At 45.5% G+C, this 72,089-nt stretch overlaps 1 protein-coding gene across 1 annotated transcript; it reads left to right on the forward strand.

Annotated features, from left to right (window-relative positions):
• The first annotated feature begins 1,829 nt into the window (after positions 1 to 1,829).
• LOC111154142 (apolipoprotein B) lies at positions 1,830 to 39,384 on the forward strand. The gene is made up of 29 exons (XM_022513557.1): positions 1,830 to 1,911; positions 2,168 to 2,206; positions 3,210 to 3,325; positions 4,376 to 4,521; positions 6,596 to 6,749; positions 7,599 to 7,754; positions 9,263 to 9,387; positions 10,077 to 10,162; positions 11,338 to 11,557; positions 12,308 to 12,535; positions 12,752 to 12,869; positions 12,976 to 13,122; positions 13,787 to 13,998; positions 14,271 to 14,508; positions 15,084 to 15,260; positions 16,616 to 16,807; positions 17,899 to 18,066; positions 18,738 to 18,949; positions 21,656 to 21,838; positions 22,683 to 22,804; positions 24,574 to 24,784; positions 25,588 to 25,763; positions 25,885 to 26,072; positions 26,524 to 26,669; positions 27,654 to 28,027; positions 28,544 to 35,725; positions 36,111 to 36,225; positions 36,334 to 36,517; positions 37,460 to 39,384. Exons 1-29 carry the CDS (start codon positions 1,830 to 1,832, stop codon positions 39,083 to 39,085), a joined length of 13,323 nt encoding a protein of 4,440 aa, XP_022369265.1. The 3' UTR covers positions 39,086 to 39,384.
• The last annotated feature ends 32,705 nt before the right edge of the window (positions 39,385 to 72,089 follow it).

Below are 72,089 nucleotides of genomic sequence, written 5' to 3' on the forward strand. Positions count from 1 at the left end.
GTACAGAGACCTCATTCATCATCTCCATCTGGTTCTTCCTACCTAAATTTTTCACCCATTCTCTTTAAAGTGAACATGCGTTTCAAAAATATGAACGTCAGCTCCTCGAATGGAAAGTCAGTCATAAAATCGTTCTAATAAAATGCTCAGAGAAATGATTTGGGGGGCGGATACTTCTTCCAGACCTTCCACAATTCAGTGGCTCAGGTACCATCAGCCTAATAACAACTTTAATACAGCGTGAATGCAAAACTGCTGGTCACAGCAGGGAGTTCCGAGGCCCAAGGAGTTCCTGGCTAAAGACCACCATACACCAATGAGGAGAAATGTGGAAACAAGTGCCAGGAACAAGGCCTATGTTGTAGTGTGCGTCTCCCCTGAGAGCGTTGTAGAGTGCATCTCCCCTGAGAGCACGAAGGGAACCCTTCTTTTTTTTTTTTTTTTTTTTTTTAGGAACCCTTCTGGAACCACCCTTCTCACCACCAGAAGACTGCAACCCCTCACAGGTAGTTTATTCCATCTGGATACAGAAGCACCCACTTGTGACTAGTAAGCACTGGCTCATGCAACAGGCGATTGTGTATCTGGTAGTCCCCTGTCTCCGGGTCATCATTGCTTGGGCCTCCTTGTCCCAACCCCTGCCCTGCACTCCTCCAACCCTTACGCCCCACCCACTTTAGCGCTCCTGACAGCCTACCTTCAGGGCCCTCCGGCAGTTTCCCGTCTCTGCATCTGTTCACCAAGTGGACTGGAGGTGCCTTGTGGACAGGCCAGTCTCCCGTGTCGGTCCATCCCATCTATCATACCTGAGCACGGCTCCTGGGTGGATAAAGCCCTTGCCGCGGAAATATCCATGCTGTGTGGATTCCCTACAGCTGTGAGAGAAGGCACCTTGTTAAATGTCTCCTGGAGGAAGAAGGGAAGGATTTGTGGAGGAGGCTCTGGGGTGTTTCCAAGGAACATGCTTTCCGCCCCTCGGTTTCTCCTCACTGGCCTCCCCATCCCTGGAGGAAACCCGGGAGCTGGTACATGCAGGGAAACCCCCTCCCCAGTTTCCCAAGAAGATGGAGGGGGCACCTCAGTGGGATTTCTTGAAGATTTTGACCCTCGGACTCTTGCTGGGACTGGGACTAGGTCCCTCAGGACACCGGGTCAGTCACTCACCAGGCCTCCTTCCCCTTTCCCTCTGCTCCCTCCTGGTGGGCTGAACCCCAGGCAGGTGACCCATAGCCACAGGTACTGATCAAGATTAGGGGCACCGGGCCACCACAAAGTTCAAAGTTTTGGTGAAAACAAAGTCACCGTTTTGGTGAAAACGGAACAGAAAGGAAAATGTCTCAACCAAGAGGCCCTTAAGGACTAGTTCTGGAAATGGCTACAAAGGCAGAGCAGGGAGCTGGGGTGGTTTTTGTCCGGATGCCTGGTCATCTCCTGAAGGCACTGTTGGGTCGGCGGTGGGCGGTGGGGCAGGGTCCAAGTTCCCCCACCCCCACCTCCCAGGGCCCCCATTCTAAACAGGCCGGAGGAGAGGAGGGGTGGTGCTGCTGGCTGGGCCTGGGCTCAGCCCCTTGCCGGCCCCTCCTGGAGCTCAGAGGCTACGGAGACTGGTGTGCAAAAGCAAACAGGCCCGGCGGGCTGCCCTTTGGACCTTTTGCAATTCGCCGGGCGCTGCGGCCTGGGCGGGCGACCTGGTATAAAAGGGGCGCGGGCGCCGGCCGCGCATTCCCTCCTCAGTGCCGGGCGGCTGCCTGCGGGTGCCCGTCCCTGAGGAGCCAGCCGGCCAGCCAGGCGACACGAGGCGCAGCGAGGGAGCCGCTCGCCCCGTCGCCATGGGCCCTCCGAGGCCCGCGCTGCTGCCGGTGCTGCTGCTGCTGCTGCTGCTGCTGCTGGCGGTCGCCCGCGCCGGGGCGCGTGAGTGGGGCGGCCCGGCCTACCGGCCGCGGGGGCCTGGGTCCCGGGAAGAGGGGTTGGGGGGCCGGGGACCCGGACCGGCGGTGGCTCGTCCACGCACAACGCAGTGGGGGGCGGAGACAGCGCAGGCCGGGGAGAGGGTTCTCCAGAACCTGCTTGTCCTCTAAAGACGCCAGCGGACCCCCTGCGCGGGAGGCCCGGGGCCCCATCGGAAGAGGGGAGAAAACCCACCGCTGTCTTTCTCCTTTTCTTACAGAAGACGAGGTGCTGGAAAATGCCAGTCCCAGCTGCCCAAGTAAGGCTTTTCCCCACTGGGCGGGGAAGGGCGCCCCCAGCCCCCAGCCCCTCCTTCTGCACCTCAGCTCGCTAAGATGCTGGGATGATATGATGGGTGTGCACAGCTCTGAGCCCCAAGAAGCCAGTTCCTTGGGACTCTACCCACCTCCAAGGGATCTCAACTCCTTCTGCCTGCATTTCTACTCTGTCCCAAGCGCTTGGCCTGGGGCAGGGACTGTCACTCTCTTGGTCCGTGGGCACTCTGAAAGAGTCCCATCACCGTCTGTTTATCAGTGGCTAATCATTGATTCTAAGCACATGAGGGTGAGGAAATGCTGACTTTAACCTTTGTGGAGAAATCCAGACCCCCACTCCTTCATATTTACCTGACCTCCAGGGGTCAAAGGAACTGGCCTCCAGGTGGTACCCAGTGCACTCGTCCTAGCCGGAGGCTAGCCTCTGATGGGACAGCACTGCCATCTTGTGGCCTCCTGGCATCACTGCCCTTGTGTTCGTGCCCCAAATGGTCTTTTCCTCAAATTGTACAGCCAATTCCTCTCACAGTGGAAAACTCCAGAATTTCTTAAGACAGTCAGATATCCCTAAGACTTAATGAACTTTGCCTCAGGAATTTGGTAGAACCAAAAAAAAAAAAAAAAAAGACCCACAGAACTGAGGTATTTTCAAGCTGAAAAGGCGTTAGAGCTATTTGCTTTATGTTGCTGACTCTTAATTCCCCAGTCTCTCTTATAGACCTTCTCAGCCCCATTGTTTAACACTCCCCTCCCTGCACCTCAGATAATACATTCAAAAAATACTGGCAAATTTAAGCATTATCCTCAACAAAACATAGTGGGGAAGTTAAATCTGTAAAGGGAAATTCAATATAATGCAAAGTCAATTAAAAATAATTTAAGTTTAATTACCATTTTTTACGATCTTTGCCACGACCTCTCTCTTCCCAGTAGACTTCTTTGGGGGAATTATCTACTATGTCGCTGACCTATTTCTCTCCATGTTAGAAGGTGCAACTCGCTTTAAGCACCTCAGGAAGTACGTATACAGCTATGAGGCTGAGAGTTCCACTGGTGTCCCCACGGCTGCTGATTCAAGGAGTGCCACCAGGATCAATTGCAAGGTATGAGGATACAGGAAGAGCCACTGGAGGAACCCAGGGCTCCTGTCCAGGCAGACCCCGCTCATGCCAAGACTGCCGTTAATCACAAAGTGGGGGCCTGTCCCTAGGTTTGAAAGTCAGCCACTCTGCTGAGTTTTCTGCAGCAAAAAAATTTTGCCAACCAGATTTATTATTCCATTATCTTCTAAGATGTAACTGGAATACGTGATCTAGAATATTAGCATTGCAGGATGGTAGATTTAACATGATGAGTGAAGCCCAGTGGGTAAGCCAAAGGAGGGGGGCATCTCAGGAAAGCATTCTGGAGTACAGTTTTTAGACTTGGAGCCAAACAGAATCTTTGCTTAAGACAAACAGAAAAAAAAGAAAAATTTGAATATGTAGTTTGTTTTCAAAACTTTATCTATTGCTGAAATGATTGTATTCCTGTCCATGTTCACATGGAATGGATCTAAGGGTCACTATTAGGGGCCATGTGGGAAAGAGAAGTCAAGTTTGAAAACAGTCCTCTTCTTTCTAGGGCCCCATAGTCTGTGTTGTCTTATAATGTGGCCATTGGCCACATATGGCTGTTTAAATTGAGTAAAACTTAAACTTCTTAGTCATACCAGCCACATTTCAAGTGCCCAAGGCCAGCAGCTCTCCTATCAGACACGGTAAATGTAGAACATTTCAATCATTGCAGAAAGTTCTTGAACAGTGCCAAATAACCCTTAGGGATCTCTGTAAACTCCATCAATACATGAAGTTCTGAATAGGCCCCAAGAGATAGGAACAGTTAGGTTGCTTGGTTTTTCTGGTGACATTAAGGAAACATTTGCCATTGAAACCAATGATGGCTTTCTTTCTGCCTCCTTTGTTCTTCCTCTAGAAGAATACTTAGACTGTATTAGAAGAATCCTCTAGAATACTTAGACTGTATTCCCTCTAACCAGTGGTCCCCAACAGTACTTCCCTCTGTGTCCTGATTAGAGAGTAAGCCCTGGGCTGTGAATGGTCTCATGTTCTTGATGGAGAGTCTTCATGTGCTGCTTACTATCCTCTTCTCAGGTTGAGCTGGAGGTCCCCCAACTCTGCAGCTTTATCCTCAGGACAAGCCAGTGCACCCTGAAGGAAGGGTATGGCTTCAACCCTAAGGGCAGGCCCTCACTGCATAAGACCAAGAACTCGGAGGAGTTTGCTGCTGCCATGTCCAAGTAAGGCGTGGGCCTGTCTGAACTTCTGAGCTCTGGGATTTGCTGGATGTGTTGTGGATGTGTGTGTGTGTGTGCATTCGTGTGTGTGTGCACACGTGTGTGTGTGTGTGTGTGTGTGTGTGTGTGTGTGTGTGTATCCAGGGAAGGATGAATGCTTGTGCTTTATGTGAGGCCTGTGTGTGAGGATAAACATTTCATTCTGTATTCACTATGGATCAGGGAATTGCTAAGTTGTCCCAAGAATCAGAAAGAGGTAAACATTATTTACCCTCCCCTAGCGAAGTGCCCCTAATTATCATTTAAATGTGTTTCTAAAAACTCCCATGCTTTAAATCTCCTTGAGACAATAAAGGTGAGATGGTTTGTTTAAACAGGTGAATTACTGTTTAAAGAATTAAACAAGACCCATAGCCCCGTGGTCTTCAGGGAAGGTCCAGCAGGACTTGGTGTGGTGCAGGGTCTATTCCACAGGGGGCAGCATGGCTCAGCCTCAGCGAGTGCAGGGAATGCCAAGTACTCCCCCCCCCCACCGCCCCACCGCCCTGCCCTGCCCAGGGCTGTAGTTCTGCCCAAGCATAGTGACCAGGTCACCCTGGTGTTTGCAGCTGGCCTGTCTTCTGACTGATCCATGTCTGTGTTGTTCCTGTTGTAAATATTGTGAACATCACCCCTGCCTCGAGCCCAGATCACAGTTGGTAGTATCCTAAGTGTGTGCAAATACAGACGGCCATAGGTTCGTTGGTCTGGGAGCATCAGAAACCCCCTCCATCTTTTCGATTTGTTCAACATTAGACATGAAAGCCAGTCCTTTCTCTGCCGAGTAAGCCTTCATGCTTCTATCTGTCGCCAGTATTTTATCCAAGACCTGAATATGTCTGCAGCACAGAGATGCAGTGACAGGAGGGACTGGTAGTTTCTTTTCGGGTTTTACCTTCTCCAAACAAAAGGGACTCCTGCTCTTGACTATCACCGGCTTCCAAGCCTACACTGCAGTATCTGGAACTTTCTGCAAAGATGTTGAGCTATGGAAGATGTGCCTGGTCTCCTTTTCCTCCTTATGACCTAACCAGAGCAGTTGCAGCCCTGAATTTCCAAAAGGACGTCCCCGAAGGGAAGTCCCTAAGACCATAGTTAATATGGGCTTCAGACATGGTCTCAAGGCTTATTAAAGAGTGATTACCCAACAAATGCACGAAAAGAAGTTCAAATTCACTGTTAGTCAGGAAGTGTAATTAATGTAGCAACAATATATTTATCACATTACACCCATAAGATTGCCAAAATATAAAACAGCCAAGCGCCTATTGCTGGTGACCTCTGAGGAAAAGTGAACATTGCTGGTGGAAATGATAGCCAATAGTCAATATCTATTATAATTAAAAACTTACTACCTCTGACATAGCAATTTCAAAAGGCTGGGACTCTCGCCCATGAAAAGAAGAGCAGTAATGTGTGAAGATAATATGTATAAGTGTGTTTATTTCAGTGTTGTTCATGTGGGAGGGAAAGATCCGGAAAGAAAGTGAATCCCATCAAATAGAGGAAATGTCTGAATCAATTACATATAACCATAAAATGAGAAAGTTCTATAGCTTAAAAAAAAAATCTGTCAGACCTGTACCAATGGAGTCAAAGGATTTCTGTGGCATATAATTAAGAAAAGAGAGATAGAAAAAAAAAAATGTGAAAACATGACGTCGTCTATGTAAAACAAGCAAAGAAAAAATCTTTATGTGTGAATGTTTCTACCCCACACCTTTAGATAGGATTGCCTGAGTGTGGAGAGAGAAGTGGAAAACCCAGTGGGTTATTCTGTGAGGAACATGACAGCAGAGACTGGTGTGGGTAGAAAACAGAGGGGAATGCACGAAGCAAGCAAAACAGGTAAAGAAGTCAAAGAATGCCAAAAACATACACATATTTGTACACTTTTTTGAAAAATGTACATTTATAAAGGAAAGATGGAAAAAAAAAAAACAGTAAGTAAAAGGAGGTTGCAAAGCTACCTAGCTTACATCCAACAGGCTTACAGCGGAAAAAGGACACGTCTGTGACCTCACTCTCTCTGAAACAGGTACGAGCTCAGGCTGGCCATTCCTGAAGGGAAGCAAGTTTTACTTTACCCAGAGAAGGAAGAGCCTACACATATCCTGAACATCAAGAGGGGCATCATCTCTGCCCTCCTGGTTCCCCTGGAGACAGAAGCAGATAAACAAGAGTTGTTTCTGGTGAGAATGCAGAAAATTGATAACCGTGCCCTTTGAACTCATCTTCACATATTTGAGCTGGGTCCCACTCTGTATATAAAGTGGATTATTGACTTAGCCACATGACTAGCTACACCCAGGAGGCCCTGTACTGGTGTGAAGTGCTGGTACGCAGGGCTCTCCCTGTCCCCTGGGCTCACTGATGGATCCCTCCTGAGCAGATAGAGAGGAGAGCCTAATTTTAAAGCAGTATTTGAGGAGTCCTGACCACCCTACTCTTCTGTTTGACTTTTTGTGTCCCCACAAGATATAACACAGTAAAGCTCTGTGTATTTTAAACCCAAAAAATAATGGAATCTGTTGCCAGCCTCTCTCAAGAATTTCAAGTTTTGATCCGAGAGAGAATTCAATTTAGTTGAGTCCCATGAACATTTTTGAGCCCTTACTGTGTTCTAAGTTCTATATTCTGCTCTACTTGGAGAAGACAGAGATGTGTCCTGCAGAGACCTTCCCTCAGGGTATGCTCGGGATCTGGGGAGAGAACCAAGACACACTGAGCACAAGGCGACTAGAATCCATGCTGTAAAGGAGCAATAGAGAAAATCCTCTGAGAGCACAGAATATAGTCAGAGTCGGCTGGGTCCTAGGAGGCCAGGCAGATGTGCCTCAGAACCAGAACCACCCTTCATGGCCTTCATATTCTAGCTCTGGAGTAGCAGCAATGCCCACTGTCAGCCTAGGAGGAAGAAAATCCCTTCCCAATCCATGTTGCTCCTGCCTTTTCTCCCAGGCTCCTTTCCTAGCCCCTCTAAAGCATCCAGAGCTGTTTTCCCACGTTGAATACACCTGTTGTATCTTCTACTCCCATAGGATACCGTGTATGGAAACTGTTCCAGTGACTTAACTGTTAAGACAAAGAAGGCAAAGGTGGCAACAGAAATATCCATTGAAAGGAACCTGGAGAAATGTGATCACTTCAAGGCCATCAGCACAGGAGTTAGCCCACTTGCTTTGATCAAAGGCATGGTAAGTTTCATATCCACATTGCTCCTTGCAATGAGCACTGTCCTCTTGAGTCTTAAAATTCTGGAATGTTAGAGCTGGTAAGAATTTTAGGGAAGAATCAACCCAGACTCATTTTCATCTAGACTATAGCAGGATACTGAGGACAGGAAAGGACTGCCCAAGGCCACGTGACCTGTTATTAATTGAACCAAGACCAGAGTCAGGTTCCTGACTTCCCAGTCCAGAGCTCTGTCCTTCTTGCTGTCTTTCTGTCACTGACACCGAACCATCCACCATCCCTGGAGAGTAATGACTGTCCATCCCTGAAAAGGTTCTAGAGCTTAATGGAGGATAGCAAAGCCGTCTATTGCTGTTTCCTATAAAAGGACTAGATGTCCCCAGCTCCAGGCATCCAACCTCTGAGGAAGTCCCAGGACCTGTTTTCTGCCCTCCTCTCCCTCACTCCTATGAAGTGACATTACCAAGAGCATTCCAGTGTCCTATCCTTTCATCCCATGTATGACCCTGATCAATGCCTGGCCTCTCTGCTCCCTGCCTAGGCCAGCCCCTTAGTATTAGCCTTCTCTCCTGTCACCTCAACAGGGATCACTAAGCACCATATTACCAGAGCTTACCCAGTGCCTTGTAATCTTCTGGGACATGAATCACAGCTTATCTCGATAAACAGGAAGGGCGTGAGCAATCACTGCCATGCTTGACAATGTTCCCGGTCATTGTCCTTGAGGCTGAATATATGATGTCTGACAACCATAAGGGTCGTATTCAGAAGAAGCCAAGGCACTGGCCTGTGTGTCTTTTCTGAGAACTTGCTGTATGCTTAGCCCCACTCTGGGCAGAACTGGAGGTCAGAGACAGTGGCAGATGAACCATGGGCCTTCCCTTTGTACTTACAGTCTAATCCAGGAACAAGGTTCCTATGCATGCCAATAAAGGACAATAAATGACATACTAGATAAAGTTATAAACTGACCAGTGCAGACAAGCAATCCCAGGCCTGACCAGGAAGGAGAAAGCACTATTCACGTAGTTCATTGGGCAAATTTGGTGGTAGATCTGCTTAGAAGGAATGGTGAGTGGGTATCCATCAGTCTAGCCTCAAAGATTTATGGGGGATGTGGAGAATGAACCTGTAAGATACAAAGGATGTGAGAGACATAAGACATAAGTACAGGCTTCTAGGCAAAGAAAACTTAAGAAGCAGTGTGAAGTGTTAATGTGTGGTGGGTGGGTAGGTGTACAATACCTGGTTAGACATACTTTGTGCAGGATGAGATGTCCATTGGGGTGGAATAAGAAAAGTCTACAGCTTGACTCAGCTTTGGGTATACTGAGTTATTGTATCCCTTTGTCTACATGCCAAGTACCAAGTTTCCTTCTTCAACTGAGTTTATCTAGTAGGGCAGAACTCCCATCTCCCATCTTCCTTGAAGTTAAATGCCCATGGCAGAAGAATCAGGTTCAACCCCCAGAGGCTGATCAACACGTTTTTTTTCTAATCTCATTTACAGCTCTACCCCTTGTCAACTCTGATTAGCAGTAACCAGTCCTGCCAGTACACTTTGGACCCCAAGAAGAAGCATGTGTCAGAAGCCATCTGCAAGGAGCAACACCTGTTCCTGCCTTTATCCTCCAAGTAGGTCACCTTCTGCACCCTGATTCATTATTTATGGTTTGATGGGAGACGAATGCTTTTCAATACCCTGTTCGGAGCAAGGCTGTGTTTGGAGGAGACTATGAGGAGGTTCAAAGCAGAGCCCACGCCCATCTCTCTTTTCAAGCTAACAGATAATTAAGCAAGAAAATCTTAGGTATACAAAACAGTTTGAGACCAACAAAAGATATCTTAGACCCAGACTCTAAGGGTTATGGATCAGGAAAAGCCAAGGATCATTGCAGGCTGCCCTGGTTAAAAAGGCTTAATCGAAGATTTGGGATTGGGACCAGAGACTTGTATATCCCAATCCATTTTGAAACCTGAGACATCAACTAGTGTTTACTGATTAATTGCTCTATTCTTGGCATTGTGCTGAGGGATAAACACAGGAGTTTCAAGGCACAGTGTTAGTCCCTACCCTCTGGGGACTCCAGAGTAGTGAAAGGGATAAGTTACAGATGTCCCTCTAATGGAAGGGCAGGTAGCATGACCAGGAGGAGGTAGAGGGTGTTCATTGGCAGGGAAGGAGGTCAAGGAGGCTGGATTCAATGGTTTGAAAAGGAGGCAGGATTTGGGTAGAAGTAGAGAGGGAAACATTCAACATGAAAAGAATATTACTTTCTAGGGAACTGGCTATCCATGACATGATGTGCTTCCTTTGTTACCAGGAGTCAGTATGGGATGAATGCACAAGTTACACAAACTTTGAAACTTGAAGACACACCTAAGATCAACAGCCGCTTCTTTGAGGAAGGTAAGATTTTATATGCACATTGTTGCCAGGGCTTGGAAATCTGCCCAAGACACAGCATGTATTATGGCTAGGAGATGTCTGCTGACTGATGAGTCAAGTGGTGTTTGACGTTCTGGGTATGGGCTCCTCTAGTGAGAAAGCACATCCCTTTCAAAATGTTAAGTGCCAATGCAATAAACGAAAAGGAGAAATATCCCAAAGCTACCTAGGTTTTTGTAAAAAGGAAATTGGCCTCCTAAGTCTACCTTTGGTAGGTCTGACAACCTCCTACACTCTGAAATAAGCCTGGGACCTGGATGAGGTGGGGCAAGTGGGAGAGGCCCTTTGGAGTCAGGAATTAGTCTTTAGAGCAGGAAAAAAACCTTAGCAATCTCTAGTCTAACCCTAACCCTGCATTTGTCTTATATTTAAATCGGTCTTATGCATCCCCTCGTTGTTCCCTCATATGCAACCTGTGACGTCATGTGGTAGCCACGTGTGCTTTTATACCCATTCTACAGAGGGTGAAATGAAACTTGGAGAGGCTTGTGATATATCCAAGGTCTCCAAATATTGGAAGTAGTGCAAAATCAGCCCTTGGGTCTAATTGAAGCCAGGACTCTTTCCATTGCACCACATTTCCCCCATTCCCCCCCACATTTTCCACATTAACCCCCATCCTGGCATAGGTCAGGGCAGGGTGATGAAGGAGACACAGAAGCGTTTTCCCCCATCAGCTTCTTATAGATCCCATTGGAAAAAATGGCAGGTGAGCATCAATGGGTCTAGCCTCAGCCATAGTCATGTCAATGGCAACCACAGTCATGTCTAGTTCCTTCCAGCAGAGAGGTAATCTGATCAATTCAGACAAGCCTGGATTCAATTGCAGCTCTGCCTCTTACACTCAGAGAGGTCTTAGGCAAGGTGAGTTCCTCATCTCTGGGTCTCAGTTCCCTTATCTTTAAATTGAGGAATAATAATGAACCCAGAGGATAGTGTGATGAGTCAGTACAAACACTGAAGTCGAACACCAAGCACAGAGCCAGATATATAACAGGCATTGAGTATAGGATAGTTTCCTTTTCTTCTTTGCTGTACCTCCCTAATTTCCAATTTTCAGTAGACCAGGAGGTGGTTGAAATGTAGAGGTAAGCAAGAACCCCTTTGACACTCCCCCCCCCCCGCCCGGCTTCCAGGCACTGAAGAGGTGGGTCTTGCCTTTGAGCGCACCAAGTCCACACCACCCCCACAGCAGGCTGAGGCCATTGTGAAGACTATCCAGGAGCTGCAAACATTGCATGTCTCCGAGAAGAATGCCCAGAGAGCTAACCTCTTCAGTAAACTCATTACTGAGCTGAGAAGTCTCAACAACGAGGCCTTCACATCCCTCTTGCCAAAGCTGATCGAGGTGTCCAGGTATTTCTTTAATGGTTGTAGCCATATATTTTGTATGACCTGTGGTAAGGGCCTAAACTTTCAAACCTTGGACAAGCAGAAAATCTCAGAGGCCACTGAAATATCAATCCAATAATTCCACTAGTCAATCAATTAATGTTTGCTGGATAGAGAAATATCAGCTAATGTGCTTAGAGTTCCATGGGGGACAGACACACACACACACACATCAATGCTGCATTCAAGGCAGATAGGCATTTGTGTGTCAAAATGGGAGAGCAATGTTTCCCACATTTTGATGGGTATCTTCTAGTTCCTCATTCTATTGTGAGTATCTTGGAAAGTTGGGGAGAAAAAGATGTCTGTGCCCTCTGGAAGCCTATACTAGTGGAGAGAGAACTAGGCAAACAAAGTGATACTGTGATTTCTCCATACTTTAAGGCACTGGTTCTAACTGCTGGGAAGACCAGAGGAAGGACTAAGGACCGAAATGAGGCCATGCCAGGGCTTGTCTGGCAACGGTCTATGTTCTGAATGAAAGGCAGTGATAATCCTCTGTGGTCAGTAACTCTGGGGTCCTTCTTGAGATTTTCCTTCATGGTGCTTCTCCAGTGGACAGTGCTTTTAGAGAAGGCTTCCTGCTTCCTGGGATCTGTGTTGGATTTTGGAAGATGGTCAGATTTAGAGAGTGAATCTCAGAAATCATGGGCCAAGGATATTGGAGCTGCCTGAAGGCGATCTCTATAACCTTCTCTGCTCTTTCCTTCTCAGCCCCATCACCTTACAAGCCTTGATTCAGTGTGGACAGCCCCAGTGTTATACTCACATCCTCCAGTGGCTGAGAAGTGAGAAGGCCAACCCCCTCCTGATAGATGCAGTGACTTACCTGATGGCCCTGATGCCAGAGCCCTCAGCTGAGAGGCTGCAGGAGATCTTCAGCACAGCAAAGGAGCAGCAGAGCCGGGCCACTCTATATGCTCTGAGTCACACAGTCAACAAGTGAGTTTCACACTGCTTCTCCTAGTAGAAGCTGAGGAAGAACCCACATCTCTGTACTAAGATTATACCCCACCTTCCACTTTCAGACTCTCTTGAGTACTCTTGTTTTTTCCACTAGCTATGTTGAGAGCAAAGACTTGAAATAAGAAATCTTCACACACAAGTTTGTATCATAAACTCGGCTGTGCTTGCTAAGTCCTAACTCTCATTCCGCAGCTATCATAAGGCTAACCCCTTGGTGACTCAGGACCTACTGGATATTGCTGATTACCTGTCGGAACAGATTCGTGATGACTGCACTGGGAACCAAGATCACACCTACTTGATTCTGAGGGTACTTTCAGTCTTTTGTAGGACATGCATTGTTTCAGAAGCATTTTCATGAACACCCCCTACTTCTCCTTCTGCACCTGACTTGCCCTTGTTTCTTTTCAATGCAGGTCATTGGAAATATTGGTAGAACCATGGAGACAGTAACCCCAAGACTCAGGTCTTCAGTCCTGAAGTGTATCAAAAGTACAGAGCCATCCCTGCTGATTCAGAAGGCTGCCATCCAGGCCTTGCGGAAAATGGAGCTTAATGATGAGGTGAAGTCCACAGAGAAAGTCCGAATGTAAAAATTTTAGTCAGATTAACAAGGACTTGGAAAGAGATTCTAAATCTCATCATTCTACTGCTTTCTAATTGCCAATTTCAACAAGCCTCTTGACTGCCTAGCAGTATGTGGACAAGACAGAAATAATAGCCCACGCTCCTACTCTAGCCTCAGAATATGAGATTTTAGCTACATGCTGTCCCTCATCAACCATCAATCTCACCTTAGGAAAACATGCTTGATTTCCACCATCTTCCCAAATTGGGTGCAAATGACTCCAGAGCTTTGGAAAACACCTTATTTATTCACTCCAAACTCTCACTTTCCCTTCCCACCTACATTCCCACATTGAAATAACTTATGGTTAAACAGGTTTGTTTTCACTTATAGTAGCAGATCTTCCTCAAGTCCCAACTTGAGTATGTTAATGCAGTTGGATGTAACATGCATTTAATAGGAGTCATCTGAGACCCTTCCTTGAGCTGGTTTTTCTGAGGGAAACTGGTTAGAAGATACCATACCAACATTTGAAAAGTTATCAGAAAGAAATTTGACTTGTATGTAGTAAACCACCAGCAGACCACACTGGTGTTTGCCAGGCATGTTCTGTGTTCTGACCAAAGGACAGTGGTAACAGTCTCCTTTTTTGGCTACAGGTCCAGGAAGTTCTTCTTCAAGTTTTCCTCAATGATGCCTCTCCAGGGGATAAGCGACTGGCTGCCTATCTCATGCTGATGAGGGGCCCTTCCCAGTCAGATATTAACCAAATCATCCAGCTTCTTCCACGGGAACAGAATGAGCAAGTGAAGAACTTTGTGGCTTCCCACATTGCCAACATCTTAAACTCAGAAGAACTGTATATCAAAAAGTAAGTAACAGTAATTTTCCCACATCTGCCACAAAGGGCAAAGAGTAATTTCCCCCCCCTCATTCTTAAAGGCAGATGCCTGCTCTTTATGGAGTGTTCTTTCTTCTGGACAACATGCACACAAAAATGCAGCAGTCCTGAGCCAAGCTCTTGTGCAAATGAAATCCAGATCGTTTGGTAGCATTCGGCAATCCATATTTCCTTGGGGTGAGAGAGACATGGATTTGTAACATGGTGTGTAAGCTAAAAATATGCTCCTTCTTTCCATCTAGCTTGAAAAATTCAGTGGAAGAAGCTCTGAAAGGATCTCAACTCCCAACCATCATGGACTTCTCAAAATTTTCCCGGAACTATCAGCTTTCCAAATCTGTTTCCTTGCCATCGCTTGACCCTGTCTCAGCCAAAATTGAGGGAAATCTCATATTTGATCCAAATAATTACCTTCCTAAAGAAAGCATGCTGAAAACAACCCTCACTGTCTTTGGATTTGCTCCAGGGGACCTCTTTGAGGTATGTGTGAGACTAAGAAGAAGCTCCCATCCTCTCTCCAGTTCTGTACAACTCCATAAATAGAAAGTCAAGGGGTGGGGAGGCATGAGCCAGCCTGGGGAGGAGCTAAGATCAAGCAGCTCATTCCTACCATCAGTTTGAGGCCTTCTTCTTTCCCTCCTCCCTCGCCCTCCTGCCTTCTAGCTAAAGGTCACCTGAAGCATGACGCTGTAGTATTAAGGGAAATGTAGATGTCTTAGGGAAGCCCTTAGATCCAAAGCCAACAAAACACATGGGCTGTGCAATCAGATTGATCTGGTTCAAACCCCAAATTCATTCCCAATCTGAAACTCTTGTTTAATTGCTTATCCTCTCTGACCTTAGCCTTTTCTGGAAAAAGGACAAGTAACAAGTTCTGCCTTTCAAGATTCTTGTAAGATTTAAATAAAGTCAACTCCTGTGGTTGCTGAGTTCAGCTCCTACTGCATAGTATTCATTAAGTACTTGTTTAATTAAATGGACATTAAAGAGGGATTGGAGGCTGACATAGAACAAAGCAACCTGATGGCATTTTCTTGCCTGATTTTCTTTCTCAGATTGGTTTGGAAGGGAAAGGTTTTGAGCCAACATTGGAAGCTCTTTTTGGAAAGCAAGGATTTTTCCCAGACAGTGTGAACAAGGCTTTGTACTGGGTTGATAACCAAGTTCCTGATCATGTCTCCAAGGTCTTAGTTGACCACTTCGGCTATACCAAAGATGATAAACGTGAGCAGGTACGTTTTCATTAAGAAAAGCTTTGGATCTCAATGCAAAACATTTTCCTCCTAGCCTAGAAGTCGTCAAGGAGCTATCTAACTGAAGTGACAATTGTGGCTATTATTAACCAGTCCCATGGAAGTAAAGACTAGGGTCCTCTGCAGTTATAAGCCTCCTAGAGATTCAATGTGCCCAGGAGCCAGACTCAGTAGAGGCACTCTCCCATAATGATTACCAGTGGAAATTCTGGGGCATGGATTTGAATTCTGACCTTACTGTTTTCAAACTGTGCACACCTGAGAAAACTGCTTGATACTCTGTCTATTTCTACATCCCCATAGTGCTAATAATCCATACCTCACTGGGTTATTTAAAGACTAAATGAAATAAAGTATGTAAAATGCTAAGCAGAGTGCATGACAGGTACTGATTGTTCAATAAACAGATATTATTTTAATTTTTGAATTCTTATTTTCCTTATTAACCGCTTTCTTCGGCTCTTACTTGTATAGTGGGAGCAAAATCTACTTTGAAGCTAGCATAAGCCCCCACTTAAGGAGTAGAAAATAGATTGTATAATCTGGAGTTTCTCATTCTTTAGTTTTTTGCTATTCCAAGTATGATTCAGTCATTGGCTCACATCAGGGTTTGTTAGAAACGCAGGTTCTGAGACCCCACTGAGACCCCACTGCATCAGAACCTGCATCTTAATGACACTCCCTAGGTGACCTGTATGTACATTTCAGTTTGAAAAGCAGGGCAATAATTTACTCCTAGATGCTAACAGATGGCCCCACCTCCACTTTCTAATTTACTCATCTCCCCATGACGCTGGGGCTCTTTACTCTGTTGGAGTCTGTCAATCGTTCTTTTTTTTTTTTTTTCACATGTATAAGCATCAGTCTATGGTGTTCTTCTAATCTCTAAGAAGAACTTATCTAGGATAAGGTGTTTTTCAAGGTTTTGGCTAATTTTTATAGCAGCTATATTTTCTCAAGAAACCCCTGGTATTCATCTCTCATCAGAGGAAAAAGGGGTAATCGGGAGATATCTTCTACTCTTGGTGAGCCCTAGGAATCCTGGGATCCTGGAGAACAGAGGTCCCTCTTATTATGCCTGCATTCAAGTTACCAACAGCATGGAGACACCTCCTATCCCTGATAAGACCTCAGTTTCTTTTTTTCATCCCAATTTGGTAGAGCTATCTATCTTTCAGTAAAAGGCAGGAGTGATTTCAGCGGCTTCCCTATATCCCCACCTGTGTATTTATGTTTAACCCACCACAGCTGCAGCAGATGAGCCCCACAGGAGGACTCTAAAAGTGTTTGACGATGCTGACATCTCATTAGACATTTTATTATTAAAATCCCAGGACATGGTCAATGGAATTATGCTCAATGTCGAGAGACTGATCAAAGATTTGAAATCCAAAGAATTCCCAGAAGCCAGAGCCTACCTCCGCATCCTGGGAGAGGAGCTTGGCTTTGTCAGGCTCCATGATATCCAGCTCCTGGGAAGGCTGCTGCTGAATGGTGTTCACACTCTTCCTGGTATCCCCCAGATGGTAAGTAGGCCAGGCGCCATCACAAGCAATGAGATTAGCCCATGCCCTTTGTAGATCTCCCAGACCCCTAAGATCCTGTCCCACAAACCAGAGAAGATGCTTGTACTTCCTTCAGGGAAGCAGTTTGCTTTGAATTTCAGAGAGGAAGATTCTTAGATTGCAAAGAATTGGTAACATTTAGAAATTAGGCCTTTGATAATATTAGGTGTATCTTTTGTGGGCATCCATTTGTTCATATGGAAAACAATATTAACTGTGTTTCTCTATATCTATGCTACAAGTTCTCTATATCAAATGATTATGAAATCATTGGTATATTTGACAAACTGTCATCCACTATCTAAATATGAGCTATAGTTTCCATCATTATTAATTTATTCATAAGGGAGAAAATGTGTAAATATATTCCCTGGTATTTGATAAATAATAATGTTGGCTTTAAGAGACCAGATTTCAAGTTATTTTCTAAAAATGTTATTTAAAAAAAAAATGCATACTAATATGTTCATCATCTCAGTAGCTTGTCAGTTAAAAAAAAATGGTTTTGGGGTACGTGGATGGCTCAGTCGGTTAAGCGGCTGACTCTCGGTTTCAGTTCGGGTCAAGATCTCAGGGTCCTGGGATCAAGCCCTGAGTCAGGCTCTGTGTTCAGCAATGTGTGTGCTTGTCTCTATCCCTCTGTCCCTCCCCCACTCTAAAATAAATCAATCTTTTAAAAGAGTTGTTTTATCATAATAGATTGTACTTCAGTAAGCCCTCATTTCCATGTAGACTCCAAATAACCAGAATTAATCCATGCCATCCAAGGCTACTTAAAGCTCAGAAAGCTCTGAGGCAGAGCCCTATTCTTAAGTGACTCTGAACCACTAGTTCAAATGACATGGTATCTGGGAAGAGCAATTTCTTACATCCCAATCTGTTAAAACCAGTAATCATGCATTTGATCAAATCCTCAGCTAATCAAAATATGCTAGTCTGTTCCTTTCTGGATAAAGAAGAACAATTACTGTCTGATATGTAGGAGGCTTCCTTTCACAAATCCCGCTTGGCTGAAGCTTACTTGTCGTTGCCATCCCCTGTTGGATCTACAGATTGGAGAGGCCATCAGGAAGGGCTCAGTGAATGACTTGTTTCTTCACTACATCTTCATGGACAACGCCTTTGAACTGCCCACCGGACTTGGGTTACAACTGCAAGTCTCCTCCTCTGGGGTCATCACTCCTGGAATCAAGGCAGGAATGAAGCTAGAAATAGCCAATGTAAGACCTGTTCACTTTTCCATTCCTCAGGTTGTTCATTTCCTCTGTGGCGGGTTTCTTGTACGATTTTAAAATGTGTGTAGTTCAAGTTGAAGTATATCATCACTGTCATCACCTTACTCATTTTTTTAAATTTTTATTTATTTTTTTAATTTCTTTTCAGTGTTCCAGAATTCATTGTTTATGTACCACACCCAGTGCTCCAGGCAATACGTGCCCTCCATAATACCCACCACCAGGCTCACCCAACCTCCCACTCCCCGCCCCTCCAAAACCCTCAGATTGTTTCTCAGAGTCCACAGTTTCTCATGGTTCATCTCCCCCTTACTCATTTTTATGAAAAACTTTAGGATTCCACTAGGAGGCTCCACCTGGCTAGCTCCTAGCAGTAAGGAACAAGCTATTCTCAAGAAAATCAGATTCCTGTCCTCTTTTCATCCTATACGTTAACTTTAAGCAGCTCGGGCACTTCCTGGTGCTGGATATCAGTGTAGTCTGGCTCTGGGGAACTGAGAACATGGCTTTTCTTCCTCCAAAGAAATCACAATAATGTTTCCTGAGGCATGAGTGGTCCAAACATGTTTGCCCAGGGATGGGGAAGGGCGGTTGATCTGACTACACAGGGACAGAGGCATTTAATGAAGCTGAACAGGTCATATTCTGACTTACAGTTGCAGATGGAGCTGGTGACAAAGCCCTCTGTGTCCGTGGAGTTTGTGACAAACATGGGCATCGTCATCCCAGACTTTTCAAGGACCGGGATCCAAATGAACACCAACGTCTTCCATGAGACAGGCCTGGAGATGCAAGTTGCCTTGAAAGCTGGGCAGCTGAAGTTCATCGTTCCTTCTCCAACGAGGCCAGTCAAGCTGCTCAGTGGCAGGTAATCTGTCCGCCAGATAGGACTAGCCAGTGTGAGAGGGAGAGTGGAAACCGGATCCGTAGGACTTGACTGCCTGAGATAATTCAGGGCCCCGTGATCTTGGGGGTGTGGGGGGAGAGAAGGTAGTGAATTACCTACTTTTAACGTAGGTTAGAGTCACCAAATAATTCCAGTTTCCTCGACTGTCCAGGTTTCACCACATTGACATTTAGGACTCACTGATTAATCACTTAATAGGTTATTTTTTTTGTTGTTTGTGTGTTTGTTTTGAGAATGAAGAAACATAAACTCTAGAGAAATCATCCTTGGGAAATGAACATTCTTTTCATAGGAAAAATACTAGGGAATGTGCTAATCTGTGGTAGCTAGCTCAGTGGATAGAGCATGAGAGTCCTAATCTCATGATTATGGGATACAGCATATATAGAGAACTCCATTTCAATGATATCCTTAAACACTGATTTATCTTAGTTTCTATATCTTGGACTCATTAATTTGTTGATTCAAAAAGAGTAAAAATAGTATTTAAGTGCCTAATGCATGAAGCATGTGGAATGAGATACACCTGACCTTCTAGTGCTTACACATGAAATGAGATATACCTGACCTCTGGCACTTAGTTCATGGGAAGGACATAGAAGTATCAAGTGCATGCTGAGAGGAAACACTGGAGGACATGAAGTTCTGTAAGACCTAGTCTGTGGCACTCGGGGAAAACTTTCTGAAGAACTTGAACTGATACCTGAAGGCTGTCAGAGTTCTGCAGACCAAGGAGAAAGAAATGAGTGTTCCCAGGCCAAGAGAATGGCTTGAAGGAAAAAGAACAGTTCAGGAGCTGCAAGAAAGTCAAAACTCAGTGTGGCAAAGCACACAGGGGTCATGGAGGGAAGTGGCAGAGGCTGGCCAGGGTCCACCTTCTGAGCCACCTGAAGTATGGTGGACTCTTCTGAAGGCAGAGGACTTTAAAGGTGGGAACATAGATGAAGAAAGGCTGGTGTTTTAGAGGACATGCTCTGACTCCAGAGTGGGGCATGGATGGACAAGAAACATGGGTGGGGATGGGGAGACTGGTTGGAGTCTGTCACATCCAAATGTGGTTGAGAGATGCTTGTGACCTGAACCAGACGAGGGCCAGGGATGGTGTAGGAAGGAGCAAACCTACTCCAGAAATTCTTCCGTGGTAGAAACATGAGCACTTTGTGGTTGACCAGTTGCAAGGTGAGGAAGAAGAGGAAGAGCACTGGGGGTGCCTCTCACTGAGACAGGGAGAGGTTTGGAGGAAGTTAACAAACTCAGTTTGGGATGTGCCTCATTTGAAGTCCTGCGAGACCACCGGTTCTGATATCCAGCTGGGAGTGGGACCAATGGGTCTGAGCTCAGTAAACAGGCTGGAGCTATAAATACCAATTTGGGCATCACCTGCAGAAGGAGGTTGTTGAGGTCAAACAACAACTGGTGTAGGGTGAGACGCGATGGACTAGGACAGACATGTAGAAAATGTGAATGTGTGAAGCAGCAGAGGAGAAGCAGGAAAGATCGAGAAGTAGTGTTCAGGGAGGCGGAAGAAGGGCCGAAGTTGTAAAGGGCCTCAGCAGCCCAAGAGAGACCCAAGAGAGACCCAAGAGAGACCGCCAGGATTACCTCATAGGCAGCTAAAGCTGACAGAGTTCCAGCCTATCGGCAAGGCTAGCTTTTCAAGTACCCTTAAAATGAGGAAATAATACTGAGAAAAGAACATGATATTTCCCCAAAAAAAAACCTTGGATGAAATCAGGACATTGTTGAACTTTGTTGGACTTACTAATTTTTTTAAGTCCATACTTGAGAGGAGGATTCTATCTATCATCTGTTCAGAGGTCAGGGACTCTAAAGTCTTAATCTGGCCCTAAGTGAGCAGGTCTCCCTAATGCTCCTGGGAGATCAAGGAAGATAAAGCCTAAGAAGGTCCTCTGGAGTTAGGAGCAAGAAGGTGGTTGGAGATGCTGACGGAGGCAGGCCCGGAAGCATGATGGTGTGGTGTCAAATCACAGTTCGTGAGAAGCGTGTTGGAAGAGTGAAGACCATGAGGCCGACCCGTTTCTTGACTGTGAGGGAGACGAGGGGGGAGCAGGGAAAGAAAAGGGTGCGTGTGCATGCGCACACATGTGCACAGATGTGATAGGAAAGGTGTGCAATGGAGAGGTGTGCATGATGGGAGAGATGTGTGATGGGAGGGGGGTGTGAAGGAGGTGTGCGATGGGGGAGGCTTGCAAAGGGAGAGGTGACTTAGACTTGTTCCGTGTGGGAAAAAAGTAGAAATAAGCCAATACAATAAGAGTTACCCTTAGGCTTCCCTTCACTAACGGAAGGAAGGGGCACACCTGAGTTCTGGGCCCAGGGATCCCTATTCAACATCGGAGTCTCTGTTTCCTCTGTAAAATAAGGAGCCTCCTAATGCCTGCCATTGTGGGGATTCCAGCGAACAAAAGCGAACGCCTCAGGGCAATGCCTGAAACAGAAGAGTCACTGTGTTTGTTGCCTTGTTGATGTTTGTGCTGTTCGTTGTTTCTGAGTGAATGAGATAACCTGAGGTGGGTGCCGACAGAGGGGAGACAGAGAGCAGGTTAAGGGGGCACATGTTGGCACTGCGACCTACATACGGCCATCAGTGGTGTTCACTTCCACTGGTAACGTGAAGGTAACACGGGTTTCTTCTTTCTTTCCCAGTAACACATTGCATTTCGTCTCCACCGACAAGACAGAAGTGGTTCCACCTCTCAACGAGAACAGGCGGTCCTGGTCAGCTTGCAAGCCTCTCTTTCCTGGCCTGGACTACTGTACCTCGGGCACTTATTCCACCGTCACCTCCCTAGAACTGGCCTCCTACTATCCGCTGACCAGGGACACCAGGTCAGAGTCGCTCAGTGTTCCACCCTGCATCTGCTCCCCTTCCATATTATGGCCACTTGATGGGGGTGAAGGGAAATCTGTGTGTTGTAAGAGGCCTGTGCCACCAGCCTTGGGTGTCCGCACCATCCTTTAATTACTTAAAATAGCGGTCCTCTGTCCAGCACACCTGAAAGGCACTTATATTCCTCCGTAAACTTTGAGTAGGACTGAGTTTCTTCATAGGTGAGGTGGGGCGGGTGGGGGTAGGGGCAGCTGGAAGGTAAATCATGAGCCTAAAAGAGGGTCCTAGCTCAGAAAATAAACAACCAAGATGATTCTGGCACACTCCCTCCAGGGAGCTAAAGCCATTGTACTTGTACAATTGTACCATTGTACTCCTTTGAAAGCATCTCTTTATAGATTGTGTCTCCCTTTTCTCCCTTATACATTAGGGAGTGGAATCAGAACACAGATTCCACTTCGCTCCTAATTCAGTGTCCAGGTTTCTGAGCCTCCACACCCATTAGCTAGATTTCCCCTCGGAGCCCAATGAAGTGTTCGGAGCGCCGGCCGTGCTTGAGGGCTCCTTGTCTTCAACTCTCACTGCTCCCTCTGCTTCTTGTCAGCTTTGCTGACACAACCAGCCAGCTCCTGCTCTGTGTGTCCAAAGCCCCTGGGGTCTCCCCTGGCCTTGGGTTCTTGGAGGGATGGAAAGGGATCAGAAAGGTCCTCCTGAGTGAGAGACGAGAGATGACATTAAAATAAGGGCCATACGTTGGTTGCCATGGAGGAGGAGTTATTTGGGGGCGGTTAACATCGTCACCAAAAGCTCTAACATTGTGTACATGCCCTGGGACATCTTTAGATTTGAACTGGAACTGAAGCCCACGGGAGAAGTCCAGCAGTATTTGGCCAGCGTAAGCTACGAATTGCAAAGAGAGGCTGGCGCCCCAGTGGACACACTGACCTTTGTAACTCAGACAGAAGGCAAGTATCCGGAAAGGGCTCCTCCAGCTCTGCCTCGGTCTCAGATCCAGGACTCACAAGGAGCACTAATTTACTGAATTTAACAAATATTTACTGTGGTCAGGCCACTTGTAAGAGCAGAGGCTAGAGCAATGAACGGCGGTGATCAAGTCTCTGCCCGCATACTGTTTACAGCCGACAGCCAAACACGTAACTCTTCAGAATGCCAGACTGGTGCTGGGGAGAAAAATAGTTAAAGGGATCTAGGGAATGTCTAGAGTGACAGGGAAGAGGAGGGGTGGGGGAAGACAGTGCCATTTGACATGATAAGGGAAAGGGTCACTGGTAAAAGAACGTTAAAAAGAGACTTGAAGGAGATAAGGGCATGAGCCATATAGAAAGAGTGTTAACAGTCTGAGGGGCTCATAGGTGCAAAAGCCCTGAGACAGGTGTATGGCTGCCAAGTTTGAGGAGAAGGAGGGAAGCTGGTATGACTGAAGAGGAGAGATCAGGGAGGAAAAGTGTAGAGAGTGAGGTCACAGAGATAGGGGCTGGTACAGGAAGGACGTGTTTGTACATCATTGCAAGGATATTGGCTTTTACTGTGAGTGAAATAGGAAGTCACTGGAGAGTTTTCATGAGCTGATCTAAGTTTATAGTGGGAAAGACGTTGGGGTGACAGGGACATTGCAGTGGGCTGTTGCAGTGACCCAGGCCAGAGATATGGGCACTTAGGATTAGAGCAGAGGCAGAAGAGATCTAATAGTTGGATTCTGGACATATTTTGAAGTTTAGGTTTCTCGGGATTTGCTGATAAGGTGGGTGTTGAAAGTAAGAGAGAAGATGGAATCAGGATGATTCTAAGTTTTTTGGCCTGAGGAACTCAGTGGAGTGGCTGTGTACCTAGATACAAAATAACTGGTGGAGAAGTAGGTTTCAGGGGACATGGCAAACTTACATGCTCACTTTGGAAGGTTTTTTAATGTAGGAATAGTATGTCACAAAATTAAATGAGAAAAACAAAACCCACAGGAAATGGGGTACATGCTGGGAAAAAAAAGGTCACGTAACAACTTTCCAAAGGTATAAAATGGGCAATCCTGTGAATTGAAAACCTAGGAATCTTGTGACAAAGGAAGGAGAATTTGGGGAGAGAGGAAGCCAGGACTGGCATGGCTAGGAACCAAGAAGGGTGTCACAGGTAGAGAGTCATATAGAGATGTCCTGTCTGCCTGACACAGAAGGACCTCGAGGCTTTGTTGTTCCCTGACTTTGCCAGGTGTGCCCCATGTCAGATCTTTTCATTCCAGGTCCCAGTGCCTGGAATGCTCTCCCTCCAGAACATGGTATGGCTCAGACCTACTCTTCATTCGGGTCTCTGCCCACACCTTGCTTTATCAGAGAGAACTCTCACCACCATACAGGAAATAGCACCTCTCTATCCCTCTCTTTATTGTCTTCCTAAGTTTTACTTTTCTTCATGAAATCTAATATCATCTGACATAAGTAATATTATTATTGTCTGTGCACCCCCCCCCACTAGAATGTGAGCTCCATGAGGACAAGGACTCCCCAATGCCAAGAGCAGTGCCAAGCATGTGACAGGCAATCAATAAATATTTGCAGACTGAACAAATGTATAGTTAGGAATTGAAGGTAAAATCCTAAACTGTGTCCTCATTTGAGCACATTGAATGATTACTTAGGATTTCTCTGCCTTTTCCTCTCCTTCCTTCCTAAACATAGCTTCTGAATACACATGTCTTCATTCTCTCATATACCCTTTCTAGGTGCAAAGCCGACCGAGGCTACTATGACGTTCAAATATAACCGGCAGAGGATGATGTTGTCCAGTGAGATCCAAATTCCAGATTTTGACGTTGACCTTGGGACAGTCCTCAGAGTTAGTGATGAATCTACTGTGGAAAAAAAGTCTTACAAGCTCACTTTGGACCTTCAGAACAAGAAAATCACTGAGGTCGCTCTCACTGGCCGCATGAGGTATGGAAGGCTTGGATGATCTGACCTGAACTGCAGGCCCTTGTAGCTCTGTCCTTGCTTCCTTTTTAGCTGTAAGGCTAACCAAACCAGGGGCACATGGGTGGCTCAGTCGGTTAAGCATCTGCCTTCAGCTCAGGTCATGGTCCCAGGGTCCTGGGATCGAGCCCCACGTCGGGCACCCTGATCAGCAGGGAGGCTGCTTCTCCCTCTACCTCTGTCTGCTGCTCCCCCTGCTTATGCTTTCTCTCTCTCTCTCTCTCTCTCTCTCTCTCTAATAAATAAATAAGTCTTTTTAAAACTTTTTTTAAAAAGTGCTGACCAAACCAGGGGCATCCCCAGTTTGTGGTCTGAGGGGCAGATAGAGCCCTCAATACTCCGACCGTCTACACATGTCTAGTTGGACCTTCCTACTATTCACTGTGCACTTACTACTCATCAGGCATTGTGCTGGGTTCTCTGAAGGAATCATCTCAGTTCTTATAATAAACTGCAACCTAGATATGAGTCTTCGTGTTTTATAGATAAGAAAATGGGAGCTCAGAGGGGCTAAATATTTGGCCAAAGCCAGAGAGCTAGTAAATGGTACAGTGGGATTCAGACAATTTCTGAAAATCATTTCTTTCTCCCACACCTCCTTGGAAAGTCCCGCATTTGTGCCAAAGTCAGCTTCAGAAGTTAATGAGCTCATTTTCGGAGCCGTTCATGTATCTCATTTTTGTCACCACAAATGACACTTTTGTTTAATCCTATGTATCCCCTTGGAATGGATAGTCATTGATGTCAAATCATTTTCTTTTCAATAGCTACAACAAAAAGGAAGAAGGGAAAATCAAAGGTGTTATTTCCGTGCCCCGTCTGCAAACAGAAGTCAGAAGTGAAATCCTTACCCAGTGGTCTCCCACAAAACTACTCCTCCTAATGGACTCGTCCGCCACAGCTTACGGCTCAACAATTTCCAAGAAGCTGGTCTGGCGTTATGGTATGTACCTCCTCTCCCTGTGAGTACTTCCGAGAGCACCGTGGATGGGAGGGTATTTCTGAGAGGCATGGGTTAGAGCTGACCTGGTACTACAAATGACGTCTCACATGTGCACTTTCAGACGAAGAGAAGATTGAATTTGAATGGAACACAGGCACCAACGTGGATACCAAAAAAGCAGCTTCTAATTTCCCTGTGGATGTCTCTGATTATCCTAAAAGCTTGCATATGTATGCCAATAGTCTCTTGGATCACAGAGTTCCTCAAACAGACATGACTTTCCGGCACATGGGTTCCAAATTAATAGTTGTAAGTACAAATCAGTCAGTTGATAAATACATAGTTAAAAGAACTAATTACATACTGAACTCTGAGTTAGGTGAAGAAGAGTATCCAAAGATGGATAAGGTATGCTTCCTACCCCAGGGAATTTCTGGGGAGCAAACAAACATGAATGCATGGTTAGTTACCCAGTTACACAGGCCATATGTGATAAATACCTAATGAATATTACTAAGCTTCAAAGGAAGCTTCAAGACCTTGACTAGGAGTTTGCCTATGTTATATATTCTTTTTATAAAATCCAGGAAGAGATCAATGATTAACACCCAAAATTCATAATTTTCTGTGATTTCTTTTTAACTTTCAGTGCATTATTCTGCTTAATGATTGATCTGTCGAATATAGATTATCACCTGATGTTAATTGTACTTTGAGGTCCCTCCATACCCTTTGCTCTAAAAGCTTCTTTTATTTGTAGGCAACAAACACATGGCTTCAGAAGGCATCTAATCATCTTCCTTATGTCCAGAATTGGCAAGATCAACTCAGTGGCCTAAAAGAATTGTACCTCCAGAAAATGGGATTGCCTGAGTTCCACATCCCAGAAAACCTCTTCTTGAAAAGGTAAAAATAAATAAATAAATAAATAAATAAATAAAAAGAAAGAAAAGGAAAAGAAAAAAGAAAAAAGAAAAATTTCTTGAACCATGGAAAGTAAATGGAAGGTTTTACTTAGCATAACTTAGACTCTTTTTAAATTTACCTTTTTAAGGGAAATAATTGAAGCATCTTAAGTAGATTGATAACTCTCACATAAGCACGATGGTATTTTTGCTTTATGGGTCATGGGATCTGAATGTGAACACCAGTCCAGTCAGAAAGAACCTAAGAAAGTAATTGGGGGATTCTGGTACATTCCCACAAAGAGGTTTTATGTACCGCAGACTGAATTTGAAAGCCATCTAGTTTTCCTCCATTATAAATGAACTATTATAATAGTCCACTATATGTGCATAGTATTGAAAAAATTTCAAAGGGCTTTTAGGTATGCAAGGCCAGCTCTGTGAGATGGGTACGATTATCCTCCCTATACAGATAACATCACTGAGATTCAGAGAGGCATAGACACATAGCATCACCACCCCATGGAAGCTAAAACTATAGCCCAAGATTACTGCCCCTACACCACATTCTTTTCACACACCCAGTTGTCTCATTTCAGTTTGGCAAATAGGAAGTATCAAGTGTCACGTGTGTGTAAGACGCTACACTAAGTGCAGTGAGGAGATAGAAACCAGATAAAGTATCGTCCTTCCTCCCAGGAAGAACATGTAGGCACTGACAACTGAACAAGTTAATTATGTAAGCAGAATTGCGACATGTTCTTTGAGATAGATTTAAGGTACTGGCTCTTGGAAGGGTTTTGCATGGATTTGAGTCTGTGATGGTTGGAGGTAAAAAGCAGGATTCAGGACACAGGGAGCAGCATGAGGAAAAGGCAGTGTGGGTTGGGGAATGGGGCTCATGTGCCACTGCCTCTGTCAGAGAGCAGGGAACTTTGAGTTCTTGATGTCTGACTGTGGGGATGTTGTCTTTCTTTCCTTTTAGTGATGGCCGTGTCAAATACACATTGAACAAGAACAGTATGATAATTGAGATTCCTTTGCCTTTTGGTGGAAAATCCTCCAAAGATCTAAAGATGTTAGAGACCATTCGGACACCAGACCTCAACTTCAAGTCCGTAGGATTCCACCTGCCATCTCGGGAATTCCAAGTGCCCACTTTTACCATTCCCAAGTTGTATCAACTGCGAGTGCCTCTTCTGGGTGTTCTAGACCTCTCTACAAATATCTACAGCAATTTGTACAACTGGTCTGCCTCCTACACTGGTGGCAACACCAGTACCAATCACTTGAGCCTTCAGGCTCGGTACCACATGAAGGCTGACTCTGTGATTGACTTGCTGTCCTACAGTGTGCAAGGTGAGCCATGGTCGGATAGAGGGTACACAGAGTGAATTCATTGCATGCTCTGACAGTATAGTCTCCTCTGGGAAGGAAAAGGCTTGGGCTTTCTTACAGATATTTCCCTTTTATTTAGAATCCTACTCATTCATTCATTCACTCAACTAACAAATATTAATTAAACGTATAATATGTACCAAGCATTCTACGGGGCAGCAACAGAGTAAGAAGGCAGCTAAACTGATAATGAAAATTCAGCATAGGAGATACTATGAAGGGTATAGTGGAAAAGTACAAGGCCCAGAGAAGCACTTGATAAGGGAACCCAACAAGATCTGTGGTGGTCAGGGAAGCCTTTTGCTGTCAGATTTTATGCTTGTGTTATGGACGGAGGAGACTCTTACATGACTAACCCAGATTAAGGGGACTTTATTTTTTTTTGAAGGGGGGTACTTTATTACTGAAAGGCTTTCGACATAGAAATTGCTATGGAAATTTATTATTTAATTTAACTAATTTTAATTTTTATGTCAGGATCTGGAGAAACAACCTATGACCGCAGGAATTCATTCACATTATCATGTGATGGGTATCTACGCCACAGATTACTGGATTCAACGATGAAATTCAGCCACGTGGAAAAAATTAGAAATAATCCAGCCTCGAAAAGTTTGCTCACATTTGAAGCTTCTAGTGCCTGGGGACCTCAGATGTCTGCTTCAGTACATTTGGACTCAAAAAAGAAACATCATTTGTATGTCAGGGAAGCCAAGATTGATGGGCAGTTGAGAGTCTCTTCGTTCTACGCTAAAGGCACATATGGCTTGACTTACCAGAGGGATTCTAACACTGGCCAGTTAAGTGGAGAGTCCAACCTGAGGTTTAACTCCTCCTACCTCCAAGGTACCAACCAGATGACAGGAAGCTATGAGGATGGAGCTATCTCCTTAACCTCCACCTCGGATCTGCAAGATGGCGTCATTAAAAATACTGCTTTCCTAAGATACGAGAACTATGAGCTGACCCTGAAATCAGACACCAGTGGGAAGCATGAGGACTTTGCCACTTCTAACAAAGTGGACATGACCTTCTCCAGGCAAAATGCGTTGCTACGTTCTGAGTATCAGGCCGATTACAAGTCACTGAGGTTCTTCACCCTGCTTTCCGGATCACTAAATTCCCATGGCCTTGAATTAAATGCTGATATTTTGGGCACAGACAAAATTAACAGTGGTGCTCACAAAGCAACGCTAAGGATTGCCCAGGATGGACTGTCCACCAGTGCAACTACCAACTTGAAGTATAGCCCGCTGGTGCTGCAGAATGAGCTGAACACTGCACTTGGCCTCTCCGGGGCATCTATGAAATTAACAGCGAACGGCCGCTTCAGGGAACACAATGCAAAATTCAGTCTGGATGGAAAAGCTGCCCTCACAGAAGTGTCACTGGGAAGTGCTTATCAGGCCATGATTTTGGGCGTCGACAGCAAAAATGTCTTCAATTTCAAAATTAGCCGGGAGGGCCTGAAGCTTTCAAATGACATGATGGGATCTTACGCGGAGATGAAGCTTGACTACACAAACAACCTGAATATTGCAGGGTTATCTCTGGACTTCTCTTCAAAACTTGACAACATTTACAGCTCTGACAAGTTTTATAAGCAAAATGTTAATGTACAGCTACAGCCTTATTCTCTCGTAATTACTTTAAACAATGACCTGAAATTCAATGCCCTGGATCTGACCAACAGTGGGAAGTTACGGCTAGAACCCCTGAAGCTGAACATGGGTGGGAACATAAAAGGACTCTACCAAAACAATGAAATAAAACACATCTACACCATTTCTTACGCTGACTTATCTGCAAGTTATAAAACAGACACCGTAGCTAAAGGGCAGGGTACGGAGTTCAGACATCGGGTCAACACAAACATGGCTGGGCTGGCTTCGACCATCGACATCAGTACAAACTACAACTCAGACTCACTCCATTTCAGCAATGCTGTTCACTCTGCCGTGGCCCCATTTACAATGACCGTTGATGCACACACAAATGGCAATGGGAAACTGAGTCTCTGGGGAGAGCACACTGGGCAGCTGTATAGCAAATTCCTGCTGAAAGCAGAACCTCTGTCCCTTACTTTCTCTCATGATTACAAAGGATCCACAAGCCACCATCTCCCATTGAAGAGCAGCATCATGACTGCTCTTGATCACAAAGTCAGCACCCTGCTTACTCCGGCTGAGCAAACCGGCACCTGGAAGCTCAAGACCAGGCTGAATGAAAATGGATACAGCCAGGACTTCGATGCTTACAATAATAAAGACAAAGTTGGTGTGGAGCTTCGAGGACAAGCCCTGGCTGACCTCACCCTGCTAGACTTGCCCATTGAAGTGCCATTTTTGTTCAGTGAGCACACCAACATAATTGACGCTTTAGGGTTGAGGGATGCTGTTGACCAGCCCCAAGAATTCAGTCTTGTTGCTTCTGTAAAATATGATAAGAATCAAGATGTTCACACCATCAACCTCCCATTCTTTGAAATCCTGCCAGAATATTTTGAGGAGAAACGAATGGTGATTATAACCGCCCTGGAAACCATACAGAGAGAACTGAAACTCATTGATGTTGATCAGTTTGTGAGGAAATACAGAACAGCCTTGGACGAGCTCCCACAACAAGTCAATGGTTATTTGAATGCACTTAATTGGGAGAGACAAATTTCGAGTGCCAAGGAGAAACTAACTGCTCTCGTGGAGAATTATAAAATTACAGAAAATGATCTACAAATCACATTAGACAATACCAAAATCAGCCTTAATGACAAACTGTCTCAACTAAAAACATATGTGATACAATTTGATCAGTATATTAATGATAATTATGACTTAGATGATTTTAAAACTGCTATTGCTAAGATTATTGATCAAATCATTGAAAATCTGAAAATTCTTGATGAACATTATCATATCCATGTAAATTTAGTAAAAACAATCCATGATGTGTGTTTGTTTATTGAAAAGACTGACTTTAGCAGAATTGGAAATAGTACTGCATTTTGGATTCAAAATGTGGATGCAAAGTATAAAATCAAAATCCAGATACAAGAGAAATTGCAACAGATCAAGACACAGATTGAGAATCTAGACCTCCAGCACCTTGCTGAACAGTTAAAACAGCAGGTCCAGGCTACTGATGTCAGAGTTCTTTTACATTGGTTGAGAACTATAATTCCATTTCAAAGAATACAGGAAATTATTGAGCATGTCAAATACTATATTATAAATCTTATGAAAGATTTTGAAGTAGCTGAGAAAATCAGTGCACTTGGAACCATGTCCAATGAGTTAATTAAGATGTATGAAATAGATCAACACATCCAGGTTTTAATGGATAAATCGGTACAGTTGGCCCACCAATATAAGTTGACAGAGACTGTTCAGAAGCTAAGCAGTGTCCTACAACAAGTTAAGATAAAAGATCACTTTGAGAAATTGGTTACATTTATTGATAATGCTATCAAACAACTTAAAGCATTGTCTTTTAAAAACATCATTGAACAAGTAAACAGATCCCTTGACTTGTTGGTAAAGAGATTAAGGTCATTTGATTACCACCAGTTTGTAAATGAAACCAATAACAAAATCCATGAGTTGACCCAGAGACTCAATGGTGAAATCCAGGCCCTGGAACTTTCACAGAAAGCTAAAGCACTGACACTGTTTGTAGAGGACATCAAGGCCACGGTCTCAGTCCATCTGGAACACCTGAAGGGCACCCAAATAAACATATTATTTGATTGGTTGCAGGAAGCTTTAAGTTCAACATATTTAATCTACATGAAAGAAAAATTCCGAGAAACCCTAGAAGATATACGAGACCGGTTGTATCAAATGGACATTCAGCAGGAAGTTCAACGGTACCTGTCCCTGATCGGCCAGGCTTACAGCACGCTTGTCACTTTTATTTCTGACTGGTGGAGTCTCGCCGCTAAGAACCTCACTGACTTTGCAGAACAGTATTCTATCCAAGACTGGGCTGAGAACCTGAAAGCCTTGGTAGAACGAGGATTCACTATTCCTGAAATCCAGACCACTTTTGGAACCATGCCTGCTTTTGAAGTCAGTCTCCGTGCTCTTCAGGAAGCTACGTATCAAACCCCGGACTTCATAGTCCCCCTGACAGATCTGAAGGTTCCATCAATTCAGATCAACTTCAAAAGGTTGAAAGATATAGAGATGCCATCCAAGTTTGCCACGCCAGAATTTACTGTCCTTAATACCTTCCATGTGCCTTCCTTTACAATTGACTTGGTAGAAATAAAAGCAAAGATCATCAGAACCATTGACCAAATGCTGCATGGTGAGCTGCAGTGGCCAGTTCCAGAAGTGGACCTGAGGGACCTGATGGGGGTGGACACTATTCTTGCTAGCATCACTCTGCCAGACTTCCATCTGCCAGAAATCACAATTCCAGAACTCATAATCCCAAATCTTGATTTTAAAGATTATCAAGTTCCTGACCTTCACATACCAGAATTCCAGCTTCCCAGCCTCTCACCCACAGTTGAAGTCCCTACTTTTGGCAAGCTTCATAGCCTTTTGAAAATCCAGTCTCCCCTTTTCACATTAGATGCAAATGCTGACGTTCAGAATGTAACAATTTCAGGGAACAGGGCAGAGATTGCAGCTTCCGTCACCGCCAAAGGAGAGTCCAAATTAGAAGTTCTCAATTTTGATTTTCAAGCCAACGCACAGCTTTCAGACCCTGAGATTAACCCACTGATTATGAAGCAATCCATGAGGTTCTCTAGCAAGTACCTGAAAACAGAGCACGAGAGTGAAGTGCTGTTTTTTGGAAATAGGATTGAGGGAAAATCAAACACGGTGGCAGGCTTACACACAGAAAAAAATACGCTGGAGCTTAGTCATGGTGTGCTTGTCAGGATAAATAATCAGCTTACTTTGGACAGCAACACAAAATACTTTCACAAATTGAACGTCCCCAAGCTGGACTTTTCCAGCCAGGCTGAGCTGCGTAATGAAATCAAGACCCTGTTGGGAGCCGGACATGTAGCATGGAATTCTTCTGGCATAGGGTCATGGAAATGGGCATGCCACACATTCTCAGATGAAGGGTCCCATGAATCACAAGCTGGCTTTACTGTGGAAGGATCCAGTGCTTCCTTTGGATTATCTAATAAGATCAATAGCAAACACCTAAGATTAAGCCAAATTTTGGTTTATGAATCTGGCTTCTTCGACTTTGCTAAATTTGAAGTCCAGTCACAGGTTGAATCCCAGCATGTGGGGCGCAGTGTTCTGGCTGCTAAAGGCACGGCACTGCTTGGAGAAAGGAAGGCAGCGATAACTGGCAACCATGATGCTCATTTAAATGGAAAAGTTATTGGAAATTTGAAAAATTCTCTTTTCTTTGCAGCACAGCCATTTGAGATTACTGCATCCACGAACAATGAAGGGAATTTGAAAGTTAGTTTTCCATTAAAATTGATAGGCAAGGTAGACTTCCTGAATAATTACGCATTGTTTTTGAGTCCCAGCACCCAACAAGCAAGTTGGCAAGCAAGTGCCAGGTTCAATCAGTATAAGTACCATCAGAATTTCTCTGCTGGAAACAATGAGAACAGCATTGAGGCCCACATAGGAATAAATGGAGAAGCCAACCTGGATTTCCTCAACATTCCTTTGACGATTCCTGAAATGACTCTACCTTACACAACACTCACAACTCCCCAGGTGAAAGATTTCTCCCTTTGGGAAAAAACAGGCTTGAAGGATTTCTTGAAGACAACAAAGCAATCATTTGATTTAAGTGTAAAGGCTCAGTATAAGAAAAACAAAGACGAGCACATCATCCCAATTCCCTTTTATGCAAAAGATTTCCAGGTACTGAGTACCCCAAATGATATTTTCATCCCAGCTATGGGCAATATTACCTATGACTTTTCCTTTAAGTCAGGCATCATCACGCTGAATACCAATGTTGGACTGTATAACCAGTCAGATATTGTTGCTTATTTCCTAACTTCCTCTTCTTCTGTCACTGATGCTCTGCAGTACAAATTAGAGGGCACCTCAAGTTTGACGAGGAAAAGAGGCTTGAAGCTAGCCACAGCTTTGTCTCTGAGTAATAAATTTGTGGAAGGAAATCATGACAGTACTTTTAGTTTGACCAAGAAAAACATGGAGGCATCAGTGACAACATCTGCAGAAGTCCAAATTCCTATTTTGAGAATGAAATTCAAGCAAGAACTTAATGGAAATACCAAGTCAAAGCCTACTGTCTCTTCATCCATTGAATTAATGTATGATCTCAATTCTACTGCTACAGGAACAATCAACCACAAACTCAACTTAGAGAGCCTCACCTCTTACTTTTACATTGAGTCATCTACCAAAGGAGATATCAAGGGCTCAGTACTTTCAATAGAATATTCAGGAACTATTGCCAGCGAAGCCAGCACTTACTTGAATTCCAAGACTACTCGGTCTTCAGTGAAGCTGCAAGGGGCTTCCAAAGTTGATGGTATCTGGAACCTTGAAGTAAAAGAAAATTTTGCTGGAGAAGCCACTCTGCAACGCATCTATGCCACCTGGGAACACAACACAAAAAACTATTTACAGCTAGGTGGCTTCATTTTATCATCTGGAGAGCATACAAGCAAAGCCACCCTGCTGCTCTCTCCATGGAAAATATCAGCCTTCGTTCAGGTCCATGAAAGTCAGCCCCATTCCCTCCTTGAAATCAATTACCTTGGCCAGGAGGTGTCCCTGCATGCTAACACTGAGAACCAGAAGATCAGCTGGAAAAGTGAGGTCCAGGTTCATTCTCAGTTCTTCCAGAACAACATACAAATTTCCAATGGCCAAGAAGAGGCACGCCTTGACATTGCAAGTTCCTTAAAAGTGTCCCCATGGTTCCTCAAAGATATTGTCCTTCCAGTTTATGACAAGAGCTTATGGGACCTTCTAAAGCTGGATGTCACCACCAGCATTGATACGAAACAATATCTTCATGCTTCAACTGCCCTTGTGTATACCAAAAACCCCAATGGCTATCATTTCTCTTTCCCTTTGCAAGAATTAGCTGATAAATTTATTATTCCCAGACTGAAACTAAGTGATCTAAATTCAAGTTTTGTCATACCTACATTCCAAGTCCCATTTACAGATCTTCAGGTTCCATCCTACACGTTTGATTTCAGTGAAATAAAAATCTATAAGAAGCTAAGCACTTTGCCATTTTCCCTCTATATACCAACACTACCCAAAGTAAAATTCCCCCAAGTTGATGTGTTAACAAAGTATTCTGAACCAGAAGACTCTTCAGTTCCCTTTTTTGAGATAACTATGCCTGCATCTCAGTTAACTGTGTCCCAATTCACCTTTCCAAAAAGTTTTTCAGCTGACAGTGCTGTTGGGTATCTACATGAGGTGGCCAGCAAAATTGCAGACATTGAGTTACCAGCCATTACCATACCTGAGCAGACTATTGAGATTCCTACCCTTACGTTCTCTGTACCTGCTGGAATTTTCATTCCCTTTTTTGGAGGACTGACTGCACATTTTGGAGTGGCCTCTCCCATGTATAATGGTAATTGGAGTGCTGGTTTGAAAAACAAAGGAGAATATGTTGAAACATTCCTGAATGCCACATGCAGTTCAACCATTCAATTCCTGGAATATGATCTAAATGGTAAGATCCTCTCCTATATGCTCTATATTTGCATGAGAGTTGTGAATGAATAATTAGATATTTTTGTAAGACTGGAAGCAAAATTACTTCCACAGCAAAATTTTAAAAAGAGAGAAGGAGAAGGGTATATACCCCACATGTAAAAACCATCCTATAGAAAACCTATGACATTCAAGAGGAATAGATTCCAAGAAAGTGTATTTTTTTTTCTGTGATGACCTTAGGACTAAAAATGTCTCCTTCTGTTTATCGTTGTTAAATATGGACTGCATGTTTCAAACATGTAAAGCATGTAGTTGAGATGGAATTCTCCTGGTTTTCACAATGAAAATGCTTATGTCTTGAAATTCTTAATCTAATGAAGTATAGCTTTTCTCCTCTACAGTTGTGGGAACACACAAAGTTGAAGATGGCATGTTCATCTGTAGGACGAAAGGAACATTTGCACACCGTGACATCAGTGCAGAATATAAAGAAGATAGCAAATATCAAGGACTTCAGTATGGAACTTTTATGGAAATCTCACCTCTTTTCAAATCACTGTGATTTTTTTTTTCCCCCAACTCCGTGCCCCTTTGATGATGGCTCATCTGCTTTTCTACTTTCAGGGACTGGAAAAAAGAGATTCACCTTGACATCACCAGCCCAGCATTCACTGATGTCCATCTGCACCACCAACTAAGCAAGAACAGCCTCTCCTCCTCTATGACCTCCCCAGCCATAGGCACTGTAGCCTTGGACTTGGAAGAAAATAACAGTACCTTAAAATGGAACCTGTACTATCGCCCTCAGGTGAGTCCCATCTAATGGGTTACATACCCTGAGAATGGGTAGCGAATTTGGAAAGATCAATTCAATTCATTACAAGTATTCTCTCAAGGCTTTTCCAAAGTAGGGGAAAACAAGCAATGAGCAGGCTGAACTTTTTCTCTGAGAAACTACTCTCCAGAATGTACTACCATGATTTTGTTGATTTTAGTTATGATGGGCACATTGACATCCTATTTCCACAATTATTTTATTACTTTATGGCAAATTTAGAGTGAGGAGGGTTATGCCTCATCATCTAAATCATGAGCAAATTCTCCTGAGTACAGTTTTCTCATAGTGGTTTCCAGAGTATCTGAGGCTTCAGAAATTTTCCCCACAATAGAAGCGTTAGCTGAGATATGCCAAACTTCTCTCATGTACTTTACACGTTCTACCGGGGCCAAATCAAAGTTGCCATTAGTAGAAATGAAGAAGCAATAAAGTTCTAGTGCAAGAGTTTGTCACAGGTTTGGAGAATGAATGGCTCCTCATACTTGTATCGTAGAACTCTGCTAGATGGGCTCTGGACTTTTTCCTTTTTGCTACTTCTCCTTTCTCTGAAGTAGTCTTCTCCTGTGTCTTTTTCCACTTTCTTCTCCTCTTCCTCCCCCTCCCCAACACTCTCCCCTTCTTCTAATCTTCAGTCCTTAAGAAGGCCTTAATGTTAAGTGTTACTGTGTAAATGCCATGCATAATTTTATCTTTCCTGGGTTACATGATAAAGAGGAATTAACAACAGTGAATTTGTTTAACCGTAACACAAACACATGAACTGACATATGAAAGATAAATCCCCTTCAGAGTATGAAAGATCCTCTGATCTTTACTTTTAACTGCTAATGAAGTTTTAGTGTAGTATATTATGTATCAGGATAATGGAAAACATGTTCTTTTCATCTTCTTTTTTTTTTTTTTTCATTTTAGTCCTCTCTAGATAAAAAACTTGACATATTCAAAACTGAATGGAGGTACCAGGAATCTGGTGAGAACCGTCAGATCAAAGTCAGCTGGGAAGAGGAAGCAGCATCTGAACTACTAAACTCTCTCAAAGACAATGTGCCCAAGGCCACGAGGGCTCTTTATAACTATGCTAACAAGTACCACCAGGAGCACACAGGACTCGATCTGGGAGATGCTTCTTTAAAACTGAGAAGAAGTCTGCAGAATAGCGCTGAGTGGGCCTATCAAGGTGCCATGAGGCAGATTGATGAGGCAGAAATAGAGCTCCAGAGGATGGCCAGAGACACCACTAGAACCTACCAGCAGTGGAAGGACAAGGCCCAGGATTTGTACCAGAAACTGTCATTGGCTCAGGGAGACCAAGTTGATTTCCAGGGACTCAAGAATGACATGTTTGACAGATTAATAGGAGTTACTCAGAAATACAAAGTCTTAGTCAGTCATCAGATTGACTTGTTGGTTGATTTCCTGAAGTCCACCAAATTTCAGCTCCCAGGAAAAGCCGGGACATACACTATAGATGAAGTTTGCACTGTGGTCATGAAGAAAGTAGGGCAGGTGCTGTCCAAAATATATTCAAAAATCCGCAGTGGGTCAGAAATACTGTTTTCCTATTTCAAAGACCTGATGGAGAAATCTGAATTAATCAAGGACTTAGAAATTAAAATTCCTTTTGAGTCAAAGAACTTTAAACTAAAAAATATAATCTCAGAGTTTGGGAGTCTGTTGGAATATTTATCAGAGATGCTACAGGATATATTTAATAAACTTCAGTCTCTCAAGACTACAGAAATGCTAAGTGATCTTCAGAGCCATTTACAAAACACTTTCCAAAACATAGAAGAAGTTATTCCATACTTAAAGGGGACAAAATTTACTTATCTCATTGATTATATTCAAGACAAGATCAACATAATTTTCAATGAATCTATCACATATGTTTCTGAACTCCTGTCCCTTTACCTTGGCAAGTTTAATGAACTTGAATACAGGCTTCAGGAAGCTTCTGAACAGTTACAGCAGTACCGTCAGTTTATAAAGGATCTTCACAAAGAATCTGTTGATCCAAGTGTGTTCAGCTGGACAGCGAGGTTTTATGAACTTGAAGAAAAGATCATCAGCTTCCTCGAGAACCTAGTGGGTGTCCTTAAGGACTTGCACTCCACTTACATTGTCAGCACTGTTATGTTGTCTTCCGAAGTCTCAAATCATGTTGAGCAGTTGCAGAAAGATATCCAGGAATACCTTAGCATCCTTACCGATGCAGACAGAAAAGGGAAAGAGAAGATTGCAGAGCTCTCTACCAGGGCTCAGGAAAAAATTAAAAGCTGGGCCACTGCAATGAAGGAAATCATTTCTTATTACCATCAGCAGTTCAGATATAAACTACAAGATTTTTCAGAACAACTCTCTGATTACAATGAAAAATTCATTACTGAGTCCAAAAGATTGATTGACCTGTCCATTCAAAAATACCACATATTTCTAACGTATATCACTGAATTACTGAAAGAGATACAATTGACCACAGTCAATAACATGATCCCCTACATCACAGTTTCTCCGGGAGAATTTATTATCACCTTCTAATTGTTTATAGCAATTCTCATTCATTCTTTTGTTTCAATTAAACTTTCATATAGTAAGGGGAAATTCAAACTGTACTTATTGATATAACCACACACTGAGCCAACCTTATGGCAAGCAGCTCACTATAAACAGAAGCCCATATGAACTGGATCTGCATGGAAGCTGGTATCAGATCTCTGAAGGTCTCTCAAGTCTGGGAAAAAACATTTCTTTTGCCAGTTAAAAAAAAAATCAGGATCTGAGTTATTTTGCTAAACTTGGGGGAGGGAGAACAAATAAATGAATTCTTTATTGCATATACTAGCACTCAATTTGACTCATTCATATTGAAAAATAACAAAATGAGGGTATTGATTCTAATATCTGGTATTTCAAAACTTCTAGAAGAATACACACAGAGTTTAGAGTAATAGAATAAAAGAGGAAAGGGAGAATTTGAGGAGGGAAATATTTTGCCACCTAAAAGATTAAAAAGATAGCTGATATCAAGGATTGTATTTGCCAAGTGAAAAGGAAGAACTATTTCTAAAGGCTTTCATGTAATTTGATTCCAAGGAGCAACTTACTTGTCTTCATGTGCCACAGTCTTCTTCACCCACCAGTCTGCCCTCACCAGGCGAGGCGCTCTATTGGGCTCTGAGATAAAACAATGGGCTCCTTATTTCATCAGCCTGCCAGGAATGGAGAAAGGATGGTAAGGAAATCCTGGCCCAAAGAGCTTCATGATAATAGGAACCTCAGATGTCTCTCTGCAGCTTAGCAGCATCCACGCAAAGCACAGAAAATAAGGGTGGAAGAGGGAGCATGGAGACATAAATTCCTAACATTTCTGAGACCAAGCATACATTGATGTTCTTGAGTTTCCTTATTCCCCCAAATTTAGTATCTAACAAACCCAAGTATAATCAAAACTTAAGAATGTCTCCTGCCTCATCCACTCACCTCAAACTCTTAGTTTTAAACCTTGGCAACCTCCCGTCAGAGCATCCAAGCTGAGCTCTAGCAAGGGAAGGCTGCAGAGAACCTGTGCAGCACAACCATCACCAATATCTTGGGGAAGGTGAGCTCTATCTTTCCTTTCAATGGCATTGAACAACAAAAGCTGGGTGTGGCCTCTGGAGAATAGGAAATTGGAGATTACCACCCCTTCTGAATCCTAAATGAGGTCTGTTTGGAAATGACTCTTTTTATCCCAAAATTACTTCAAACTTCATTATTTCCTAAAGCTTTCACATTCCCTTGGTGAAGCCCACTGTTAAAATACACAAGCATTACCTGGAAAAGAAAAACACATTAACCTATTGGTATCTTAGCAGGATTCTTTAGAACTAAGGAGCCAGAAATAGTCCTAGGGAAGTGGAATTCATGGTAGTGTATGGATCTGGTCCTGAAGGAACCAGATAATGAATTGGATAATGAATCAATAGATGGATGGACAGATAGATGGATGGATGAATGGACAGAGAGTTGAGTGAATGTGTGGGTAAATGAGGGGTTAATGCCAAATGTGATAGACGGAGGAAAATTAGCCCCAGGTCCCAGGGCATCACATGAGTGCTTCTAGGCATAGCCCTAGAAGAGTTCCCCTGATGAGCTCTGAGTAGCAAGAACGTACTAAGTGCCAAATTGAAAGGAGGCCTGGAATTGCAACTTAATTTGGAGGGGAAGGGGTAGTCCAAGGTTTCTGATGTTCATGTAATGATATCTGCATCGAGGGCATAACATAAAGAAGAAATAGAACCAAATCTGAAATGATCATGTAACCCCACAGTGCCCGCCTGTCCGTTCACATGGTGCTCCTGGATGACTTAGAACACCTTCATTATGCTCAATCAAGTTGGGATAAGGGGTACGTGGGAGGACTTCGACTTTGATTTCTTCTTTGGTCTTCTACCATAAATCAGGACACTTCCCTGGGCTCAATTACTGGCTACATTCCTTATTTGCTTATAGATTTGGATTACTTATTTCCCCTCAGTGAGCCTGTTTTCTAAACTACCAAGTGAGGCTAATATCTATCCTGCCTGCCTTTGAAGGGTTGTTCATAAAAAAAAAAAAAAAAAAAAACCATTGGAATAATACATGTGAAAGAACTTTTACAACCATTAACTTTTTTTTTTTAAGTGCCATGATTTTTAGCTGATAATTTAAATGAGTTTGAGGCAAGGAGAGGAAATGGAAGCAGGGAGACCTATCCAGTTCAATGAGCATTCATTAAATGCTTCCATATGCTAAGCACAAAGGTTTATAGAGGAAACCAAGGTCCATATGATGCAGTTCATAGGTACCTGCCCATCTGTCTATCAAAGGTAGAATGTGTTATCTTGTGATGGGCATAAAGAAAGTACTATGAGGGCTTATAACAGGAAAGAATGAGAATCAAGAAATTTTCATGAAGAAATTGGAATGAATCTTGAAGATGCAATGACAAGTGATAAGGTGGAAACTGCATTCTAGATGAAGGAAAACATGCAGAAAAGAAGATTGGTGTGTGTGAGAGAGACGCTGGCTCATCTAGTCGCCAGAGCACAGGAAATGTAAAGGAAGACAGGATTGCAAAGGCAGGTTTGGCAGGTTTGCAGAGATCTCAAAAACCAGGGTGTAAGGTGGTACCTTCTTTGCTGGAGAAGGGTCCCCAATGAAAGTTTTGGAACAGGAGGGGTGATAGAAGTTCTGATCTAAGAAAACTGCTATGGCAACTCATGTAGAATAAATTGTAATCGGATGAATATGGATACAAAGCTGTGTCAGCATCCAAATCAAAGATGCTAAGTGCCTTAGCCAAGTCATGATTGCTAGGAATGTTGAGGAGGAATAGGACATAAGAAGCATCGTGAAGGCATATTTGATAGAACTAAGGGGCTGATTATTTAGAACAGAAGGGATAGTGCAGAAGCTATTGGAAAGGAAGTTGCCTTGATAAATCAGCAGCACCAAGAATTGCAGAGGGTACAGGAGACACCAGAAGAGCAAAGGAGAACAATGAGTGAAACAGACAGGAGAGTTATAAAATTTTGAACCTGAATAACTTGAAGAGCTATGGGGCATCATGGAAACAGAAGGAATGTGCTGGGGGCAGATTATTAGTGTAAGGCATGGACTCACAGACTATCACAGCTGGAAAGGGACTATGGTAGGTTTCAAGTTGAAGTGGTATGCCTAAGCAGAAATTACAAGCAAGCTATTAAGCTGGAGATATGTGCTAGAGAGACAATATTCAAAGGAATAGAGACAAAGGAGAATTTTAACTAATATTGCATTAATTTTATGACTTATAAGTATCTTTAGAAACTTAACAAGAAAACAAAGAGGTTTTTTTTTCTTGTATAATTAATTAGGTATGATCTTGAGAGTGAGCCAACATATACATCTTTTAAAAACATATCGTGAGGTGACATGGAAAATCCTACTATAATCACAGATCTTCTTTCTGTAAAACAAATGGCCAATGTTTCAAACCAAAGGAGAGTGAAATAATGGAGCCCAGGCCAGGTCCCTGGAACCTTGGAAGAAAGCATGATCGGGCTGTGTGCTTTAGTTTTACTTCTGGTTCTTGCCTGGAGTAGGGGTATTGTCCCCACAATAAACCTTGTAATAAATGAGTTCACTGGGAGTGGGCACCCCCAGGTGCATTTAGAGCAAGGCTGATTAGGTGAGGAGCCCAGTGGCCTTTTACCCATGAGATGAGCAAAACACCCCCCACCCGACTTCTTATTCTAGGTCCCCCTTCTGGCTCTAATTTATGACTTAGTCCCCATTCAGTCAAAGAAGAGGCCAAGCTGGCCCTCAAATAGGGCCTGCAGTATGGGAGCTGGAGTGGCCAAGCAGATGTTCCCTCTAAAAGTGTCTAATAACCAGAGATAAATGTGCAGAAACAGCCCCTACCTCTTAGCTCATCTCCTTGTCTTGCTGTTTCACATTAAGAGGTCAGCTACAACTCCCTTCTGAGCACTCCATTTGTTGGTGCGATGGTTGGGTGGTCACCAGCAAATAACATTCCAGTTCCTCATAAAAGTTAGTGGGGTTGGTGCACATGTTTCTGTGAGGAAAGGGCCCTGCCTTCTCCTCCTGCACAGACTGGCTCATGCCCTGCTCAGATCTGAGCAGTGCTGCAGGTCAGTGATGCCTGGGACACCACGTGCTAAGCCCTGACCTCTGTGTCAATTTTACATCTTCAAATGGCACCACTCAGTTTTAGGTGAAAGGGATGACTCAGGCCTGGGAGGTGGCCTGGTCCATGAGCAGTAGATTGGTGTCCCCACCCTCGTGTTTAAGCTATGGATAGGGCTGTGGCTGTGCAGTGTGAGCTCTAAGCTACACTGAGTGGAAGGGTTTGGAGTTGAGACTCTAGAAAGTGGCCTGAGGGAAGGGTAATCGGTGAACAATCCAGCTCCACCAACTCCCCCTGGTTCCCCAAGTGCATGCCACCCCTTCTCTGCAGGCAGGGAAGGTCAGGCTCAGGGTGTCATGTGGGTCCCTATAGAGCAGGGGACACCAGGACAGCTCCAGGAGCCTTATAGCGGGTCTGAGCTAGCTTGGTGTGACCTGAGGTCATTAGAGCACTTCTGGAATTGCAGGAGGTACGAGAAGATCATGGAAACTCATTCACAGTAAGAAGACGACTGAGTGCTATCTGTGGCTCTACTTCACAGAGAGAAGGAATCCTGGGGCAGCCTGTACTCATCTCTTTTCACAAGAATGCCTCAGCACTGGGGCCAAGTTCAGGCTTCACCATGGGTGGGTTCTGTAATGTCAGGAAAGTGACTTGGTTTTTCCAGTTTCATCTTTAAAATGGGAGTTATGAAAGAATAGATTGAGCCACTCCGAGCAGTAGTAGAAAGTGGTTGCCTCTTATTCATAGGGCTGTAATGAAGATTAAATGAGAGAATGTAGGGGCGCCTGGGTGGCTCATTCAGTTATGACTGTATTCAGGTCATGATCTCAGGGTCCTGGGATCGAGCCCCACATAAGGTTCCCAGTTCATCGGGGAGTCTGCTTCTCCCTCTGCCCTTCCGCCACTTGCTCGCTCGCTCTCAAATAAATAAATTAAATTAAAAGAGAGAATGTATATCAAGTGCTTGGCATATGAAGAGTGGATAAATTAATAGTGTCATATTCACAGAAGTAAAAAGGAATGATACACAGTTACGATTATACACAACTATGTAAAGGGATTTCACAAATAAACGATGCAGTGAAAACGTAAGATGAAGTGCAGCATAATACCCTTTTCATAAAGTTAAAATCAAGTAAAACCAAACAATTTGTTTTCTAGAATTATAGTTTTGAAGACAGGGAATGATAAACTCAAGAGTCAGGAGAGGTTCTATCTGGTGGAGACAGGCAGGGGCAAGGATGGGTATATTAGTCAGAGTATGCCAGGAAAATGGAACCAGTAAGATATGAGAGATTTAGTATAGGAATTGGCTAAGAAATAGAGGATAAGACTATCCAGAATCTGCCCTCTGTGAGCTGGAAAACCAGGAAAGCTGGTTTTGTCCAGCGGGTGATGTCCAAGCTCAAAGACTGAGAACCAGGAACACTGACATCCAAGGGGCAGGAGGGAGAAGACAGATGTCCCAGCTCAAGCAAAAGGAGCAAATTTACCCTTCCTTGTTTTATTCAGACCTCAACAGATTGGAAGGTGAAAGTTTTTCCTGGGGAGGGCCATCTACTTTACTTAGTCTGCTGCTTCCAATGCTGATCTTTTCTGGAAACACCCTCATAGACAAAACCAAAATGAAGGCTTCACCAGATATCTGGGCATCCCTTGGCCCAGGCAAGCTGACACCCACCATTAGCCATCCCAAGGACAGTGCAGTAGATGTGAATTATGCCATGTTCTTATTCTTGTGGGGACTGATGAGTTTGGGGGTTTTTAATATGTTACTAATTACTTTAGCTATGTTGTTGATTATTTATGTAAAACAAAAGACAGAAAAGACAAGCCTTTAAGTGCCCAGCACATATGAAGCACTTAATTTATTTTGTGTTTCCCTTTCCCCTTCAGGGCATCACCCTGGGATTTTGGGATGGACAAGCCCTCTTTTGAAGAGGAAATCATCTCATGTCTTTAATAGCTACTTATTAAGCTCCTTCTCTGGGCCAGGCACTCTCCTAGGCATTCAGGGTACTGGCTGGGGGAGGCCCTCAGTGTGGGAGGGGCCCAAATGAAGAAGACTAACAGGGATCCTGGGGCCTGGGGAACCATGGGGACAGGGAGAGAGAAAGGTAGACTAGTTATAGGGGCCTGGGAGAGTCACTTTACCACTCTGACCTTCAGTTTCTTCATCTGCAAAATGGGAGCTCTACAGTAATGCACTCCAGATGCACTGAATTAGTCTGGGTCCTCCTGCATGTGGAGAGCCTCCACAACTGGCTCTCTTTTATCTTCACTAGGGAGATCCTTCAAGGCCCAGCAAACAATGTCTCTTAGTCTTCAAAGTCTTCTCCGATCATCTCTGGAGCATACCCAGGACTTGTGCTTGCATTGGTCTACTATTTTTTACCGACTCATGTTGCTGCCCCAGACCTAACCCTGAAGTCAACCAGGCCATGTGCCATGGGCTTCCCTTAGGGCCTTGTCAGTTTTCCTCTATGTTTTATCTTAGGGCTGGGGAGATGAGGGGTCCAGCCCTTCTTGGGGATTCATTGATTTTGCAAAAACAATCATTCCCTTCTATGAAGTCCTGTCAAGCAACTCACTCAACACTGGCACGTGCTGTTTGTTGACTGACTAACCATTTCACTGAAGTGGTACTTCAAGGCTTTCCTCTCACAAAGACATTTGAATGGTCGGAGGAAGAAGCTGAGGACCCCTGAGGCTGACTTCTGTCCTTTGAAGGAAGACTATCCGCATCCTCTCAGGAGATGAGCGGCCAGGGGCTGCTCAGGATGGTGGGGAGGCAAAACTCCCCTGTTGTTTCCTCTACAACTGCTCCCATCCTAGGAACTGCTCCCATCCCCCCAAGAACTGGCCTCCTCCTTCCTGACTCCCCCGCAACTCCCAACCGAGTCTTCAGAAACCCCAGTGGACACCAGGCCTCCCGGTCCTCCATCCAATCAGTGGAGCACTTGGCAGATTCCACAGTTGTCTCTTCCAGAAGCTCCTTCATGGCTGTCGGGAGGCCTGGCTCCTGCTCCATCTCTGTCCCTGACCTGACTACTTCTGTGAATTAGAGGTCCTTATGGTCCTCTCGGAGTCTCTATCCTTATGTTCCTCCCAATGCTGACAGCCTGTGGGCTGAATATGACCACAGTGGCCCTACTTTAAGCAAAACCTACCTATCTAGAATGCAAGCCTAAAACTCACTCTGCAACCAAGTGTTGGCTGCCCAGATATGCCCACAAAATCCAGCCTTCAAGATCTTCCCTCTTTGACATCTGAAGACAGCAGGTGAGCGCCATCCCACATGCCTTCCCGAGGCTCCCTAACGCATGAATGTCCTGTGAGCTCTCCACTCCTGTCTGTCTAGGTCTGTCTCTCTGTGTGTCCCCCGTTTAACTTTCCCCAGGTCCCCAAACCCTGTCTGCCCGACCCAACAGAGGAAGACTCTTGCCCCTGTGGCGTGAGGAGCAGTTTGACTCTTCCGTGGTTATATCTAGGGAGGGGGTGGGCTCTCGTGTTTTATAACCAACAGGCCCATTGACCTATTTTCATTTAAGAAAAAGCAAGCAGTTTTCTTACTAGGAATCATGTTGCCTGCCTTTTAGGCCCCAGACTCCCAATTGCATGCAGCCAGCTTTAAAATACTTTTTTTTTTTATCTTTTACAAATAAAACAGAGCAATGACTCATCTTACCATGTATTTGAAAGAATCTATTGATCTAAAACTCTGCACACAACTTTCCTGGATCAAGGTAGATTGGCAAAGAGATGTCCACATATACTTGCCTTCTCCTAAGAGGTCAAGATGAGAGCCTTGCTCAGGGGAAATTACTGAAGTCTTTGGTTTTGTTCTAAGAGATGGGTCCTCTGGATTCTCAGCTTCTTCCTCCAACCATTCAAATGTTTTTGTGAGAGGAAAGCCTTGAAGTACCACTTCAGTGAAATGGTTAGTCAGTCAACAAACAGCACGTGCCAGTGTTGAGTGAGTTGCTTGACAGGACTTCATAGAAGGGAATGATTCAGGTTCCTGATAGCACATTCTTTGCCTGTGCCCTTTCTGGGCCTAAAGGAAGGAAACAGGTGGGAGAGGGTAGGGGATAGAATTTGCAGGCAATTTTCTTTCTTTTTTCTTCCATTATTACATTCAGTTAGGCAGGCAATTTCCTAATCTAAGAGTCACTTGGGTTGTAAGCTGGTGGCTGAGCCAGTCACAGCTCTGCCTCAGGTTCCATACACATTTACTAGGTTTAATAAAATTGGGGCATTCTCTTTGCTAAGTCAAAGAATATTCGAAATTTACAACGTACGAGAACCAGGTGGGAAATACTCTTAAAACGCAGTTTCCCCTTATCCTGTGAACCATTGTACCTAAAATGAATCTTCACTGCAGATTTTGGGTTTTTTACAGAGTGTGTTTCAGTCAGCTTGGCACCAGGCCACATCCTACTGAGGCCACTGGGACACTGTACACAGTAAGCCCACCTGAGTAGCAAGGAGGATTTGTTCTATTGTTACTGAAATACTTCTAGTCCAGGGAATAATCAATCAAGGAAAATCAAGCAAGTTACTTATGCATTGTCTTCACAGAGGCTCTAGACTGACAGAAACAGGAGATGCTTCCTGTCACCTCGTCATCCCTGACACATACACGAGAGCGAGGTTTCCTGGGAGAGTCAGTCAGCTGATCCACTCTCACCTCCAGGGAAGTCTCCTCCTGCCCCCTTGGCTACCCATCATGCTTTGTCATCCACCCCTAGGCTTTTTTCAGTCCCTTCCCTGTGCCTGAAACCCCCTCCCTGACCATCTGTGGAAATAGTCAAGGTCTCCTCAAGTCCCACTTCCTCCCGGAAGTCTTCCAAGACCGGTAGCCCTTGCCTTGATCATCTGTTTGCCCACAATGGAAGCCCACTGTTCCCTGTCAGGTTTGAGGTTCCCTCTGTGCCTGACCCAGCCTGGGCATGCCACAGCACCTCAGCAGCACTCACCTGCGTCAGTCTTGTCTGCAGGCCCTCTCCTCAGAGTGGGATGACGTTCCCTGCACACCCCCAACCCCCTCGAGGACAGAATTTGGTTGTGCTCCCCCAAGAGTAGCATCCCCCCGCCCTAGATGTGTCCCTGCTTCCGGCCAGCCAGCAAGTCCACCGTGGTGGAAAGGGCAAGTCAGGTCAAGAAAAGCCTGGACCTGGGAATCAGAAGGACCAGGTTCTAGTCCCAGCTCTGACCTACGGCGAGGAAGTCATGTCACCTCCCCGAGACTCCTGTTCTTCATCTCGTGATATATCTCTCTCACAGGAAAACAGAAACATCTGGTGGGTGCTGACAGCATTGCACACTCAGGTTTGCACACCACTGGCCACAAGATAGAAGCTTGATGAAGGTGTGCTGACTGGAAAAAGGGTGGTCAGGGATCCATGCTGTCCCAGAACAGTGACCCTTCTCCTTCTGGGCTCTGACCTCAGGAACCAGCCTGGCTCCCTTGTTAGTCCGGCTCAGGCCAACTGTCTGCACCATCTTGATTCTTGCAGAAACTTTCTCTTGTCAGACAGAACACACGCTTCCTGTCAGCTTTTATTTCTGTGAGGGCTTGCTTACGAGCAGGGCATTCTGTTCTTGGAATTTCTTGTTAAAATATTTCATTTAATTAAGTTTTTACAACCAGCTCTGCTTTGTGTCTGTCAGAAGGTAGGGGCCAGGGCAGCCCTCTTCTCAGCTCCCTGGGAGACCATGTCACGGAGACTCTGGAGAGAGCCGAGGCCAGACCCGGGGGCCGTGTCCCTAGGTCTCCAGGCGTTCCTATGCAGCTACAGGGGCTGGGATCCTCCACGGGTACATCTCCATGACAGACCCCGCTGGAGACCTAAGTGGAAATCTCTCTTAGCCCAAGAACTAACTGTTCAGGCATAGTCCAGAACAAATATGTTATGAATAATCTTAGCTACCTCTTAGCACCCCCAAAACTCCAGTCAAGACCCACTGCTCATCCCCTTACTACTCAGGACCCTCCTTACCCATTCTTCTGGTCTGTTAAAGCCTTACTCAGGTCCTTCTCTCCTGCGGGTCCTACCCAAGTCCCTCAGTTATAACTGCTTTTCTCTTCCAGTCACTCGCTGGATGGAGATGGTACCTCCCAAGTCAACCTGGTGATTCAGCCATCCTCTTATCCCCTACTGCGATGCACCCCCAGGCTATGGTCAGAGTACCTGTCTCTCCTCCCCAGGCTCCAGCTTGGGGCCGTGGTGGGGAGGCCACAGGAGGTCACTGAACCCGGCTGAGCGTGTCCTTCCCTCTCCCCACAGAGCCCAGTTGCCACAGGACAGGAATGTGTAGTTAGGGATGTGGGAGAAGGTGCTGTTCTCCCTCACCCATGTTTTGAAAGGTTGCAGACCACGTGTGCCTAACAGGTAGAACGTGCGGTCACTAAGAACAGCAGGAGAGGAGGGGGCCCAGGTGAGCAGGCAGGTTTGTACAGACTGTTCTCAGCAGGGGTGTGGCTGCACCCAATGCTCTTCATGAGGCCTTGGCCAACTCTCTTTTTACAACAAACAAACCAATGTTTCTGCATGAGTCTCCAGGATTCCATGGTAAAGCTTCCCCCCACTCCTCACCGCCCCAGTGCTGCTGGAAAGCCTAGGACCCATGCCTTGGGGACCAGGGAGGTGGGCTCCTTCTACGCCCTTCCCAGCTCACCCCCGGGGGCTAAGGCTGTGCTCTGGCCTGTCATAGGGTGACACTGGAGGTTGAGGCTCTGCCTCCGAGGGCTCCTTTCCCCCAGCCGGCAGCCTCCTGACCTGGCCCATACCTGGCCTAAGGGAACCGCTGTGGCCCCTGGATAATTCCAGGCTCCTTGTGGGTTGCTAAGAGCCTGGCTGCCACCTGTCAGGAATTTGCGGTCAGGGATGTGGCAGAATGCGCTGTTTTCCCACACTCATATTTTAAAAGGTTACAGACCATGTGTGCGTAACAGGCAGAACATTAGGTCACTTGTCTCACTTAGAACAATAATCCGTTTTGCTAGGGGTCAGGTTGACACAAAGAATCTGTCCAGACCAGGTCTCTGGATGGGACTTAGCCCTCCCCTCAAACTAATGAAATTTTCAACTCGTGGGTACTTGAGTTAATAAAGTGTGCCACACATCTGCTCAGGCCGCTGGCAGAAGAAAGCCTTGGGGTTCAATTTTGAGATCACTGACATAATGTTTGAGTGGCCTCCCGCTGGCGCCCGGTGGGACACCAAATTAAGGAAAGCCGCACAATGAATGTGTGAGAAAAAACATTAGTGTATAAACACAGAGGCCAAGGCTCCCCAAGGGGAGGGTGAGCGAGGGGAGGCCTTGGAATTACAGAGAGAGGGTCGGTGGGGACTACCGCTGGGATTTCACGCCAATGGCCTGCAGGTAATGAATTATTTTAAAGGAAATTGGCCTCAACATGATCTTAGGTCAAAGAGATGAAAAAAGTAAAAAGAGCATATTTTCTATGGCTGTTGACTTAAGTGCTAAAGTATAATGTGAGTGGTTCTAAACAAAATAAAAACCTGGAGGTGAGACTATAACACAGCCCCGGGAGAGGCTACAATTCAAGTCCGCAGACCCCTGAGAACCTAGCAGCTCCCTCTCACCGGCCTGGCTGGGGCAGAAGGCCTGTCCCCTCCGGGGGGCCGGGGAGGAAGGAGCCTCTCGCCCACTGGAACAGGAACTCTTCACGGTCATTCCCAGCAGCCCACAGATAGAAAATCAAACTGAAAATTCCTCAGGAGATGCAAAGCCGGATGGCACCCCTCCCCCAGAGACTCCCAGGCTCTGGAGAGGAAGGGGACAGGTAGCACGCTGAATTTTCTGTGGTCTTTCCTTGGGGAAAAGGGAGAGGACTTCTGACTTCCATGGCCCGGGTCCCAGGAAATGCCACGTGTTTGCTTTGAGGTCCGGGCAGGTCAGGCCTGAGACCTGCCGCTGACACTGGCCTGCACCTCCCCCAACCTGCTGATGGCCGTAGGCTGTGGAAGTGGAGAGCCCCGCAAGTCCTCAGACCAGGTCCCCAGGCTGCAGGTGGGGGTCCTGAAGGGTGAGGCCACATCACTGGAGCAGGTCAGCTTCCCCTCAGACTCCAGTCCAGAGGTTGTGTGGGTCGAGGAGGTATATACCTAAGACAACGTAAAGGCCACCTGCAGGCTTGGCCAGCCTTCTGTTCAGGTGCTCTGCTGGGGCACTAAGGTCAGAGTAGGGAGCCAGCTGGTGGCTTGTCCTTGGTTTTTTTGTTCCTTCAAGTGCCTACCATGTGCTTTGGGGCCCTGCCCCATCCGGTATGCAGAAAGGCCAGGGTGAACCGAGCACAGGAGATGAAGACATAAGCCTGTCCCAGGGGGTGGGGTTCAGCCCTCCTGACACATGACGAAAAGGGCTCAGCAAATGTGGCCCACAGGGCTTTGCCTGTAGCACCCCCTCCCCTCCCCTTTCCCAGTATCATGCTACACTTTGTCAATCCCCTTCCCCTGGGAAGTCTTCTCCAACCCCAGTCCCTCAATCTGTAGGGCCCTACTTGTCCTCTGAGCCATGAGCCCTCTCTTCTTCTGACTGTGTACTTTGATGGGAGTTTCACACACCTGGTCCTCTCTGTAGCCCACTTCTGGGGCCCAGGCTCTTGGTGGAGCTGGGGGGACAAGACCTTGTAGATCAACTTAGAGCCAAATTGGTCCCAGCTACACACCTTCAAGAAGGTCAGGAGCTTACCCACCAAACGAAAGCCATGTTCCCTTCCTCAGAGAGGACTTAGCAAGGGAGGGGGAGAGGCTGGGCGAGGTGCAGCTGGTCCCCACAAGGGGCCACACCATGATTAATGATGTTCCCCAGAGGCTGTCCCAGCAACTGCACAGGGACACTGCGGAATGCAAAACAAGTGCCTCTGGGAGCGGCCCAGTCATGCCGCGCAGCTCAGGCCTTCCCTCTCTGCTAGGAGAAATGTCCATGCTTACAGCTTCCCAGCATTCAGCCCAGATCTCCCCCAGGGGAAAGAAGAGGCTTTGTCCTTCAGTCCCACCTTCCAACAGAGGACACGGAGGAAACAGACTCCATGCCCGGCCACCTGGATCTCATTCCAGCTCCCTCCCGGTCTTTTGAGAGCACTGTACCTTCATTCCTCATATGTAAAATGAGGACGACAATAGCACCTACCTCAGAAAGTTCTGGTGAAAATAATAGACATTTGTGTGTGTCAGTGGCTCAGAGGAGTGTCTCACGCAATGAAATGCTGCATACATACTTGCTACTTTTATTATCTAATGATCTGATTTCAGAAACTTGTTCTTCCTTGAGAACCAACTCAGCACCTCATGGGCCATCAGCCTCTCTCTCCCTCCTCAACCCCCAAAAGTTGCAATACAGTTCTGGACTATTCAGTACCCAAGGTGCAGGGAGGCCTTGTGCTGCCTGAGTTTCTTCCTCTGCCACTAACTTAAAGGCAGCATCTTCACTGGCCTCATAACATGAAGAGTTTTGCAGGTGATGGGACCAGGGCAGCCAAAGGACCTGCACACACCAGCCAGGCCACCGCTGCTCCCAGCATAGAAGGAGCCCAGCAATGCCATCCCTGCTTCTCCCCTCTCCTCAAAGTCACTAGGAGTCGGGCTCCGAGGAGGATATGTGGAGAATGGGAACAACAATCCGCACGTTTACTGAAAGTAATGAAGGTGTATATAGCACCAACGCCTCACAAGGTCCAAAGGGCAATTTTGGGGCCCAGGCTCAGCAGAGTGAAAAGGCTGTTCCCGCCAGAGGCGCACTGGCCTGATGCCTCGGTTGTCTCCTCAGGCTGCTGGCCCCAGGGAAGCCTGAGGTCAGTCACTTGTCACAATTCTCCAGACCGCAACAGGCCCATCTGTACAATGAAATGGTTGAACCTGGTGATTTTTAAAGGCCTTCGGGTACTGAAGGACTGCAGAGGGGTCCCTCCATTACCTTTACCAGCACCATCATCATCATCATCAGGAATAATAACCAACTCATTTATAATTACTTACTTTGTGCAAGGCATTGTGAATCATCAGAACAAGTGCATAGTAACATTTTGTGGTCTTCGTGGGGGCCACAGTCAGGGAAACTGAGATTCAGAGAGGCTGAGTAGCTCAAGTTATCTATAGCAAAGTGGACTTAAAATCCAGATCTCTGGGGCGCCTGGGTGGCTCAGTGGGTTAAAGCCTCTGCCTTCGGCTCAGGTCATGATCCCAGGGTCCTGGGATCGAGCCCCGCATCGGGCTCTCTGCTCCGCGGGGAGTCTGCTTCCTCCTCTCTCTCTCTCTGCCTGCCTCTCTGCCTGCTTGTGATCTCTGTCAAATAAATAAATAAAATCTTAAAAAAAAAAATCCAGATCTCTGTGATCTCCAAAACCATACCTGGTAACCTACACTGTGCCATTTTTATGGTCACAGTGACGACACCAGTGCTGTTAACAACTCCTCTGCCCGGCACACTCTATGAACGTGTTCTCATTTCGTCTTTACACCAATCTTACCTAAAGGTAGGTATGGTCACGGTCATCCCATTTTTCCAAGGGCATTAATGCAACTTACCTAGAGCCAACAGTGTCCTTTCTAACACAGAAATCTGATCCTGTCACTGCCTTTAGTGAAAATCGAGCTCATGGTGACCAGAGTGCATTTCCTTAATTACTCACCCAACTTGATTTTTGCTGACAGCAGAACTGATGTTCTTCCCGTGCGCACAAGGAAAACTATACCAGTTGTTAAAATGTTGAAATACGGGACGCCTGGGTGGCTCAGTTGGTTAAGCAGCTGCCTTCGGCTCAGGTCATGATCCCAGCGTCCTGGGATCGAGTCCCCCATCGGGCTCCTTGTTCTGTGGGGAGCCTGCTTCTCCCTCTGCCTCTGCCTGCCACTCTGTCTGCCTGTGCTCGCTCTCTCTCTCTCTCTTTAAAAAAAAGAAAAAATAAATAAAAAAAATAAAATATTGAAATACATCTGAGCCAGTTGGTACGCAGCCACTGGCCCAACCTCCCCACAAAACCCCCTACCCTGCCCCATCACTGTAGCGCCTTCCAGGGGACCGGTGGGCCTCCCTGGGACTCAAGTGCTGCTGTGTTCTGATTGGTCAGTGCCCACGTCAGGCTGGGTGTCACCCCCTTGGTGAAGGAAACCTATGCACATACACAGGCGTGTGGGACACATTCTTTACATTCACACCTGGCCCTATGCACTTGCCCACAGGGGACCCGGGAACTCAGAAGTGCCGATGTTAAGTTAATTAAACACGGACGTCGTCAGCCTGAGGGGGTTCCAATGTCTCCGTAGCTCACACTGGCAAACCAAAACCAGCCTGTAAATGTCTCAAGATTAAAAAAATTGAATTCTGGAACACTGAAAAGAAATTTTAAAAGATAAAAATTTTAAAAAATTAAATAAAGAGAAAAAGATTTTAGAAAAATTGAAACCTAAAGCAAACTTAATCACAAACAACTAGGCTTTCCCAAAGACGGCAACCGCTCGGGCTATAGCTGATCAGACGATTTCCTTGTTTTGCTTCGGGTCTCCCAGACGAGTCTTACCCCTAGCTCAGGCAGTGGGGTGTTCCTCAGAGCACGTGTTCTAGCACTGCCCAATTTGAATTGACTGTGCTCACATAAACTCTCAAAAATTTCTGTTACGCTGCAGTTTATCTTTCAATGCCAGGACTCTGCCCAGCTTCTACGTACAGACCCCAGGCACGTGCGCGCACGCGCACAGATACACACATCCACAGGAATGCGCACACACGCAAATGAGCAGGTGCGCCTCCCTCATACAGACCCCAGCTCGTGCCTCTGGCTGCCTCTCTGAGGCGGCCAGACATTCTCCTTCCCAGGCTTACTGCCAGCCTCGGCTTCTGAAATGCTCTCTTTCCTGCTCCATGATGCCTTCAGCGGTTCCCTGGAAATCCGGGGCCGTGCCTCTCGACATGCGGAGGCAGAGAGGAGCGCAGCGACAATGGTCAGATGAAGGGGGACCGAGAGCACGTGCTTTATCAGCCTGGCCTGGCACGTTGAGCACACACCGCAGCTCAGAGTGATAGAGGTCGCCTCGACGAGGAGAAGTCGCCCGGTTGCCGGTGGGCAGGTGCTGTTGCCTGCAGCCTGCAAGCCTCCAGTAAGTCCTTCCTTGGGGAAGGAGGAGGCTTTGGTTCCACCAGCTTCTGGTGAGCCCCAGCTTGGCACCAGCTTCGGGGAAGGGACCAGGGACGTTCCTGATGCTTTCCAGGGGGTACTCCGAGACACTCAGGGAAGGTGGCCTTCCTGTCAAAGTGATAGAAATCTCCAAGAATGCATCACAGCACTTTGCTCTCAAATGAACTCCTGTGCAGGTCAGCTCACAGCTCTTGACTTGAGCACAGATGGAGGTGGGGGCTCCCTCAGCTCCCTGCCTCTCACACCAGCGAGAGCCAATACGGTGCTGAGACAGGCCCAGGAGTGGAGATGGGCTGTACTTGTTCACCCAACAAACACTAAATGAGCACCTGCTATGTGCCCGTTGCCCTTCAAGGAGAGAACAACACAAGAAAATCACTTGATCCCGTCTGGAGTAGCTCTGCCTACACAGCCAATCCCTTATCCCCAGGGAGCACAGTGACATTTTGGTGGTTGGCCTCTGCAACATCTATTGGGGCCACAAACTTCCCTTCTGTTCTACGATGATTTGGGTTTTAGAACCTCTCACATCCCTTCTAACGTAAACTTGTTTACCAGGGTAAACCTCCAGACACGTCTAATCTCTTATGGCCAGGAGAGCAACTGAGCCTCCAAGGACAGACCTGCAGGGTCTGGAGGTCTGAGGAGCGCAGTGTCAGCCATGGTCTCTGCCCGAGAAAGGAGCGCTCCCTCCCAGCACAGGAACAGGGCTGGATCTCACTTTACCAGGAGTATCTCACTTTAGTAAGATGCCCCGAAATAAAACCCATCCCACCTGAAGAACTTCACCTAAAGGCTTGTCCATGATCCTCACTCACTTTTAGCTGCATACCAGCTGTCTCTGTTGCATTCCAGAGCTGTTTGGGGGATTTTCCAGCCAAATTTCTGTTCCCCAGCACTAGAGGGGCCACCCCAGGACAAAGCCACTCTCAACTGGGGCCACCCACCCACCTGCCTATAGCCTGAAAGTGCTTTGTGCCCTCTCTGTGGGCCAAGGCCACGTCCCACAGCATCTTCACACCCAGTGAAGGATCAGGCACAGAGTAATGACCCCATACACATACTGATTGTGCTTTCCTCCAGCAGAATCAGCTCAGTGAAGGCAAGGTCTCTGTTTCAGACCCTCTCCTTTCCTGAACACTCATGTGTCCTTCTCCCCACCACCCATCACCTCTGTACTTGTACCACCCGCCTGCCAGGTAGACATCAGCTGAAGGAGTCAAGGTAGGGAGCCCATTTTCTGGGTAACTCCTGCCTCCAGGGGGCTGGCTCGAGTCATCCCTGCCGCTCGTCTCCATCTTCCCCTCGCACCTGCAACCCACCGGGGGCAGAGGAGGCAACATCTGCACACTGGCTGTCCTTAGCCCAAGGGCACAGATATTTTATATGCAGCCCTGAGGTTCAGGCTAAGGCCCACTATTGGCTCCAAGCCAAATTTCCAAATTAGCTAAAGCTCAAAATGGGCCAAAAAGGCTCAGCCCAAGAGAGGGATTTACAGAGCGTCGACCAAGCCATGGGTGTTAAGCTGATGGTGCATTCCTCACTGACTAGAGGACCAGTGCAGAGCAGACCCCTGGAGCTACTCTCGGAACCCCAAGTCCTCTCTAGGAGGGGGCTATTCTTCCCTAGCCTTGCCGCCCTTGCAGTTCAGGGCAGGAGGCGGGGGTTTGCTCCATGTTGGACCACAGTCACTGTCCCTGACAACCAGCTGGATGCCAGAGAGCCTCAGGCATGGCCGGTGGCAGAAAGCCTTGCTGTTAAGCCTGGAGCAGAACGGCCTTCCTGCACCAGGAACAGTACAAGAAGGGAAAAAGACAAGAACAAAATGCTGCTCTGACTTTGACTCACCTTGGTAATATCTGCTGTTTCAAGTACCTTCCATCCCCGGAAAACATACTTGGAAGAAAACTTCAGCCCCCTCAGTAACATCAAGAATTCACACAATGTCGAGCATTTTCACTGAAATGACAGCTGTACTGAGGCCTGAACTGTACCCCGCGCTCTCAATGCCCAGAACAAGGCAATCACGTGGCTCGTATTCTCCAATGAGTGACAAGAGCCAAGTTATTTCTGTTTGGTGTGGTTTGGGGTTTTGTCCGTTTCTTAAGCCTCTCACCATGTTTTGTTCATGTCACACCAAGAAAAGCCCTAGATGTCCAGCCCATCCAAGAAGACAGGCATCCTGGGGCCTGTGAGAACTCAGGGCTTCACAGGAAATCTGCAGGACTAAGCGTAAAGCTGAGCTGAGGACCCCACGTCCCACAGTCTGCGAAGGCGAGTGAGCATTGCTTCCTTTCTCCTCCTGGGGCTATTGGCGCTGGTTGTTACTCTCGTGTCTCTCTCTCAGGTTCTGTCCACTTCTTACTCTTTGTTCAGTTCTGTCTTCCAATGCCTGGCTGAAAACTTTTGGGGGGATGAAAAATCATGGCACCACCCAATTTATCAGATGTCCAGGGGGCTTGAGAAAAGTGAGCATTCACCATCTGGCAAGTAGAAGGGTTTTGGGAAACACAGAACTCGGGTCTGAGCAGGAGTCCTATTTCAGGTCTTAGTTCTGTCCCCAGCATCCCGCGAGACCTTGCGAAAACCTCCTCTTCCCTCTAGCTTCAGTGTCCTTAGTTTCTTGGAAGGAGGCCAAAGGACAGAAAAATGTGGAGGGACCCAGAGAGCTGCCCTCCTGGAAAAAGATGCTGAAGTGAATGGGGTCCAACCAAGGACGGACCGATGAGGCTATTGTCCTGGCTAAGGTGCAAGGTCAGGGCCTTCTCCTTGGCCCTTGGAATCATGCAAGTAGTCAGGTTCCCTAGACCCATACGAGGTAGGAGAGCACAGGCAGGGGCTCTTTCTTTCAACTCTGGGGTGCACGGCAGACTTCCTAAGTCACTACATGTAGCAAAGTCCCCAGGGCAGCAAGCCAAGCTATAGCCGGGCCTTTCTCTCACCCTGCGTTTGCCCTCCTCTGCAAGGGAAGTTGGTTAGCATGGTCTTGCTTACTCAGTGTGAGTTTCTACAGGACAGAGGTCTGGCCAACCAGCTCTGAGGCAGTTTGCATGTTCTGTGATCTTACATGTGAGTCTTAATGAAATCTTAGGCTCAGAAAGACTAAGACACCATAACCTCTCCAAGAGTGAAAACAGGTAGTAATCTCCACATCCTCCTGGGATTCTCAGTGTTTCTGTGAGATGCCAACACTGTGACAACCACGTTCTCCTCTCCGCCTTCCTTCTGCCCTGGGAAACAAGGCTGGTGATGTGTTTTTGAGAATCAGGCAATGGGAAATTGGGCCCCAGAAAGACAGGTGGAAGGCAAGCAGGGAGCCGGGGATTGCTCGCCCATATGACGCTGGGAAATGAACCAAACCAGCACCTCCCCAATCCCCCCTTTCATCCCTTTGCCCCAAGTGAAGCCCCAACCATGAGGATTCCAGAGTGTGCCTCACAGGCATCCCAAGACCCAACTCCTTATGAAACATTACCATACTCATTTGGGCACAATCAGAATTTTTTAATCATCTTCCTGAGCCTCAGTTTACAAGGATAGATCATTTCCAGATGTGATTCAACATACCAAAAAAAAAAAAAAAAAGCACACTCATTGATTAACAAATAATTTCTAGATGGCAAATACATGTGACTAGAATCCCCACTCGCAAGTAGTATCAAATTTTGTTTGAGTGGGAGAGATGTCAGCAACCCGCACCCCCAACCGCCCACCCCCAGAGAAGTCAATTTCTTTTCAGCTGAGGGCTCTTCCCCAGGCTGGCTCCAGGCGCATCGTCTTCCAACCAGATCAAACAGGAGCTGGAGAAAGAGCTCTGGCCCTTACCAGATCCCCTCTACCACTTTTACTGATGACTTCCCACAGCCCCTGTGCTTTGAACCAAGGGCAAGAGTAAATGATACCTAAAGGAAGAGTTCTGGGCTGCCAATCAAAAAGAAAGCTTTCTCATCCCTTCTCAACAACGAGCTGCCTATGTGAGCTTCAGGGAGACATTTCACCTGTCCATTGTCTTCGCTCTTCATTTGGCTATTTGATTTACAAACGTTTCTAAATCACTTACGCACTAGTCCCTGATTAGCCTAGGTGTGTGTGCCCTTGTCCACAAGCAGACATTGCTGACCGATGGTTGCACACTTTCCCAAAGAAGGTTCCCAAAGAACCTTCAGCCTCAGCACCCCCCACCTAAAATCTATTTCTGCCTGGGATAAGGACTTAGTATAGGTCTGGTTGGACTTGGTGTCCTCAGTGGAGCTGGCAATTCAACAAAAGAGGCGGATCCCGTCACAGCTGCCGAGGAAGGTGATGGGAACGGAAGATTCCAGAAAGGGAGGAATCTGGGCTTGGTGTGTCGACCCTGATGTAGGAGCTTACGGATTCAAAGGGGGGTGTGCCCATCCTAAAAAGAAAATAAAGACCCTGAGAATTTGGAAGGATGACCCGGAGCCAGTCAAAGTCACTGGACCAGCTTTCATTTTGACCAGACTTAGCCCCAGGAGCCGACCCCTTGCGCACACGGGGACACACTTTGCTCTTTCCCTGGCCTCTCAGAGCCCCTGCAGTTCCCCTAGAGGCTCCACATTCCATCAGTTAATTGGTTTGTTCCTCCCATTCTGTGGCCGCCGATGTCACGTGACATGTGCATTATTCTCAACCCTCTTTCAAAGGGAATCAATTCCTCCAGGGACCGTAAGTGATTCTTCGTTCCTGCATGTTTCCCGGGGCCACTGGAAGGACGGATGCGCCTATCAAAAGGGAAAATTTCTGCGTCTTGGGCTGCAACCAAGCCACAACTTAATTTCCTCCTCTGGCTGTAGTTCTGGAGAAGTTCATATGAAAAATGGGGCTGGGGTGACTTTGTCTCAAATAAATAGGCCACACTCCGTAACTGGACAAACAAGGTGCTTGGCTGGAAATAAGATGTTCTTTGGCTGGCATCTCCAAAACGTGACAGATTCTTCCCAGATGCTATTTAAAGCACGTGGCAAGCTTTCCCCGCAATGTAAGCATTGCTTACACCGGACTTTAAAAATCAGGCAGAGTAGAAACATAGCACCAGCAATGTTGATTTTAAGAAAACTAATGTTTTCCAAGCACATGCTAGGGAGCAGTCCCTGGGAGAAGCACTTTGCCTGTGTTTTCTTACTTAATGTTTACTGCAACCCTCTGATGAATCCGGGGTTATAATAAGGAAACTGAGGCTCAGTGAGGTTAAGCAAATTGCCCAAAGACACACAGTTAATAAGTGATACACTAGAGGTTTGAACTCAAGCATAACTTCAAAAGGCGTGGCCTTAACTGCTGGAGGCCATGCCTATCGGATCTCTGTCCACCTCTGTGCTCCCGGCTGAAGCTTGTCACCATGACAACAAGCCCCGATCTGGGCCACAGTGATTCAGCGATGATCAACAACTCAGAAAGGCTTTCTGTCTTTCTCCCAGGAAGTCTGGGGGCCATTTTCCACAGCTGGGGGCCCTCTGGCTGGCAGAGGGGCTGGAATGCTAGGTCTCAGCCTCAGCCGAATGGTCATTGTTCTAAGAGAGAGACAGGCAGGTTTCTGATGAGCATAGAGCGGGCTGAGAGGAGGTATGTGGCTGGTTACTGCCTCACAGAAGGGACGGAAATGCAGCATGAAGGCCAAAATACAGAGTTGACAATGTGTTACTTTTACAGCCAAAAGCCAGTGTTTCAGGCAAAGCAGAAATTCTATACTGAGCACACCCCCCTGTCACAGCCCAGGATGATGACTTTCAAATGCAAATATAAAATAACACACAGAAATTTGTCATGGATCTCAGTTAATGACTCTCTTTTACCCTCCAGAAATATCCATTACCACCGGCAAGCATTTCCAGCCACAATTTCTTTCCAGCTTCGTCTACATCTCTACATTAGGCCCAGCTTTTCATTTCCTGTAGAACAGTGGTCCTCATCTTGTGGGTCTGGATCCTTATCATATCTCAGAACTGCAACAAGGAGCCCATGAGGCTGTTCACACACTAATGCCTGAAGCCTTCGTATGTCTTATTTCACATAAACTTTGACTACTTTTTAAATCCCATTTGATGCTACCGTGACTAAAATATACACATTTGTTTCACAACTTTCTCAAATTTACAGTAACTTGGTTATTAACTAATTTTCCAAACATTAGATTGTGAAAGGCCATCAACCATTCTGTGGGGTTTTGGGAACTTTTTGACATTAAAAAGGAATCCTTATAATCTCCCAGACATTGAAGTTCTTCTCAGATTCCCTTTTCACAATTTATTTGATGGCCTTCAAAGGGCTGGAAGGAAATCCTTAAAGCTACCAAAAGCACAGAGGACACCTGCGGTTGATTGCAAGAATTGCCACAATTCTTTGCGGCTTCTTGCATCAAAAGGTGGAATCTATGTCTTGAGCTGCTGATTGGGTTTGCATGATAGAACTCAGAGAACATGATGTTCCTGGGCCTCAGGAGTTTCACACATTTCCATAGGCTGTCTTGGGAGCTGTTATGTGATAAATCTAGCTTTGCCTGATGGAGGATGGGAGAGCAGCTTGTAGGGCCCTGCACCTCTGGGAACACTATATTCTTGAACTTGGCTGACATTGACCCCTGTCTTAGTCAGCTTGGACCTCTGTAACAAAATACCACAGACTGAACAGATTAAACAACAAACATTTATTTCTCACAGTTCTGAAGGCTGAGAAATCCAAGATCAAGTTACCAGCAGATATGGTGTTTGGTGAAAACAGGCTTCCTGTTTCCTCATTATATCCTTACATGGCACAGAGCAGAGAGGAAGGAAACAAGCGTGTGTCTTCAAATAAGGACACTAACCCCATTCACAAGGGCTCCACCCTCACAACCTGCTCACCTCCCTAAGCTCTACTTCCCAATACCATCTCATTGAGGGTTAGGATATCAACATATGAATTTGGAAGGGGACACAAATACTCAGTCCCTAACACCCTCTAAAGGCAGAGCCTTCACAGTTGCCAAAGAAAGGGATCTGAAATTTCAGAATGAAGTTAGGACAGTTAGCGCCCCTTAATTTTTGACATCTCGCACCTGTTTGCTGTGCTCAGGTTAGCCAGACTGGAGATGCTGCTTCAGCACCTGTCCCTCCTCCCTCCAGCCTTGTGTATCTCACCCTACATTCCCTGTGAACATGAGTCCTTTTTATTCTCTCATTCCTCCTACTGGGATTTCTATTCTGACCCATTCTGTCAAAGGTTAAGATTATGCTCCAACCATTTTCAGCAATATACCTCAGATATTTTTTCCATAATAGCTTAAGTCCCTAATTCAATTGTGAACAAAGTGCCTGAACCATCTGACCACTTCAGGGGTCCAGGGTCCCTGGAGAGTCCATCAACATAATACATTTAAATCTTCTAATTAAATCGGGTCAGAACTAGTAATATAGGAATATGTCCAGAAGATCCATGTCCCCATTTTCTTATGATGCAAAGTCATCTCCACGGTCAACTGCTGTGAGGGGTAAGGACCAGAAGACAGTCTTCCTGGGAAAGGTTCATCCTCAGGTTGCAACGCTCAGCCTCTGGGCCAGGTCTTAGTCTATGGCCTTTCTCTTCTGACTGTTTCAAAAACTCCTTTTCTTCCTATGAGGTCACTGTTCATCAGTAAATCCTTGAATCGAGGAACTGCAATATTTAGGAACAACTTTCTGAGAGAAAAAGATCAGAATTTAGAGAAGTTTGCTTTAGTCCAGAACCCAAATAGCTGGATGGGCCAGCCTCTCTCTGTGAGACCCTACCAGTCAAACCTAGTAGGATCTGGACTCTTCCTGATACAGAAAATAGAGCTTTTCTTTAAAAAATAAAACAAAAATTTCCCCCCAAAACAAACCTGGTATACTGGCTCTAAGTATTATTCCCAGGATACAAAGGCGGGGAGTGGGAAGTGACCCTTCTTGCCCAGCCTGTTGAATGCCCTGGTAATAATTTCCAAATATTTGGATTGAAAGATATTTTGGTTAGTCTCACAATAATACTGGAAGCTTATTCCCAGGAAGGAGTGAGAGTTCATAGCCAACGGAAGGAGTGCCTGTGTCATAGTAATTATCATCATTAAGTCAGTTCAACATTATGTAGGGCTCTGAGTGCCCCCACAGCCCCCTAAGTTCAACCCCATCAGGTTCTGCTCACTGCAGCATTAGAGTAAACCCTTCACCTTGCAAGTACTACCTGGGAGTGACACAAGACTGTTCACAGGAAAGAGTCTGCCCAGAGACTGCTACCGCCACCCACAGAGACCTCAGAGCTAGCTATGGTCCAGGCTGCAACAAGCAATAGATCTTTTGAGACAACCAACTCTATGCCTAGATATGTCCTGGGTGCTGCTGAGCACAAGGGAAAAGAAAGGTCATCACCACCACTGTCACCACCACCACCACTATCATCACCACCACTATCACCATCATCACCATCATCACCACCACCATCATCATCACCATCATCATTACCACCACCATCATCTTCATCATTACTCTCACCGTCATCATCATTACCATCCCCATCATCATCACCATCACCACCACCATCATCATCACCACCACCACCATCATCATCATCACCATTACCATCAAATTCATCATTACTTTCACCATCATCATTACCATCACCATCATCCCCATCATGACTATCACCACCACCACCACCATCACCACCACCATCACCATCATCACCATCACCACCACCACAACCATCATCACCATCACCACCACTATATCCATCATCACCACCATGACCACCACCATCACCATCATCATTACCATCATTACCATAATCTTCATCATTATCCTCACCATCATCATCATTACCATTGCCATCATCATCACCATCACCACCACCACCACCACCATCACCATCACCATCTCCACCATCACCACCACCACCACCATCATCACCATCACCATCATCTTCATCATTACTTTAACCATCATTATCATTACCATCACCATCATCACCATCGCCACCACCACCACTACTACCACCACCACCACCATCATCATTACCACAAAACTTACATAGATTGGTGCAAGGAAGAGTTCAGTATTAACTCCTTTAAGTAATCACAACTCTATGGGACAGATATTAACAATATCTCCCCTTTCACAGGTGAGGAAGTTGAGGCATGTAAAGATTAAGTAACTGGCTCAGGATCAGCCAGTTGCTGATCAGGTGCTAAATAGTAAACCTGAAATTTCCCCTAGGTAACAAGCACCTTAGTCTATGCTTTTCATCCTTCCATGAAAAGAAATGGACTTCCAGCCCTTGGGATGGATGGACATCCAGTGTTCCTGCACACAAGAAACAAGACAGCAGGTACCTGGAGGATTAAGTAAAAGAAAGGATGTATAGAGTAAGGACTACAGTGGGCAGAAAGGTAGTTGACTAGTGATGGAAGTCTCTCCACATTCCAGCCACAACATGGTGAAGCATGCTTCTACTGGGTCCAACGCTATGACAATCCTGGGGATATCGTAATTTCTCTCTAAAAGTTGCCCACACCTGGATCATACTTTGTCCTGGGACACCACATGGGACATCATGACTGAGTTGATCCTAAGCTTGTCATATTGGGAAGAACTAAGTCCTTCTGCCAGAGCACAGAGCAAGCTCAGGGGTTTTTGGAGTACAGTACTGGGAAGGAGCAAGGTGGGTGGGCAGAGGAAAGGGGTTTAGGTTGGTATCCTTGGGACCCTCTCACCAAGCTTCACAGTGGCCCATTGACGGAGAACTTAACTGATAATTCCTACCACAGCTGTCACTCCCTTGCTTACTCAAAGATACATCCAAGGGACCCAGGCCTAACCATTCCTAGGAAGAGGTATTTCATATCCTTAAGGCTGAGCTCTATTTCTTTGGATCGTGAAACAAACTTGAGAAGTTAGTCTTAGGTTCATGAGCAGCTATGAGCCAATAGGACATGGGTTGTGAGTTGCCAAGCGAAAATCCAGACAAGGTAAAACAGCAGCAAATGGTTAGTGCCTGATATAGGAGAGCATGTGAACTCCTGAAATCAAGTCAGTTGTTTGAGAGAGAAGACAATAACAAGCAACCTAATTGTAGCTACATCTTATTTAGTACCAGACTCTGTGTTCAAAATTACACACAAAAATCACATTTAATGCACATTTGATACAACAGCAGTGCAAATTGGTTCTCACTTGAATAAAGTCTGGCTTTCCGGTTCTGTTCCTTTGTGAAACCATTGAAGTGGTAGAAAAACAGACTCAATCAATACTGTAGCCCCTCAAGGAAATACCAAAGTGGTAGCACCATGCTAACGCACAGAGAAACGTCTAAAGATTGTCATTCCCTAGTTCCCTCTGTTACCATGGTTCACCTGCTTGATGGATGCTCTGAAATCCTTTCTTCCCTCAGCCCTAAGTGCAAGAGAATTGCTCCCAACTGAGCCTGCACAACACCACCTCCCTCTCTGCTTTCCCCGCTCTGTCTTATTCTGAGCCAGCAAGTAGCACCTGGCATTTGCAATGGAAATCCTATAAGGCTCTGTGTTTTACCCTCACCCTCCCCAATCTGGGTAATAACGACTCCAGAACTATCAGGCAAGGATAGTGGATGCTTCTTAGCCAGAAAGGGGAGGGCAGGGGATGGTAGAGACAGAGCATTTCATATTTGTTGGACCATCATAAATGAATTGTCAGCCATAATTTACAGATAAGAGAACTGAGGAGGCTCAAAAGTAAGTACTTTCTCAAAACACACTAATAAATGGATTTGAACCCAGGTCATTTGCAAATAAATAATAAAAGCCACCACTATCCGAATGCTGTTAGTTCATGTGGAATATATATGCTCTTCCCACCACTCTCTCCTGGGTTGATATACAAAATATCTTACTTTTTATTTTTGATCTCCAGGATATCACAAACATAGATGCACAACCTGTGCATACACACTCACCACAATACACACTCATGCACAAGAAGCACACTCTCACAATCTCACTCACTGTGTGGGTGAAAACTCAGGCTGCTTGTACGCTGGCCAATGGGAGCCTGTTATGGGAAATGGCTCCTGAGAATCCAGCACTTCTGCATTTAGCCTTGTCTGCTAATTTGCAAGGAAACAGCTTCTTTTCACCAATGTAGAAATAGCCCTAAGTATGTTTGTGCTGCAGTAAAGGAGGCGGCTGACCAACATTCAGTTACTGGGGCCATACACGTAGGCCAACCAGCTAGGGCACATCTTGCTACCCACTGGGAAAAGAGAAGGGAAGATGGAGTCTGCCTCCTGGAAGACGTGGTTGTTTGTTTTTTTTTAATAAACACTTTGTTTATATTTGTAACAGAGAAACATTTTGAAAAATAAGGATTACTTTTTTTCTCTTTTGCATTCCCTTATGCACAACCTAGCCTTTAGCCAGCTGAGGTATATATTGGGCGGGTGAGGTGGAAAGGGGATGGCTGATATTGTTATAACAGGAATGCATAAAGGAAGAGTTAATGTTCAGCTCCTATTATTGAAATACGATTTCACAGTAAGAGGATAGCCTGAAAGCTAGCCATTGACAAGAGAGAAAGGATGTTCTAAATCACTTTAGCTTCTATTCAACATATTGACAATCAATCAGGCAATATTTATTGAGCCCCTTCTCTGTACTATTCCAGAAGATTAGTTTTGTCCTCAAGAAACTCAGGGCAAAGAGACACACCACAAACGAATAAACCGAGGGAAGGTAATATTAGGCATTAATAAGTGCTATGAACAAGATAAAATTGGATAATGGGATATGGTGTGTGTGTGTGTGTGTGTGTGTGTTGGAAGGTGAGCAGAGGGCCTGTTTTATTTAGAGAGGTCAGAAAAGTCTTATTGTGGGGGTGACATTTAACCTGAGACCTGAGAAATGAGATAGCAATCAAGCAATGATCTAAAGAACACCATTCCAAGGAGAACTAATAGCAAGTACAAAGGTCCTGAGACAGGAACAAGTTTAGAAAATTGGAGAGAAGGACATAGGTCACTGCTGCTGGAGTATTATAAAGGAGCAGAATGGAGAAATTGGGAAAAGAGGTGTATAGAGGATAGATTCTATAGGGCTTTGAGACTAATGCAAAATTTTAAATTTTATTCTTGTTGCACTAGCAATCCATATTGTTTTAAGCATAGAAGTGACAGGATCTAATTTATATTTTAAAAAGATCACTCTTGTCACTGTGTGGGGAAAATAAACCCTATGGCAGTATGGCAGGGTTTCTTGAGCTCAGTACCTTCTGGGCCAGGTGATTCATGGTTGTGGAGGGGCTGTCCTGCGCACTGTCAGATATTGGGCAGCCTCTCTGGCTTCCGTCCACTAAATACCAGTGGCACCTTCCCCCCCAGTAACAACAATTAAAATATTTTCAGACATTGCCAAATGTCCCTTGGATGGAGAAGGATTGCCCCCAAATGAGAACCTCTGCTCCTTGGAGACACAAGTAGGAGTCAGAATCCCAGTTAGGATCCGTAGCTATGGTCAAGTGAGAGAGATAGTAGCTTAGATGCTGAGGGGCTCTTCCTCTTCTTAAAAGGGCACTAATCCCATTCATGAGGGCTCCACCCTCATGACTAGTTACCTCCCAAAGACCTCATCTCCAAATATCATCACATTGGTGAATAAGATTTCAAATATGAATTTGGCAGATCAGAAACATTCAATCCCTAGCCAGTGGCCTAGGAAGATGTGATTAGAGAGGCCTGCCCCCCCACCATCATGAGTCTTGACACCATCCCCAGAGGCACAATGTTACCTCGTGGAAGAAGTTCCTTCTATGCCTATGGTAACTTAAGCTGTCACCAAACCAGCAGGCAGAGATGGCCACAGGGAACTTCTGTCCCCAGCTCCTTTGCCAGCAGCACCGGCCCAACTGGGGTATTTGGATGGGGTGGGGAGGAGGATGGGAATATAAACAGAGTTAATACTTCAAACACCAGCTTTCTTAAGCTGCACTCTACAAAATATAGACCACTCAATTTTGTTTATTTTTGACTTTATACTTGCATTTTACTGAAACACATTCTTTGTATATAAAATGGGACCAACTTGCAATTCCACGCCTACCTTTCAATATAGCAGTGAATCAGAAATCCAGGGACCTAGTTCTTCCATTGGCTCTGACACTTGCTCTAGAACCTGGGTGGGATTCTTTACGTCTCCAGATCTTCCTTTCTGGGTAATGAAGGGATTAAACCTCAAGCTCTCTAAGCCTTCCAGCTCTAACCAACTGGGCTTTGAAGAATGAGCAAGGTGTGACAGCATGCTTCCTGCCCACCCTCCTCCACTGTAGACAATGGGGGGAGAACTGAACCAGCCACCACAATCCTTAATTTTTTGATCCTCAATTCCTCGACCTTCAGGACACGCTGGATCTTGCTTCTCTTCCGGAGGTCATTCCTAGCCCTGCGGAGCTGGCCGTAGGGACTGGAGTGGTAAGGAGTAGTCAACCAGGAAGACTTGAGAACAGTTCCCCTGGTGGCTAGGAAAACCCATCGGTAAGAAGGACCCTGTTTTCCTTCTTCATTCCCTCAGCACTTCCTTGAAACTGAAGGGAATGACATCACAACAAAACAAAGTTGCCAAGACATACTCTACAAAAATGTCCTCACATGGTTACATTTTCTGCAAATTATAGCGTTTGGAGTATAAATCAGAGTAATTGTTTAAATCAGAGTGACTGTTGAAACAGATTTCCAGTGATCAAATCAAAAACGCAATCATTCTTGCGGTCGCTCCGGTGCTTGGAGCCCCACATACTTCTGAAACTGTCGGTTGTCAGTTACACGGAGTGTTTACATTAGCATGCTGCCCTACAGAGAAAATATATATTTTAAGAAGAAAATGTGAATCCAGGGTTACAAGAATGTTTCTGAAACAGCTAAGTCATCTTGTTTCAAGTAAAACCAGATGTTTGCATCAAGAGAAAGCCAATCATTTCTTTTAATTATGCTCAATGGTCAGGCCACCAAGAATACCCACATGTGTACACATGAGCCGGTGGAAATCAAAGGCTTTGTGACAGAGAAAGCAATCAGTAACTCCCAGACCACCAAATGGCATCCCCAGCACCAGCTCTGGGCACTGTTGAAGTTCCTTCTCTGAGAAAGCCAGGATCCCCAGCAAGGCCAGGCTTAGGAAAGGATTCTCTAATTAAGGCTGAATGAAGTTCACAGAAAAGGCACCTCAACAGTTCAACTATCCTCTTCAGTGCCCCCCCGGGACACTTCTCCATCACCAAAGGCTCAGGAACGTGACTAAAGGCAGAGCCCATTCCCCTTGCCTTATCCTGAAGGAGATGCAGTGGGGGGTTCCCACACCAGCCTGCATCCCCAAGTCGTGGAGGAGCCGGAGTTCACAGATAACATACCTGTTGGCTTGGTCTTTGCTCAGGTGCACGATGAGGTCTGATGGTCCCGGGGGAAACTCATCCAGGTGGCTGGCAGTGTTATCCCTGACAGGTGGGTAGAGGACAAGTCTTTGGAGCTGTCAGCTTCCGTCTGAGGTCTAGGCTCCACCCAAGAGAAGGTCCACTCTCTGAGCAGATATCACTGCCTGCTGGGTGTCTTTACTGGTGGACTCACAGAATCTCGATCTAGGAAGATCCTTTAGTCAAAATGTTTCCCATAATCCAGGAGAAGGACCACGCCCTTGAGACTTCCTCCAAACACAACCACAGTATCTGAGCCTTCCCCCAAGTGGATTGCAGGTCCTGAATATTTATTCTAAATAAGGCTGCAGAATCTGAGTATTGCTCCTAACAGTGCTGTTAGAATTCTCCTTTTAAATCTGTTCCCCAAACTTCATTGTGTAGGTACCAGCCTCACAATATCACTACATACTATTATTAGTTTTCTTTAACTTAACATGCCTCTTTTTGTTCTTACTTAAATAGCTTCTTAAGGCTTTTCCTAAACTATTCATGAAATCACATGTAAGATGTGTTAGTTGTATATCCTTTTAATATGTGTTAAAATAGATATATGCCATTAAAATCAATGCCACTAAATAAATAGCCACGAAATAAAATATATGCCATTAAAATATATTTGTTGGGCCACCTGGGTGGCTCAGTTGGTTAAGCCTCTGACTTTGGCTCGGGTCATGATCCTGGGGTCCAGGGATCGAGCCCAGCATGGCGGGGGGTTGGTGGGGAGGGGGGGGGTCCCTGCTCAGCAGGGAGTCTGCCTCTCCCTCTGTCTGCTGTTTCCTTGCCTGTTCTCTCTCTCTGTCTCTCTCTCACTGGCAAATAAATAAATAAAAATTTAAAAATAAAAGTAAATAAGATACATTTGTGAAAATAAATATATGCCATTAAAATAAAAATACTTGTCCATGTCTTGGCTAGAATTACGTCATGTGCTCCCATTGGTACTCACCCATGGCTTTGGGAAATCCAGCTCTAAATTTGTGCATAGAAGTCTAGTGTTTCTCCCAAATCTTTAATCAATTTATTTTAAATGACATGGCAATAAATGACATCCAAGGCCATACCTCTCCTTCTCTATGATTCTGTGAGCCCTAAAACCAACTTCCAGCGTGGTGTTTGCTGATGGGAGGATTAAAGCCCAGGCTTCATTCGTCCTAGGAAACAACCACCGTTTCCCATCAAGAGAATGAAGGAGAGACATTTCCTCCATGATTCATCATGACGGGGTGTGGACAAGAACTCAAATACACGCTTCTTATTTTCTCAGTCTTCACTTGTGCCCCCAAACTTTCAGGGATGTTTCTGGGTTTTTTGGGCTTTGTTTGTTTGTTTTCCAAAGAGTCCCAGCATGGGAAATGGAAGCAAATCTTATATTATTATTATTATGCTAAGGGCTCTGATTTGAACTCAGCCTAGAAGTCAGAGCCATGTCTGTGAAGCAGGCCATTGGTGATCGCTTCTAGGCTGGGGTTGACTGGTAATATCCTCAAAACCCAGCCATCATGGCGCTTCCCGAAGTCAAAAGACAGTGAATTGTTTAAAAATAAATCACTCCTACTTTAGGCCCCTGATGCCCATAAAATAGTGGGTTTAGTAACATAAATGATTGTTTTAAAAAGTGCTTTGACTCCATTTTGCCAAATGTTTACTTGGGTCTTTCCAGCGCATCAACTGAGTACCTGACTTGGCTCCAGGCCCTCTGTCCTATCAGGTAATTGTGGGGTTCACACGTCCAATTGCTTCCCACAACACTGGGACTTCATAGCCCAGAAGCTTCATCTGAAGGACGACTGTTGAGATTCCACCCATCCCTTCGACCATTCAGCCTTTTAACAAACAACTGTTCAGCACCTATTAAATGCAATGATCCAAGATACTTGCTTTGGGGGATTCAAAGATGTATTCCTCCTGCTGACAACTGACCTTTTTCAATCCAGAGACAGTGCCAGGAGCATTTAGTCCTCTTAATTTGTTAGAAATAAGTCTCAGAAAGATAGAGCATGCTGTTTAGGTAAGAAATTTTTCAGAAAATCACTTCTTTTGGAAGAGGTTGAGTCAAAGACTGAAGGGAATTTAATTAGAGCTTTAACTGGAGATGCAAATAGGTGCTAATACCATCAGAAAAGGAAGAGGTTGGTGGAAGGGGCAAGACAGACAAACTCTGTGCCTGAAACATCTGGGCTCTCCTTTGGCAGCTCCAGAGAAGAGATGCATCCAGGTGCCTGGCATATAGCAAAATACCCCAAGCTGGTGGACCTCATCAGGCTATGAGGTAGGTCCCCTGGAAGGA

The sequence above is a fragment of the Enhydra lutris genome, unplaced genomic scaffold (genome assembly GCF_002288905.1).
Source record: "Enhydra lutris kenyoni isolate GAN:26980312 unplaced genomic scaffold, ASM228890v2 scaffoldscaffold35, whole genome shotgun sequence".
Taxonomy (NCBI): domain Eukaryota; kingdom Metazoa; phylum Chordata; class Mammalia; order Carnivora; family Mustelidae; genus Enhydra; species Enhydra lutris.

Coding starts and splice junctions, on each gene's coding strand:
- LOC111154142 (XM_022513557.1), top strand. CDS start 1,830: ATGGGCCCTCCGAGGCCCGCGCTGCTGCCGGTGCTGCTGCTGCTGCTG. Junction 3,326..4,375: donor CCACCAGGATCAATTGCAAG/GTATGAGGATAC, acceptor TCCTCTTCTCAG/GTTGAGCTGGAGGTCCCCCA. Junction 6,750..7,598: donor ATAAACAAGAGTTGTTTCTG/GTGAGAATGCAG, acceptor CTACTCCCATAG/GATACCGTGTATGGAAACTG.